This window comes from Passer domesticus, unplaced genomic scaffold, assembly GCF_036417665.1.
Source record: "Passer domesticus isolate bPasDom1 unplaced genomic scaffold, bPasDom1.hap1 HAP1_SCAFFOLD_121, whole genome shotgun sequence".
Lineage (NCBI taxonomy): Eukaryota > Metazoa > Chordata > Aves > Passeriformes > Passeridae > Passer > Passer domesticus.
In genome coordinates, this window is record NW_026989916.1 from 52,043 (window position 1) to 121,057 (window position 69,015).

The 69,015-nt window shown below is 50.0% G+C and overlaps 2 protein-coding genes and 1 long non-coding RNA gene across 3 annotated transcripts; all 3 read left to right on the top strand.

Moving 5' to 3' along the window:
• The first annotated feature begins 28,072 nt into the window (after positions 1-28,072).
• On the top strand, positions 28,073-30,747 carry LOC135291800 (uncharacterized). The gene is made up of 3 exons (XR_010354501.1): positions 28,073-28,548; positions 29,360-29,408; positions 30,650-30,747. It is a non-coding gene; the product is annotated as an uncharacterized LOC135291800 (long non-coding RNA).
• On the top strand, positions 30,743-35,555 carry LOC135291799 (serine/threonine-protein kinase PAK 3-like). The gene is made up of 5 exons (XM_064406054.1): positions 30,743-31,704; positions 32,539-32,638; positions 33,062-33,258; positions 33,589-33,723; positions 35,250-35,555. Exons 1-5 carry the CDS (start codon positions 31,627-31,629, stop codon positions 35,292-35,294), a joined length of 555 nt encoding a protein of 184 aa, XP_064262124.1. The 5' UTR covers positions 30,743-31,626; the 3' UTR covers positions 35,295-35,555.
• A 2,898-nt stretch (positions 35,556-38,453) lies between these two features.
• On the top strand, positions 38,454-44,336 carry LOC135291792 (RNA polymerase II elongation factor ELL2-like). The gene is made up of 6 exons (XM_064406051.1): positions 38,454-38,496; positions 38,583-38,903; positions 41,687-41,753; positions 43,249-43,420; positions 43,885-43,929; positions 44,068-44,336. Exons 1-6 carry the CDS (start codon positions 38,454-38,456, stop codon positions 44,164-44,166), a joined length of 747 nt encoding a protein of 248 aa, XP_064262121.1. The 3' UTR covers positions 44,167-44,336.
• The last annotated feature ends 24,679 nt before the right edge of the window (positions 44,337-69,015 follow it).

Genomic DNA, 69,015 nt, shown 5'->3' on the forward strand with positions numbered 1-69,015 from the left:
ACCTTTGGCCATGTCCATTCCCATCTGGGTCCCATAGCCTTACCCGACCCCCTTGCAGTGCCCAGTTCCCTGTAACATTAGGGGATCCCAGCATGCCACAGATATGGTTCTGATCTCTGCTCCTTTTTAGACTGGAATCGTGACATGGGTTTTCAGGAAGTCCTGATGAAGGATGGTTTGAAGTTTCTGGAGGATGCTGGAGGCAAGTTTTCATTCTGCCTTTCCTGAGTGAATAATCAGGATCAATGCAACAAAAGCTCATTTATAAAGCATTTCCCTTAACATTATGTAAGGGCTGAAGGATTCTGAGAATCTTTCCCTGCTCCCTTCTGGATCCCTGAGGGATCCCACAGGATCGCAGTCAGTGGGAGGAAGGAGCATTGATCTTTCAATCTTCCTCCCGTGTGCTGTGCCAGTGTGTCCTTCTGTGTGCTCTGTGCAGTCACAGAGAAGAGCAGAGAGGGAAGGGGCTGGGCCCAGGGCTGTGCCCCGGGGCTGAGCCTTGTGGGCAGCCTGAGGATCTCCTGCAGTGCCACAGGAGCTCTTCTGTCCTGCCTTTCTTTGCAGCTGAACCTGCCGGTGAAGGGCCCACATCCAGGACTGAGGCTCTGGGAGATGCTGAGGGTAGGTCAAGGCCTTTCCCCTGGGAGAGCTGCCAGCTCAGAGCCCAAAGCTGGGCCAGGGAGGCAGCGCTGCAGGTGCCAGCACAGAACCATGCATGTGTGTGCCCGCGCCCTGCACGATCCCCTCACGGCTGCTGCGGCTCAGTGGTGCCCGTGCAGATCAGCAGAGATGGCAGAAGCTTCTGTGGCTGTTGAGTTACAGGTGTGTCTGCAGGGAGGACTTCTCCAGCTCCAGGGCTGGATGCTTGGCCCCAACCCAGCTCCCATGGCAGGGGTGAGTAGTGTGTCCCTGCTGACCCCACAGGCTGAGCCCCGCTTTTGTGGGATGCATTCCTGGGAAATGGAACTACTTTCTCTTAAGGTCCTCCAAAAGGAAAGACCCAAGATACTGCAGCCAAAAAGTCTCATGACTCAGATGAATTCCTGAGACAAACACAGAAGGAAGCACCCGGAGGACAAGGTGGGTGCCTTTCCTTCATGCTTCCCCTGGGACTCAGCAGCCGGGGGCTTTGGCTGCACATCTGGACACGCCGTGCCCGGCACAGCGTGAAGGGATCCATGGCAGCCTCGCTGCCCCGCTGCTGCTTTCACATCCTGCAGGGCTGTTTCCCAGCCTGGCCTGGCTGCAATTCCTCCCCAGCCTCTGCAGGATGGAATTTGGCAGTAGCTGATAGGGTGCCCCAACTGTACTGTGGGCCTGAGATCCCCTGCCATTTCCCAGTCTCTGAGAAGATCAGGCGGTGCAGCTGTTTGCACAAGGGAGTGCACTGGCCCAGCCCCAATTACCTGGGCTTTTTCCTGATCTTTACCTGTGACTTAGACAAGCATTGCCTCCTGAAGGTGCCACCTCCCCAGGGGGGAATATTTCCATTTGATCCAGTTGTCCCTTTTTTCCTTTTTCAAGTGATGGACCAAAAGGCTGTTCAGGAGGAGGAACACTCAGGGAGAAGCAGTGGCTCATTGGCAGCCCCTGCTGCGGGAAGGAAGGCGATGCCAGACACGGGCACAGGCACAGCAGGTAATTGCTGTGCCGGGCTCAGCCCTGGCCGGGGCTGTGTGGCAGCAGCTCTTCCCCCAGGGCCTGCCCTTGTCCGGCCCGGCAGCAGCCAAAGCTGGAGGCGCCTGGGCTTCCAGGCCTCTGGAGCTGGTTCAGAGCCCCGGGGAAACGGGACTGGTGCAGCAACGTCCCTGGCGCTGCAGCTGCTGCGGAGCTGGCCCTGAGTGCCCAGAGGCCCAAGGCACAGGAGCAGCCCCGAGCGGGAGCCCTGCCGCCAGCCCAGGGCCAGAGCCAGCCCTGGCTCCCGACTGGGCAGGGGCTGCGCTGGGTCCTGACAGGGCCTGAGCCTGTCCCCTGGGGCTGGGGGTGCTGTCACGGGGCAGGGAGGGCCAGGGCTGGCACTGGCTGCTCAGGGTTGGCTTTGGCCCGTGTCCCTGGCAGCAGCCACTGCCCAAGCAGCTGCGCTGCCCCCGGGCTCTCCTCCCGGCCTGCTGGGCTTTGTTGGCTGGCACAGCCTGTGCCAAGGGCCGGCAAGGTGCCTGCAGGCCCCAGCTCTGGGGGAAACAGAGAACGTCCTGCCCGTATCCACCGTGCTGCCAGCTCAGCAGTGCAGCACAGCACGGGCTCACGCTCCCCATCGCTCCCACAGATGCAGCCGGCACCACAAGACCTGTTACCGATGCCCAGGATGGCCTCGGAAGGGGTTTCTGTCAGGGAACAGTCTGCTGGCTAGGGTTACTGGGAGGCGTGCTTTCTTCGGAGCTTGTCTTCATGTTGGGCTGCTTTGGAATCGGGTATTCCTGGAAGAGAAAACAGTGAGTGTTTTGTTGCTCTCCCCCTCAAACAGCTTCTTTTGAAAGTCTAACGTGGTCAGGGAACATTCCCATTGAGACTGCAGTGGGGTTGTGGCCAGTCCATGATTGTCCAAATAACTCTGCTGAGGGTTCTGCTGCTGCCCAGTGCTTCCATTGGCCTCTCAATTGCTGGGCCTTGTCCTGGGGGGCCCGCTGGGGCTGCAGCCAGTGCTGGCTCCCACTGAGTCTGCCTGGCCAAGAGCAGCCCCAGGGGCACGGGGCAGAGGCAGAGGGAGGTGGGGAGGAGAAAGAGCAGGGCCGAGATTGCCCTTGAAAGGCAGAGGAGCTCTGGGGCCCGCTCCTGGCCAGGGAGCCTGCCCAGAGCCGTGCCCTGCTGGCCGGGGCCTTGAGGGGCAGCTGTCCAGCTGGGCCCAGCTGTGCCAGCAGCTCCAGCCGTGCTGGGGAGCCTTGCCAGCTCTGGGCCCTGCTGTGCACGAGGGTCCCTGTGTGCCACTGGCAGCTGGGGCCTCAGCCACCTCCTCTCTGCACAGGAGCACCTCGGGACAGGAGTTGGAAGACAGTGGCTGCACCTCACACCGACAGCGTGAGCAGCTTCTCCAGCAGCAGTAACGGCCTGGACAGCCCTCTCAAGTGTTCTGTGAAGAGGACCCCAGAACAACCGTCGACAAGGAAGCCTCTTATTGCCCCGTAGATCCCACTGCCACCTGCTCTCCCCATTGGCCTCCCCAAGCTGCCTTCATTCCTTTTTTTATCTCAGTCTGTCCCATCCCAGCCAACCCGAGTTCCGCTAGGGACCCCAGGACCAGCCCAGCACCTTCCAGCACCTCCTCAGACCAACACATCCCTTCCCCTGCCCCTGAGCCCCCTGGCCTTGCCCTCTAGGCAATACTGAAGGTGACACCCCACCCCACCCCACCCCACCCCACCCCACCCCACCCCACCCTCCCCCCCCCTCCAACTCCCGCTTGCAGGGTAGGCAATGGCCCATTCCTGTGTTGAAATAAAGAGATGGATTTGTGTCCTAGTTTGAAAGCAAAACCAGTGAGAGGCTCCAAGTCAGAAATACAATTTATTAGGAAACGGGAAAAAAAACTAAAATACATGCAATAATACAAAAGAAAAACCACTGACAGGGTCAGAATACAGCCTGACACCCTGCTAGTTAGGGTGGTGGTAGCAGTCCAGATGAAATGGACTTGTGGAAGTGGTGATCCTGTCGAAACAATCTGGTAGCTCTCATCCTCTGGAAAAGCAGTGGGTAAGGGCGGCGGTTCCTCTGGGAATCCAGTGGAGAGACTGCTTGTTGTGTCCCAAAACCCAGATTATATCCAGCTGGGGATGCTTAGCTCCTCCCCCATGGGCAGAGCATCTCACAGTGGGCTGATATCATTCTGCCTCATGCTGTGGGTCCTTGATTAGCCATGAAACAGAAATGGCTCTGGGAGGGAGTTATCTCTGAGTCATGTGGCAAGACATTGATGGGCCCATTAACAGGAGATAAGGAAGAAACAATGCCCCTCCTGGTTTCAGCAGCTCTTCAGGATGGCATTAGAATACATCTTTACACTGCAACCCAGGACAAGCGGTCACCCCAGTGTCCAGGTGGCAGCAGCAGCAAAGCCCACCCAGCACCAGCACTGACTGAGCTCCATGCCCAGGAGGAGCCGTGGATGCCCACGGTGTGGGCAGGCAGAAGCCAGGCAGGGGCTGCTGTTGAAATGGAGGTTTTGGGGGGTTCAATTAAGTTAGCAATATGGACTAAGCATTTAAATTTTAAATTGTAGAATTATGTGTTGAATTTTAACCTTTTACTTAAGAAACCTCTGCCATGGTACAAAGGGCATAGGAAAATGCAAATTTCTGAAGCTTCTTGCTATGAAGGACAATACCAGCGTAATAAATAGGGCAGGAGATCTTTCTCCTTTTTAATGCCTTTATTTAAAAAATTCAGCTCAGGTTGGGGAGAAAGGACAGGTCACCCGCACCCCACTGCTCCCAGGAGTGGCACGGAGGAGGAGGATGATGCAGCTGTGACCGCTGGTATGCAGGCAGAGCTGGGGCTTCCGTCCTCAAGGGAGTAGTGGGAATTCCACTTTTTTGGTCTAACATTCCAGGTCCTCTTCCTAGCTGACATCCTTTCAGGTTAGGATGAAAAGTAAAAAGGATCTTAGCAGATACTGGATTAAGTTCCTCACCTTTGGACATTACTTAGGTTTCTTAGTTCCATGTTGGCTCATTGTTTTTAGGGTTTTTTTCCTGGAAAATTGCAAAATTTGGTGAAATGCATTCTCATCTGCATACTAGCTCTGGTGTCATCCCCCCCACCCTGCTACCTGCAGGCTCAGGTGAATCAGCAGGGGGACAATTGCGCTTGATTTCTAACCATTAACAGGTAATTGAAGAAAAACTATTAACAAGAGGTGATTGCAATGTGAAGCTACCAACAAGAAACAGTCAAAACTTCAACTCACAACAACTGGCCCTACCTGTTTAACTTTGCAGCCTTAAAAAAAAAGGACAACTTTTTTACACATAACAGTCCCCCCTTTTTTTCTTTGATCAGGCTGAAGCTTAAGCTTGCATCAACTTGCAATTTTTGGCTCATTAGCATAGAATTTCTTATCATTTTTATATTGATTATAAAATTCCTGAGCACTTTGGTGATCATAGTTACTCAATTTCATTCCTTTTTTTGGTTTTTTTCAGGTTAATTTCTTTAGAGATCCGTAGGTTATTCTGTACGGCAGATGTCACTATTTTAAATAAGCAGGGAAATAAGAAGAGCAAACTAACATGTGTACACACTGTGAAGAAGGCTTTAGTTTTCCAACCTCTTTTGAAAGTCCATGGGTTATCCCACAAGTGGAATCCAGTGCAGGAGTCCTTTCTTGATTTCTTACATATGCTTTCTTATTTCTTAAATAAAACTTACATAAGTTTTCTTATTTCGTTTAAGATGCTTCAAACGACTGCTACAACTAATTTGATTTGATAAATTACTGTTTTGGTTTAGGTGAGTTGGTCATTAATATGATTAAGAGCTAATGCGGTCTGATTAGATATTATCTCTAATACTGCTTGTAGCTTCATAATTTTGTTTACTATATATTGCTTCTTCCATTTGGTTTTTCTTAAATCGCTGTATATAGGAACTGTTCAACTTGATCCAGATTCTTTGGGTAATATAAAGAAAGCTTGTTTTATAATCCTAATGATGCAACTGCCAGACCAGTCTCTTGGCAATTTAGTGGATGCTGTAGTAGCATAGATCCAAAACAGGTGTTTAGGGGTCTCCCGAAATGTATGATTAGTTTCTGTTGGGCCCTCCCAATATTTAGAAATTTCTTTCATTCTCCAAAAGAGGTTTATCTCTTTTTTATCATACTCATAAAGTCTATATGTTTTATTGTAAATGCACTTGTTCTCTTTTTTCTTAACAGGCCAAATTCTATTTGGATCTTTTGGGATCCACCGCGTAGCAGAGTCTTTTACTGCTAAATACCTTTTACAAGCCATTCTTCCTACTGGCGTACTGTACCCCTTCCTTTCCTTAACATACATTCTTCTCTTATTAGATTTTTACTTGGGGGTGTTGCTAAATGGTCTTGTTCTCTTCTTGCTTTTACTATTTCTTTTCCTCTGACCAGATTTACCAGGCTTGCTTCAGTAGCATCATGTTCAAAGTACCACCAGGCCTCTTCTACAGGGTGCTCTGCCAGGAGTTGCTGCCTAGAGGTGGCGGTGTTCCGGGCCATCCAATAGATTTTCTCATTCTCTTGATAAAAGATCAACTGGGAGAGGTTAACACAATTACGGCTTAAATTGGTGTGGACTCTCAACAAAGAACTTACTTCTTCTTCCTCACAGAGGGGTTGGTAGTACTCACTGCACGGCTCTCTTGGGCTCCCCAGAGCACCACTAGCAATGAAAGCCATTATTACTACCCTTCCCAAGAGTCCGGTATGGGTCATCTTGCACAGCCTGCCCACCCGGCCTTGCTTCTTGGGGATTTTACTAAGGAGAAGTTCCCAAGCTCTTTAGAGTCTCTTCTATTTGCTTCCCTGGTTAAACCTCTCTTGATCTGTCCTTACTGATTTGGTCTCTCTTAGGGGAGTACTCTGCAGAAGATTAACCCTCAGTCTTTGGTACTAAGTTGGGAGGACTTCACCAGAATTACCTATTAACAATTTTTAACTTTTACAAATCTCTTAAAACACTTTAGGATATGTTATGATTCTAAACTCTTTTCTTATGCAGTTCATCAGTCTTTTTGGCTCTTCCTTTTGAGTGTCAACTTTAAGTCTTTTGGTCCTTTTACAATGGTATACTCAGCTGAATTAACTCCTGATGTGGCTGAATCCTGTCCTGAGTTAGGGGGTGAGGGTGGTGTGGAATCTGATCCAATACCAGAGGGAAACACTGACCAATCTTGTCCAATGCTGGCGGGTGGGACTGGTCCTTTAATTCTCGTGATGTGGGTCCAAGCCTTTTCTCTGGTCCGCACAGCTGAATTAGCGATGAGGAGTACCTGAAAGGGGCCTTCAAATTTAGGCATTAATGGTCTACTATTGCAGGATTATTTCAAAACCCAATCTCCTGGGTTAATGTTACGTGCTTTTCTGTCAAGAGGGGAGGTTTGGGGGAGGTATCCTCTTTTTCTAAGTCCTTCCAGGGTTCTTCCAATGACTTCTAAATATTTTCTGGTAGCTGCTTCTTCTTCCAAATAGTCTCCTGTGCTACAGGGTGTTAACAAGAATGGCAGTCCAAGCATCATTTCATAGGGTGAAATCCCTATATCAGACCGGGGTCTTGTTCTGATGCGCAAAAGCATTAGGGGCAAACACTTTAGCCAATTCATTTTTGTTTCTTCGATCAGTTTAGTTAATACTAATTTTTGAGAGTTTTGTTCATCCGTTCCATCCTCCCAGAACTCTGGGGGTGCCACGGAGTATGTAATCTCCATTTTATTCCTAAAACTTCAATTATATTTTGCAATGTTTGGGCCACAAAATGTGGACCTCGGTCTGAGTCTATGGTATTCACCATTCCATATCTGGGGATGATGTTCTCCAAGATTACCCTTGCCACAACCTGGGCTGTTTCCTTTTTTGTCGGGAAGGCTTCTACCCAATGGGTGAGATGATCTACTATAACCAGTAGATGCTTCTATCCTTACTCTGGGGGCATCTTAGTGAAATCCATCTCTATGCTCTGGAAAGGCCTGAGAGTCAATTCCCTCCCTCCAGCTGCTACCTTTTTCATAACCTTCTGGTTCACTTTTTGGCAAATTAAACAGCCTTTTCTAATTGCTTTTGCTAGGTCATATACACTTATGCACAAGTTATTTCTTCGGAAATGATCACATAGTCCTTGGACTCCTCAGTGAGTTAAATTATGTGGTCCTGTTAGCACTGTCCCAGCAAGTGCTTTGTTTAGAAACACCCGTCCATCTGATCTTAACCACTCCCCTCGCTGCCCTTGGTGCAACTTTAAATCTTTTATAGCCTTTACTTTTTTTTTGCTAAATATAGGTTCTTATCTTCCTCCCTCCTCAGGCATGGTTTCTGCTTTAAAAACTTCTACCGGATCCCCTGGTTCTAAAGCTGCTTCCTTTGCTCTCCTGATCAGCTAGCCACGGTTTCACAACTTTAGGCTGAACAGTTTTGGGGGTCCAGTTGCTCCACAGTACCAGCAGCGCCTTTCGCTCAAAGGGGCTTGAGGCCTCTCCATTCCTCCTGTCCCTGACAGTACTGGCGTATCCTTGCCTGCTCCTGGTGGTGGACTCTCCCACTCTTTTGTTACCTTGGATTGTAGGATAGAGTTGCTTGCCCCCCACATTTCCTCTAGCTATAGCGACCATGATACTAGCCTTGGCCTTTGCTTTTTCTTCTTGCCTCCTTAAATATACCTTCAATGCTTCTTTCAATAACTCATTAATGTCCTTCTCTGGCCAATCTTCAATCTTTTCCAGTTTTCTCTGTTTATCAGGCCAAGATGTAGTAAGAAATTGGACCTTTAGTAGCACCTGACCCTCCTTGGTGTCCGGGTCTGTTCTGGAGTACAACTGGAAGTTGTGCTTTAGGCAATTAAGCCAAGTAGCAGGAGTTTCATCCTTCTCTTGTGCACTCTTGAATGCTAATTTTGTATTAGTTGCATTGGGAACTGATTCTCTGATTCCCCCTGATTATCAAAGACCTGTACTCTATCATGGCCTTCCTTGCTTCCTTCCTCCTGATTAGGGTTCCAATTGGGATCCACTAGTGGCAATTTTTCTGCACCTGATGGCACTTGGGGCCCTGGATGATTATCTTTGTCCCAAATTCTTATGCTAGCACCTCTAATAATTCGGAACTCTTCTGGGGAAAATAATATATTTAGAATGGAATTCATTTCCCCCAAGTGCAGATATTTAGACCTAAGAATTGATCCACTTGGTTTGCAATACCCACAGGGTCTTCAACTAAATTCCCTAACTCCCTCTTGAATCCTCTCACCTCAGAAGCAGTTAGAGGAGCATTCACAAAACCAACACCTCCTGCTACTCCTCCCATAGGAACTTCTCTAAGGGGAAAAAGTCTCTCTACCTTGGAGGTCATGGATCGGGTACCGCAGTGTGGCCCATCTTCAGACACAAAATTACTCATTTGAGGGCTATTAGCATTAACCTGGACCTGCTGTAGGCCAACAGCTGTATCTGGTGATAAGAGGTTACCAGGTAAGGAGGCATTTGTCTCCCAGTTAGGAGGAGGTGGAGGGACAGCAGTAGGAGGGGGAGAAGAGCTTGAGTGCATGTTAAGTGGAGCTGGAGAAGGGGTGGAGCGTGCAGCAGCTGAAGGAGGCACTAGTGGGGGTGCAGAAGCAGCTAAAGGAGTCGAAGGGGGTGGTGAGGGAATGGCCCCCATGGCCGCCGGGGGAAGAGACGGATCTGCTATTTGAGGTGCCCGAAGGAGAGGGTTCTAAGGTGGAGGGGCATCAGGAGGCAAGTAGTCCAGGGGGTGCCACCTTTTACTAATCTCTTTAATTCCAGCATCCCCTCCTTCATTCCCCTCTTTTGTCCTCTGCACCTTACAAATTCGCACTCCTTCATCCTCGAAAGCACTCTTTAACCAACAAGCTACATATAATAATTGCTGGGGATCAGTATCCTCTCGAGCTGTCACACACTGACTCAGCTCTTGACACATCCACTTGTCTTTTGTCCCACACCAGAGCCATCCACCTTGCACGTCCAATTCTGGCCACGCTTCTGAACAGTAGTGAATCATCTTAAATTTATCTAAGCCCTCTGTGGCCTCTATAGAGTCCCATCTCTCTAACAGTTCACCTAGGGGAATATGGGGAGTTATATTCCCCAGTCTCTGGCCACTTTCCTTACTATTACACCCTTCCATTTTTTCGGGCCTCAAAAATTACAAAGGTGCTTCTGCTACTGACAGGCAGCTCAAAAGTAAATCCTATTTGTGAAGTCCCAGCCTCCTCTGCCGAAACTCCAATATGCCTGACCCTTTTCGTCAGGACTTTGTTGAGACCTCGGCCTCCTTTGCCAAGACTCAACAAAAAAAACCTCAAGACCCTGGCCTCTGAGGCTGAGTTTGCCTGACCTCCTTTCGTCAGGACTTCGTTTGCCTACAGGACTTTTGGACTTGCCCAAATCCTACTCAGGACTTCTGAATTTGCCTGACGTCCCTTGTCAGGACTTAAAACAAAAGTATGGCCTGATTTTTAGTTTGCCTGACTTCCCCCTGTCAGGACTTACATTACCAGAGCTTTAAAAAACTCGGGATAGGCTTCCTCTGCCAGACCTTGTGCTTTGACTTCCGTCGTCAGGACTTAATAACAAAACTGCCTGATTTTCTAAATTGCGTAACTTCTTTCATTAGGACCTGTATCAGGGCTTTTGGGATGCGTGCCACTCACATACTATTTCCTCCCCATGCCCCGAGGGGGGTCCTCTTTACCCCTTTGGAGGCGCCTCAATCACCAATTCCACTCGCTTCCCCCTGTTCCCGGCCGGCCCCCTGGCGGGGGTGCGGAACCGCGGTACTGAGGGTTCCTCACTCGCTTCGAGGGCCCGAGCTGCCGGCCCTCGTCTCACTCACACACACTCGCTCGCCTCCCTCTCCTGCCGCCGGATACTCTCACCAGTCCGGCGCTGCTCCCTGTCACTGTCCCAAGCCGATCTTCTCTGATCCTGAGAGCCAGCTGTCCTGCAGGTCCAGGGCGGGTGGCCGTCCCAGTCCTGGTGTCCTCTTCAGGTGTGGATCTCCTGGACGAGACCCTAGCATAATAAATAGGGCAGGAGATCTTTCTCCTTTTTAATGCCTTTATTTAAAAAATTCAGCTCAGGTTGGGGAGAAACGACAGGTCGCCCGCACTCCCGCTGCTCCCAGGAGTGGCACGGAGGAGGAGGATGATGCAGCTGTGCCCGCTGGTATGCAGGCAGAGCTGGGGCTTCCGTCATCGAGGGAGTAGTGGGAATTCCGCTTTTTTGGTCTAACATTCCAGGTCCTCTTCCTAGCTGACATCCTTTCAGGTTAGGGTGAGGAGTAAAAAGGATCTTAGCAGGTACTGGATTAAGTTCCTCACCTTTAGACCTTACTTAGGTTTCTTAATTTTATGTCGGCTGATTGTTTTTAGGGGTTTTTTCCTGGAAAATTGCAAAATTTGGTGAAATGCATTCTCATCTGCATACTAGCTCTGATGTCACCTCCTCCTGCTACCTGCAGGCTCTGGGGAAGCAGCAGGGGGACAATTGCGCTTGATTTCTAACCATTAACAGGTAATTGAAGAAAAACTGTTAACAAGAGGTGATTGCAACATGAAGCTATCAACAACAAATAGTCAACCCTTCAACTCTCAACAACTGGCCCAACCGGTTTAACTTTGCAGCCTTAAAAAAAATGGATAATTTGTTGGGGCGAACACCCCAGGTGTGGAGACACGAGACTTGACTCCATTTCAGAAGGCTGATTTATTATACATTCTATTAAAATACTACATTAAAACTATACTAAAAGAACAGAGTGGAAAATATGACCAGAAGGCTACAAAGAAGAAGAATAGAATGGAATGCATAACAAAAATCTTGTGACTGCTCACAGGCTCAACACAGTTGGCTGTGATTGGTCATCAAGTGAAACCAATCCACATGGACCAATGGAAGATGCACCTGTTGCATTCCACAGCAGCAGATAGTTATTGTTTACATTTCTTTCCTGAGGCCCTCAGCTCCTCAGGAGGGGAAAAATCCTAGGAAAGGATTTTTAATAAAATATCATAGCTACAGATAACTTTTTTACTCATAACACCAGGAGAAGACCAGGGAATGCAGGAAGCCTAGACTAAGGAGCTCCTCTGCCTCCAAGCTGATCCAAACCAACAGACGTACTCAGATAAGCACCAGGGGACCACAGTGCACGCACAAAGGAGAAAAGTTCAAAAGTTCAGTCATGAGCAAGACCACAGCCTTCGGCCTCAGAGACCACCAAAGACCCCAGTGTGACCACCACAGGAAACAACGCGTGCCCAGAAGGGCGTGGATCTCATCGCCATGTGAGGGGAGGACAGGCGGGGCCAGGGGTTGAATGTGCATGAAGAGATTGTGTAATGCATTGCATATGGAACAGGTTTGTGAACAAAGATGTGGCTCGGACCAGGGCTCGGGGCACAAGTTTTCACGAGAGCCATCTCACCTGTGCCAGGCCCTGACACGCATCCCCACTTCATAACTACATCAGTTTGTGGAGTGGCGCTACAGGACATGAAATGTAACAACGCAGACACGCATCTCTCCAAGGTAAAAAAGGGGGCAGTTGAATTTCTGACTCCAACATTTACAGATTTCCAGAAGTGAGAGTGGATTGGAGGGTGAAAGTGCCACTTCTCCAATGACACTGGACAAACCAACAGTCCATCAAATTTCTCCTCCTGCAGAAAAGAATGCATAACAATACGTTATTTGCATAACGTGTGTGAGAAAGTTTGTTACAAGAATGTAAACATCAGAAGGTTTAGAAAAACTTGTCCTAGGGTGAGGTTATGATGCTTGCATCCCCAATCGTGTGTTCTGTTAATGCTGGATATTACGTACTGTGCCTTCACGACTGGCCCTGAAGAGCAAGGTTTGTTTTGGTTTGTTATCAGCCTGCTCCCCCACGGCTGGCAGGACAGACAGACAGCTCAGTTCATAATGCAGCTTTTGCTTTTTGCTTTGCTTGCTGTTGCTTGATTTGCTCTTGCTTCTGCTGTGCTCCTGCTTTGCTTTTGCTTTTTGGCTTCTGCTTGTTAGTCAGTTTAGCTAAGCAGTCCAGATTTTTCCCTGGACTGTTTTTCCTTTGCCTTTTTGAAACCACTCACACCGGCTCCAGACTGGGACCTGGGAAACACCGAGAGTTTGCATCCTGTGGCCTGCAGCAGCTATCCCCAGCGCCGGAGGGAGCGACAGCAGAGCCACCACTGCCAGGAAAGACTTTCTGAATTTGTCATCCTTTTCAGATGGGTGAAAGCATTGTCATCTGGTATTGTTCATTTTGTGTGCTGGGGGTGTTTTGCCTGTCAAATAAACAGGTTCTTTCCACTTCTCTGCAAGGAATCCTACCTGAACTGCTGGGGGGAAGGGGCCATGTGGGGTTGCTTTCTGGGGGGCCCCTTTGGAGGTTTTCTCCCAGAGTGACCCTAATCCAGGACAGAACATTAAAAACCAGGGCGACAGTGGAGTCTATTTATTCTGCATATGGCTTCACTGTGACCAGCGGTGGGAAGGGAAGGGAAGGGAAGGGAAGGGAAGGGAAGGGAAGGGAAGGGAAGGGAAGGGAAGGGAAGGGAAGGGAAGGGAAGGGAAGGGAAGGGAAGGGAAGGGAAGGGAAGGGAAGGGAAGGGAAGGGAAGGGAAGGGAAGGGAAGGGAAGGGAAGGGAAGGGAAGGGAAGGGAAGGGAAGGGAAGGGAAGGGAAGGGAAGGGAAGGGAAGGGAAGGGAAGGGCTGTGTAGCCTCAGGGTCCGACAGGGCTGGTGAGCAGCCCCAGAGACACAACAACCCAGGTGCAACCAGACTTGATTTCCAGGTCGAAACACTCGGCATAGCTGGCCTGGACTTCCCTGTAGGGCACGTGGGGGCTTTGGAGTCCCCCGTAAGGTGCACGACGGGGTGGGGCCCCTTGTGACACACCCAGGGATATTTTAGGTTTCCTCTGAGGCAGGGAGGGCAATGGGGTCCACTTCAAGTCATGCAAGGGATTTGGAATCCTGTGTGAGGCATGTAGAGGGTTTGGGATCTCTCCCAAGGTGTGCAGGGTGCTGGGATGTCTCCTGAGGCACATGTCGGGGTCCTGGGGTCTCATTTCACATGTAGAAAGGGCTGTGGACTCTCGTAAGCGTGCAGGTGCTTTGTGTCCCTCCTGCTGTACACAGTGGGGCCGGAGTGTCTGCTGAGGCACGCAGGGGACGGGGACCTCCGGCAGTCCCTCCCGGGCCCGTGTGGCTCGGGGCTGCCGCGGCCCAGGGCCAGCCGCCGTGCCGGGATGGCGGTGGCGAGGCGCCGAGGCGGAGCTGCCCCGCCGGGTCACGCTGCACCGGCACGGCACGGGCGGTGCTGAGCGCCGGGCAGGCGGCACCACCAGCCCAGGGGCCACAGCCCCGGCCCTGCCTCTTTTGGGGCCAGGCACAGACAGCCCCGTGGGACGGGCACCGCTCAGCGCCTGAGGGGACGGAACAGATGCCAGAGGAGCCCCAGGAGCCCTGGACAGGGCCCTGGCGTTGCCCGCCCGGCTCCCCCGGGCCTGTGGCCATCCCGGGCAGCAGGGGCTCGCTCTGGGCCGTGCTCTCCCCGGCCAGCGGGGCTCCGGGCCAGCACCCGGCTCCTGCCACTGCCCTGAGAATGCTGAGGGGCTTTCGTGGCGGAACTGAACTTGACAGGGACAGAATTCATAGGAGACTTGTTCTGGCCTTTTACAAGGTTAACTGAGAAACAACTTAAAATCCCAGGCTAAATCGTCTGCTTTAACGTGTGGGGATTCCTTCAAGACCCTTCCTAATTCCCGTGGTGCCGGGCCGGGCCACGTCCCAGCGAGCACCAAGACCCAGCAGCTCGATGGATGCAGCACGGCTGGCACCAGGGAAATGAGTCAGTGTCCCTACAGCTGCCTGCTCTGCCTGCACGGCTGTCACACAACGGCAATGTTACAGAAGGAACAGGCATTTTTACATCCTCACGACCGTGTGATCTTTGGTCCTGGTGGTGGATCAGAGAGAAAAGCCAAATGTGACAGAGTAAACGTGACTCTAGGAGAGGGATGCCTCAGCAGAGGGTCTGGGGACCTGTGGTGCCAGCCAGTGGCCCGGCACTTGGACACAGCAGCAAGACCCCAGACTATCACACTTCACCTGGGAGGGTAGAAAAGCTCAGGGGTTCTTTGTTCAAGGTCCTCCAGAGGCACCAGCTGAAGCTGCCACGGTTCCACCTTGATAAAACTGTTTAAAAAGATCCAGAGGTCTGACACTCTGCTGTGGAGGACATTCCACATGTTATATTTGCCCAATTATCCAATTTAAAAGAAGCCACAAAAACAACCAAACAAAATGAAATGAAACAGCAATTTGAATTATGTAGCTTAATATATATACAATTGAATACATTCAAAATATTGACAGTATCATTTGCTGGAAGTAACGAATAATTTGGTCCTGATAATAGCGTATAAGCAAAACTAACCATGCGGGGTATGCGTGGGGTACGGAGTGCAGGGCTTTTGGACCCCCGTCACCTCACGTACTAGCGTGTCAAGCCAAAATTCCCCTTTTTATGCTGTATGTCATTACCATCTCCTCCCATTTTCAATTCATCACACTTGTATCACTGCCCTCATCATCACCTTTACCACGCATGCTCCACACTTCTTTAAGTAAGTTGTACCACTGTTTGGGGATATTCTTTGAGGAAGGCCTCTCCTCTTCCTCCATGTCCTGTAGTTCACCTTTTGGATTACACATGCGCACCAAGCTGCTACAGTATAAGCCAATATTGTGTTCTAACATTAAAGCAGTGGATCTCATATAATCAACATTTTCCTGGTGTCCAACCAAATTCTCCTCTCTTCCACTAAATTTAATCATAGTTATCTCTTGCTTCCTCCTTTTCTGAACATCTGCAGGAGACCTGTAGGGAGAGGGATAAACCCTCCTCTCCCTTTCTTGCTTGGCATTACACCTTTAACTGTTTTATTATTTCCAAATATTAATTACTTTATTAATATTGATTACTCTTTCAAATTTGTCAGCATGAATCATATCTATTTACCACACACAGTTCTCATCTTTTGGGCATTTAGGAGCTTTTGATTTTGCTTTGCACCCAAGAAAAATATACCCCCAAATGTGCACAAATAACTCCTTTCGCATATCCTCCTTTTCAGCTGGTTTTTCCATTTTTCTCTGCTATCTTGTCCTCATCTTTCCACAAGTCCTGTGTCTATTCAAGTCCAGCCTGGGACCGTGCACGCCTTTGCTTTAGTTCTGTAGTGATTTATGCCCAGCCATCCTGCCAACCACACCCATTTCAATGTTGCAACAACCTAACTCTGGGCTGCAGTATGTGAATCACACTCTGCTGTGTGAGATGGCAGAGCACCAGAGCAGGCACTGAAGAAGGGGCATTCGGTACATTAGTGAAGTGAGTGCTGGAACCTGGGCTAGCTCTTAGAACTCCGGCACTACGGCAGGAGTCAGGAACTGCCTCGCTATGGGGATTTACCAGAGGCAGAACCTGTAGTGCCACTTGCTCTCCAGTGCCAGACACAAGCCACGACAGGGACGAGGCACAGGAGAAAGGAGGAGGCGTCCCGTCTTCAGGTTCCGCAAGGAACACCTTAGTCCAGGCGAAGAGAACAGGATGAAAAGCCCCTAGCTGTACTGCCCAAGGGGTTTTGTACACATACAAGTCATGGGGTGGATGCAAACAATGAACCAATAGGGAATGCTCAGGAGAGGAGTGAGGGGATTACATCAAGTGTCTGGGGCCAGTTGGGGTAGGAGGGTGGAGAGGATGGGTCACAAGGGCCAATGGGGCTCCCAGGAGTAGGGGAATTCCAAAGGGGAGTTGCAGTCAGGGATTGGCCCAAAGGTTTGGCAACCAAGGGGCTGGGTTGCCTTGACAGGCAGGGAAAGAGCTGGAACAAGGGGTGGGGAAGGGCACGAGGGACAGTTTGGAGGGAGGGTAAAACCCACAGGTGAACCAAGTCAGGAAAAAAAATGGGGGATAACAGAGCCCTTAAACAACACTTAAAATGAAATCAATAAAATAAATTTGAACTGCAACAATCAAGAGCATCTTGAGGGACGCAGCCTGACCAGCAATGTCAGCAGGCAAAAGAAAGGTTTTGCTAAGCAATGGCCCTTTGATGAAGCAAAACATTTACAATCAGGGCAGTCCATTCATGCAGACGGGCGCACACTCTGGGGGTAGAGCTGAGGCCATGAGGTCACAGCAGGGCTCTGGGGTCACAGCAGGCTGAGCTCTCAGCAGGCCCTGAGGTCACAGAGGTGCCAGAGGTGCCAGAGCCCCGTGGTTGCAGAGCAGCACAAGGAGCCAGCAGTCAGTCCCTGAGCACAACTGTTGCGGCAGCAGCGGCGGTGGCAGCAGCGGTGCTGACGTTGGGACAGCGGTGTCGGGAGAGCGGTGGCAGCAAGAGCTGCGGGACTGGCGGAGGACAAGGCACCATGGCCCTTGCTCTGCGCCTCCTACTCCTGCTGCTCCTGGCCGTGGCCCTGCCTGCCAGGGCTGCCCAGGCTGCTCCGCTGCAAGCGCGGCGAGCAGGTGAGCCGGCAGCCTGGCTGCCCTTTCCCGGGACAGCGCTCCCGGCTCCCTGGGAAGCGCTGGGGATGGTTTTGCCCAGGGCTTTTGGGAGGGTTTCCTCTGTGGGAGGGAGAGAGACCCCACGGGCCCTGGGCTACTCCAGCCACCCCTCCAGAGATGTTGCAAAGGGCCTGCAAAGAAGTTGGAGAGTGAGCAGGAGCCAGCCCAGAGCTCCCCAGGCCCCTGTGCACCTTTGGCCATGTCCATTCACATCTGGCTCCCACAGCCTTACCCAACACCCCTGCATTGCCCAGTTCCCTGTGGCAGAAGGGGATCCCAGCACACCATGGAAATGGTTCTGATCTCTGCTCCCTTCTAGCCTGGAATCGTGACATGGGTTTTCAGGACGTCCTGATGAATGATGGTTTGAAGTTCCTGGAGGATGCTGGAGGCAAGTTTTCATTCTGCCTTTCCTGAGTGAATAATAAGGGTCAGTGCAACAGAAGCTCACTTATAAACCATTTCCCTTAACAAAATCTTAAGATTAAAAGAATCTGGAAACCTTGCCCTGCTCCCTTCTGGAGGCCTGCGGGCTCCCACAGGATCACTGTCAGTGGGAGGAAGGAGCATTTAGCTTTCAATCTTCCTCCCGTGTGCTGTGCCAGTGTGTCCTTCCGTGTGCTCTGTGCAGTCACAGAGAAGAGCAGAGAGGGAAGGGGCCGGGCCCAGGGCTGTGCCCCGGGGCTGAGCCTTGTGGGCAGCCTGAGGATCTCCTGCAGTGCCACAGGAGCTCTTCTGTCCTGCCTTTCTTTGCAGCTGAACCTGCCGGTGAAGGGCCCACATCCAGGACAGAGGCTCTGGGAGATGCTGAGGGTAGGTCAAGGCCTTTCCCCTGGGAGAGCTGCCAGCTCAGAGCCCAAAGCTGGGCCAGGGAGGCAGCGCTGCAGGTGCCAGCCCAGAACCATTCATGTGTGTGCCCTCGCCCTGCACGATCCCCTCACCGCTGCTGCGGCTCAGTGGTGCCCGTGCAGATCAGCAGAGATGGCAGAAGCTTCTGTGGCTGTTGAGTTACAGGTGTGTCTGCAGGGAAAACTTCTCAAGCTCCAGGGCTGGATGCTTGGCCCCAACCCAGCTCCCATGGCAGGGGTGAGTAGTGTGTCCCTGCTGACCCCACAGGCTGAGCCCTGCTTTTGTGGGATCCATTGCTGGGAAATGAACTACTTTCTCTTAAGGTCCTCCGACAGGAGAAACCAAAGACATGGCAGGCAAGAAATTCCAGGACCCATTAGTAATCATGTGGCAAATGCTGAAGGAACGTCTGCAGAGAAGACAAGGTGGGTGCATTTCCCTCATTCTTCCCCTGGGTCTCAGCAGCTGGGGAAGACTTTGGCTGCACATCTAGACACGCCATGCCTGGCACAGCTGGAAGGGATCCATGGCAGCCTCGCTGCCCCGCTGCTGCTTTCACGCCCTGCAGGGCTGTTTCCCAGCCTGGCCTGGCTGCAGCTTCTGCCCAGCCTCTGCAGGAAGGCATTTGGCATCAGCTGACAGACAGCCCAAACTGGACCTCCGGACATGCCCACCCTCAGATCCCCTGCACTTCCTGGTGTCCAGGCAGATCAGATGTTGGGGCTCTTTGGGGAAGGAAGCAGCCTTGGGTTGTCCCAAAATCCTGGGTGTTTTCTGATCCTTATCCATTCCTTTCACAAGTGATGCCTCCTGAAATTGTCCCCTACACAATTCCCAGTCAGGAATGTTTCCATCTGATCCAGCTGTCTCTTTTCCATTCTCCAGAAATCAAAGGAGAGCCTGTGCAGAAGGAAGCATTTCCCGGAGGATGCAGTGGTTCTGTGCCAGCCTCTGCTGCAGGAAGGGAGGCCATGCCAGGCACAGACACAGGAGGTAATTGCTGTGCCTCTGGGCCTGAGCCCTGCTGAGGCTTGAGCTGCCCTCTCTGCTGCTTGGCAGTGCGGGCACAGCCTGGACTAGAGCGGCACAGCCCAGGGGAATTATCCCGAGCAGGCTCAGGGCACTCGGGTCCTGAGCAGTCCTGCTGGGGTCCCTCCTTGGGAGACATGTCCTGAAACCTGGCAGCGACTGCACGGGGTGCCCACGGTGGGGAAAGGACAGAGGGGGAGAGCAAGGCTCCAGTGTGTCCTGAGAGGGCCTGGCTGTTTGCCCTTGGGATCTGGGGGGTGTCCCCACAGAAGGAGGGCAGGAGGTAGTGTAGGAGGGAGGGATAGCTGTGGCACTGCCTGCTGCAGTTTGCCCCAGGGCTTTAGGGAGGATTTCCTCTGTGTCTGAGGGAGAGAGCCCCAGGGCCCTGTGCTGCTCCAGCCACTCCTCCCTGGGATGTTGCTGAGGGCAGGGAAAGGGTGTGGAGAGTGACCAGGAGCCAGCCCAGAGCTCCCCAGGCCCCTGTGCACCTTTGGCCATGTCTATTCACATCTGGCTCCCACGGCCTTAGCCGACCCCCTTGCAGTGCCCAGTTTCCTGTGGCAAAACGGGATCCCAGCACACCCTGGAAAGTGTTCTCATCTGTGCTCCATTCTAGATGAAGTTGCTGGGAAGGCTTCTCCCTCAGCTTGGATGAATAAAGTTTTGAAGCCCTTGGAGCCTCCTGCAGGTATGTTCTCAGTGTGCCACCAAGGAAGAATTGTAGACAAGCGGGCAGGAACCAGGTGACAGAAGCTTCTGTGGCTGTTGTGTTACAGATGTATCTACAGGGAGGACTTCTCCAGCTTCTCCAGCTCCTACCTTGGATGCTATACGCAAGCCCAGCTCCCATCACAGTGGTGAGTAGTGTGTCCCTGCTGACCTCAGAGGCTGAGCCTTGCTTTTGTAGGATCCATTCCTGGGAATTGGAAATATTTTTCTCTAAGGTACTCCAACAGGGAAAGTCCAAGATACAACAGATAAGATGTCCCTGCAACCATCCAAACAGATTAGGCAAGAGCTGAAGGCACCCCTGCAGACAAGAGAAGGTGGGTGCATTTCTCTCATGCTTCCCCTGGGACTCAGCAGCTGGGGGCTTTGGCTGCACATCTGGACACGCCGTGCCCGGCACAGCGTGAAGGGATCCATGGCAGCCTCGCTGCCCCGCTGCTGCTTTCACATCCTGCAGGGCTGTTTCCCAGCCCGCCTGGCTGCAGCTTCTGCCCAGCCTCTGCCGGAAGGCATTTGGCATCAGCTGACAGGCAGCCCAAACTGTAACACACCCTGAGATCCCCCACTATATCCAGCCCTGCAGATTAGGAAAAGGGTGGCTGTTTGGAGGTGGAAGTGCTCACATCATGCCACTGTAATCTGGCCATTTTCCTGCTCCATAAATTTCACAAATATTACCTCTGATGCCACCGCCCAAGTGGGGAACAGCTCCATCTGATGCAGCTGTCTCCCTTCCTTTGTCAAGAGATGGACATAATGCTTCAGTGGAAGGTGGCATTTCTTGAAGGAAGCACTCCATCTTCGGTGCCAGCCCCAGCTGCAGGAAGGAAGGCAATGCCAGACACGGGCACAGGCACAGCAGGTAATTGCTGTGCCGGGCTCAGCCCTGGCCGGGGCTGTGTGGCAGCAGCTCTTCCCCCAGGGCCTGCCCTTGCCCGGCCCAGCAGCAGCCAAAGCTGGAGGTGCCTCGGCTTCCAGGCCTCTGGAGCTGGTTCAGAGCCCCGGGGAAACGGGACTGGTGCAGCAAGGTCCCTGGCGCTGCAGCTGCTGCGGAGCTGGCCCTGAGTGCCCAGAGGCCCAAGGCACAGGAGCAGCCCCGAGCGGGAGCCCTGCCGCCAGCCCAGGGCCAGAGCCAGCCCTAGCACACAATGGAAACAGTTCTCATCTTGGTTTGCTTCCAGACTGGGATGCTGGGAATGATTCTGCATTAGCCTGGTGCTCTGAAGTTGTGAAGCCCTCCGAGCATTCTGCAGGTATGTTCTCACTGTCCCACCAAGGCGAAATGTTTGACTGACTGGTCAGGACCAGGTGACAGAAGCTTCTGTGGCTGTTGTGTTACAGATGTGTCTGCAGGGACGACTTCACCAACTCCTACCCTGGATGCTGCACAAAAGCCCAGCTCCTATGGCAGGGGTGAGTAGTGTGTCCCTGCTGACCCCTCAGGCTGAGCCCTGCTTTTGTGGGGTCCATTGCTGGGAAATGGAACTACTTTCTCTTAAGGTCCTACGACAGGAGAAACCAAAGACATGGCAGGCAAGAAATTCCAGGACCCATTAGAAATCATGTGGCAAATGCTGAAGGAATGTCTGCAGAGAAGACAAGGTGGGTGCATTTCCCTCATGCTGCCCCTGGGACTCAGCAGCCAGGGGCTTTGGCTGCACATCTGGACACGCCGTGCCCGGCACAGCGGGAAGGGATCCATGGCAGCCTCGCTGCCCCGCTGCTGCTTTCACGCCCTGCAGGGCTGTTTCCCAGCCTGGCCTGGCTGCAGCTTCTGCCCAGCCTCTGCAGGAAGGCATTTGGCATCAGCTGACAGGCAGCCCCTATTGCACCACAGTCCATGCCCACCCTCAGATCCCCTGCAATTTCCTGATGTCCAGGCAGATCAGAAGCTGGGGCTCTTTGGGGAAGGAAGCAGCCTTGGGTTGTCCCAAAATCCTGGGTGTTTTCTGATCCTTATCCATTCCTTTCACATGTGATGCCTCACCTTCCCCATTCCCAGTGAGGAATGTTTCCATCTGATCCAGCTGTCTCTTTTCCATTCTCCAGAAATCAAAGGAGAGCCTGTGCAGAAGGAAGCATTTCCCAGAGGAAGCAGTGGTTCTGTGCCAGCCTCTGCTGCAGGAAGGGAGGCCATGCCAGGCACAGACACAGGAGGTAATTGCTGTGCCTCTGGGCCTGAGCCCTGCTGAGGCTTGAGCTGCCCTCTCTGCTGCTTGGCAGTGCGGGCACAGCCTGGACTAGAGCGGCACAGCCCAGGGGAATTATCCCGAGCAGGCTCAGGGCACTCGGGCCCTGAGCAGTCCTGCTAGGGTCCCTCCTTGGGAGACATGTCCTGAAACCTGGCAGTGACTGCATGGGGTGCCCATGGTGGGGAAAGGACAGAGGGGGAGAGCAAGGCTCCAGTGTGTCCTGAGAGAGCCTGGCTGTTTGCCCTTGGGATCTGGGGGCTGTCCCAGCAGAAGGAGGGCAGGAGGGAGTGTAGGAGGGAGGGATAGCTGTGGCACTGCCTGCTGCAGTTTGCCCCAGGGCTTTAGGGAGGATTTTCTGTGAGTTTGAGGGAGAGAGCCCCCACGGGCCCTGGGCTACTCCAGCCACCCCTCCCAGGGATGTTGCTGAGGGCAGGGAAAGAGTGTGGAGAGTGACCAGGAGCCAGCCCAGAGCTCCCCAGGCCCCTGTGCACCTTTGGCCATGTCCATTCCCATCTGGGTCCCATAGCCTTACCCAACCCCCTTGCAATGCCTTTTTCCCTGTAGCATTAGGGGATCCCAGAATGCCACAGATATGGTTCTGATCTCTGCTCCTTTTTAGACTGGAATCGTGACATGGGTTTTCAGGAAGTCCTGATGAAGGATGGTTTGAAGTTCCTGGAGGATGCTGGAGGCAAGTTTTCATTCTGCCTTTCCTGAGTGAATAATCAGGATCAATGCAACAAAAGCTCATTTATAAAGCATTTCCCTTAACATTATGTAAGGGCTGAAGGATTCTGAGAATCTTTCCCTGCTCCCTTCTGGATCCCTGAGGGATCCCACAGGATCACTGTCAGTGGGAGGAAGGAGCATTGATCTTTCAGTCCTCCTCCCGTGTGCTGTGCCAGTGTGTCCTTCCGTGTGCTCTGTGCAGTCACAGAGAAGAGCAGAGAGGGAAGGGGCCGGGCCCAGGGCTGTGCCCCGGGGCTGAGCCTTGTGGGCAGCCTGAGGATCTCCTGCAGTGCCACAGGAGCTCTTCTGTCCTGCCTTCTTTGCAGCTGTACCTGTGGGTGAAGGCCCCACATCCAGGACTGAGGCTCAGGGAGATGCTGAGGGTAGGTCAAGGCCTTTCCCCTGGGAGAGCTGCCAGCTCAGAGCCCAAAGCTGGGCCAGGGAGGCAGCGCTGCAGGTGCCAGCACAGAACCATGCACGTGTGTGCCCACGCCCTGCACGATCCCCTCACCGCTGCTGCGGCTCAGTGGTGCCCGTGCAGATCAGCAGAGATGGCAGAAGCTTCTGTGGCTGTTGAGTTACAGGTGTGTCTGCAGGGAGGACTTCTCAAGCTCCAGGGCTGGATGCTTGGCCCCAACCCAGCTCCCATGGCAGGGGTGAGTAGTGTGTCCCTGCTGACCCCACAGGCTGAGCCCCGCTTTTGTGGGATGCATTCCTGGGAAATGGAACTACTTTCTCTTAAGGTCCTCCAAAAGGAAAGACCCAAGATACTGCAGCCAAAAAGTCTCATGACTCAGATGAATTCCTGAGACAAACACAGAAGGAAGCACCCGGAGGACAAGGTGGGTGCCTTTCCTTCATGCTTCCCCTGGGACTCAGCAGCCGGGGGCTTTGGCTGCACATCTGGACACGCCGTGCCCGGCACAGCGTGAAGGGATCCATGGCAGCCTCGCTGCCCCGCTGCTGCTTTCACATCCTGCAGGGCTGTTTCCCAGCCTGGCCTGGCTGCAATTCCTCCCCAGCCTCTGCAGGATGGACTTTGGCAGTAGCTGATAGGGTGCCCCAACTGTACTGTGGGCCTGAGATCCCCTGCCATTTCCCAGTCTCTGAGAAGATCAGGCGGTGCAGCTGTTTGCACAAGGGAGTGCACTGGCCCAGCCCCAATTACCTGGGCTTTTTCCTGATCTTTACCTGTGACTTAGACAAGCATTGCCTCCTGAAGGTGCCAGCTCCCCAGTGGGGAATACTTCCATTTGATCCAGTTGTCCCTTTTTTCCTTTTTCAAGTGATGGACCAAAAGGCTGTTCAGGAGGAGGAACACTCAGGGAGAAGCAGTGGCTCATTGGCAGCCCCTGCTGCGGGAAGGAAGGCGATGCCAGACACGGGCACAGGCACAGCAGGTAATTGCTGTGCCGGGCTCAGCCCTGGCCGGGGCTGTGTGGCAGCAGCTCTTCCCCCAGGGCCTGCCCTTGCCCGGCCCGGCAGCAGCCAAAGCTGGAGGCGCCTGGGCTTCCAGGCCTCTGGAGCTGGTTCAGAGCCCCGGGGAAACGGGACTGGTGCAGCAACGTCCCTGGCGCTGCAGCTGCTGCGGAGCTGGCCCTGAGTGCCCAGAGGCCCAAGGCACAGGAGCAGCCCCGAGCGGGAGCCCTGCCGCCAGCCCAGGGCCAGAGCCAGCCCTGGCTCCCGACTGGGCAGGGGCTGCGCTGGGTCCTGACAGGGCCTGAGCCTGTCCCCTGGGGCTGGGGGTGCTGTCACGGGGCAGGGAGGGCCAGGGCTGGCACTGGCTGCTCAGGGTTGGCTTTGGCCCGTGTCCCTGGCAGCAGCCACTGCCCAAGCAGCTGCGCTGCCCCCGGGCTCTCCTCCCGGCCTGCTGGGCTTTGTTGGCTGGCACAGCCTGTGCCAAGGGCCGGCAAGGTGCCTGCAGGCCCCAGCTCTGGGGGAAACAGACAATGTCCTGCCCGTATCCACTGTGCTGCCAGCTCAGCAGTGCAGCACAGCACGGGCTCACGCTCCCCATCGCTCCCACAGATGCAGCCGGCACCACAAGACCTGTTACCGATGCCCAGGATGGCCTCGGAAGGGGTTTCTGTCAGGGAACAGTCTGCTGGCTAGGGTTACTGGGAGGCGTGCTTTCTTCGGAGCTTGTCTTCATGTTGGGCTGCTTTGGAATCGGGTATTCCTGGAAGAGAAAACAGTGAGTGTTTTGTTGCTCTCCCCCTCAAACAGCTTCTTTTGAAAGTCTAACGTGGTCAGGGAACATTCCCATTGAGACTGCAGTGGGGTTGTGGCCAGTCCATGATTGTCCAAATAACTCTGCTGAGGGTTCTGCTGCTGCCCAGTGCTTCCATTGGCCTCTCAATTGCTGGGCCTTGTCCTGGGGGGCCCGCTGGGGCTGCAGCCAGTGCTGGCTCCCACTGAGGCTGCCTGGCCAAGAGCAGCCCCAGGGGCACGGGGCAGAGGCAGAGGGAGGTGGGGAGGAGAAAGAGCAGGGCTGAGATTGCCCTTGAAAGGCAGAGGCGCTCTGGGGCCTGCTCCTGGCCAGGGACCCTGCCCAGAGCCGTGCCCTGCTGGCCGGGGCCTTGAGGGGCAGCTGTCCAGCTGGGCCCAGCTGTGCCAGCAGCTCCAGCCGTGCTGGGGAGCCTTGCCAGCTCTGGGCCCTGCTGTCCACGAGGGTCCCTGTGTGCCACTGGCAGCTGGGGCCTCAGCCACCTCCTCTCTGCACAGGAGCACCTCGGGACAGGAGTTGGAAGACAGTGGCTGCACCTCACACCGACAGCGTGAGCAGCTTCTCCAGCAGCAGTAACGGCCTGGACAGCCCTCTCAAGTGTTCTGTGAAGAGGACCCCAGAACAACCGTCTACGACGAAGCCACCTCTTACACTGTAGATCCCACTGTGACCTGCTCTCCCCATTGGCCTCCCCAAGCAGCCTTCATTCCTTTTTTTCTCTCCGTCTGTCCCATCCCAGCCAACCTGAGTTCCGCTAGGGACCCCAGGACCAGCCCAGCACCTTCCAGCACCTCCTGAGACCAACACATCCCTTCCCCTGCCCCTGAGCCCCCTGGCCTTGCCCTCTAGGCAACACTGAAGGTGACACCCCACCCCACCCCACCCCACCCTCCCCCCACTTCCAACTCCCGCTTGCAGGGTAGGCAATGGCCCATTCCTGTGTTGAAATAAAGAGATGGATTTGTGTCCTAGTTTGAAAGCAAAACCAGTGAGAGGCTCTCTTGTTTAAACTGCGACCCTTTGGACGAGGACACGAGGCTTGACTCCATTTTCATCAGAAGGCTGGTTTATTATATTACACTAAAATACTACATTACAACTATACTAAAAGAACAGAGAGAAGAAGATCAGAAGGCTACAAAGACAAGAATAGAATAGGAATCAATAACAAAAACCTGTGACTGCTCACAGCCTTGGCACAGGTGGCTGTGATTGGTCACTGATTGAAAACAATCTACATGAACTAATGGAAGATGCACCCATGGCATTCCACAGCAGCAGATAGCCATTGTTTACATTTCTTTCCTGAGGCTCTCAGCCCCTCAGGACAGGAAAAATCCTAGCAGAGGCTTTTTCCCTAAATTATCATGGCAACAAGACAGATATTGTGGATCTCTACAGAAGCCAGTGTTGTACTTGGGGGCAGCCAGACAGCACTTTGGGGCGTTCCTTTTGCCTTTGAGGGCAGCTGGGAGTGGGTGGGCTTTGCTGAGCTTCCCTGTGCAGTGAAGACAAGAGCAGGGATTGTTTTGCAAGCAGCAGAAGGCTGCAACCCAGCCAATCCCTCCGTGAAGGTGTGTGTGCTAGTCTGGCCTAACTGATGAGAACACTTGGCTTCCTGGATTCCCTTTAGACTCCTGACTTGTCACCAGTCATTGGAGACAAAATACTTCCCAGAACTTGATAGGCTGTGGGGCTGGTTTAATGCTGGTGTTGTTTTTATGACTGTTAGTACTTCTACTGTTCCTTCTACAGTTTGGGTTTGATAAGAATTCGACATTTTGGTTAGCCTGACCTTCTGGATGAGAACATCAGTTGATAGCACAAATAAGAGAGGAAGAGGTATTTTCAATGTGCCCTAAAAGTTAAAACATTACATTCTTAGAACAATCCCGAGGTATCAGATAGGAAGTGTTGTTTTCATTGTGCCTCAAGAGAAGAAGGACGTTTTTTTACAATCCCTGTTGGATATTTTAGTTGTATGTTTAGGAAGTTGCATCAAAGAGACACATCCATGTGGCATTTCCAGACAGAACTGCCCTGCAGGCAATTCTCAGGAGGAAGCATGCAGCCCCTCTGCTGCGTGTTCCTCCAGTAGCAGGCACTTTGTCACTGCTAATGCCCAGCTGGTAAACACTCTTGGAATACTAAGCATTGGCCTCAATCCCTGCACAGATTCCTGCACTCGAGGAACACAAGCACACCAAGGCCTTGGTGACTCTGCAGTACAGATGAGTTGCTTCTTACTAAACTAGTAAGAGCTGCCAGTGCAGTGCTGTCAGGGACTAACGGGTCAGGCACAGAGCAGAGCCCAGTTTACTCAGTGTCTGCCATCAGCTGTTGGGACAAAAGGTGGATTGATTGACTCCTCCGTGGGTCTGAACATAAAGACAACCATGTTCTACCTTGAGTGGGGTCAACAGCTTGTAACAGAGCTGGGTGTGCCTCTGGCTTCTTGACAGTGGCTGTCAGTGGCCGTTCGTGGGCTTTGCCAAGCTTTTTGTCATCCTGCCCTGCCACTGACAGCTGCTGTGCCTGCAGGGGCTGGAGCCTTCCTCAGCTGTGGGGTTGCAGCTGCCGCCCCGTTGCTGCAGCTTTGCCTGGGCTGGTGAGAGGATCAGCATCTCCTTTGTGCAGGTGTCTGTGTCACGGCAGCGCCTGAGGAGCGGCGCTGTCCTTGTGACCCGTCTGGGCTGTGCCCTTTGGGAAGATGGGGCACGTGGGTGCTGTTCAAGGGGCCAAGTCCAGTGCCAGTGGCTGCTGCAGCCCAGGCTGAAGACCAGCACTTGTAGTTCTTCACTAAATGAGGAACGGGCAAAGTGGTCTTCAGAACTTAGCCTGCTCCTACATGAAAAGGGTTCTAATTCTTAGAGCCATTGTTCTTGGATGTAGCATGAGCTGCTGTTCTCTGAAAATGTCAAGGCATTCTTTAGGCAAACTGCTGAGAGGAAGGGAACATCCCCTCCTCTCCTGGAATTCACTTTGCAATATTCTTTCTGCTCAGCAAAAAAAGCAGATGTTGATAAAAATTCATTCCAGATCCCAGGGTGCACTGAATCTTTGGAAGTATGTAACCTTGTGCTGAATCTCCCAAGAGTGTTTCTTCCCAAGAAAATGAAGACTCCTGATTTTTCAGCCCTCCTTCCCGTTTGTAGATGACCGCCACTTGCCTTGGTGCCTGTTTGTCTTCTGATTTCTGTCTGCTCTGATGGTTTTTCCATGGGCTTAGTTTCCCCTCAAGGCAACCCTGCAAAGGAGTGTGGGAGAATCAGACTCTGTGCAGAGCTGCCTGTTTTGCTGGGGCTGCTGTTGTTGTTCTTGTTGATGTTATCATTAGCTAAAAGACCACAAATTGCTCAGAGCCCCAGAGAGTGGAGCTGGGTTTCAGATCTCCTGCAAGCTCAATCTCTCTGTTTTGAACTTTGCTTCTTGCATTTTGTTTCTTTCAGGGTGTGTGGTGAGTGTGGAAGATCCAGAAAAGAAGTACACTGGATGGGAACATCTTGGCAGTGGGTGAGTGCAGCCAGGAGTACAGAACCACGGGCCAGGAGTTTTGGTGGTGCAATAGCATGTGGGGAGTCAGGCAAGCTGCAAGCATCTTCAGAGCCTGGCTGCAGATTGTCCCTGTCTCACTACTGAGGCAGTACAAGGCATCATCAAAGATAACTGGATGCTGACAATGTCTTGGCTGCCTCAAGGAGCAGGACCTGGAAGCCCTCCTGTCCCTCCAAGATGGGGCACCAGTTTGCCTATTTTCCCAGGAGACATGGTTTTGTATGATTCAAAGTAATATGGCCACACTCATGAAGGAAGGAAAACCTGAGAGAGCAGGTTTTGTCTGTTGTTTCCCACCAGATAGCTGTCAGATAACAGCTCTCAGTAGCATTTCTTAGTAGTATTTTTCTGGAAACAATATTCAGTGGTCAGGAAAATAAGAAAGGCTGTGTGGCATTGCCTGAGTTTGGCAGGTAGGATGAAAAGAGAGCGGTGAGAAGGCCCAGCAGCACTGTGTGTTTCATTGCCTGGAAAGGCACGTCACAGGCACAGACACAAGAAGAAAAAGGCAGAGAAAACCCCCCCACATGCATAAGCTAGTGTGTGCATTGGAGAATTCTAGCAGCCCTTTTTCTTCCTGTGGGAGCCAGCTTCTCTCTTGGACATTCTGCATGGCAGAGGGCTGCTGGGCTGCTGTGCCCTTGGCTGAAGAGTAGACAAAGCCCAGTGTTTTAGAGACACTGCAGGCAGCAGAGAGCTCCTGCCTGGGCTGCCTTTTGCTCCTCAGCACTGAACAACTTCTCTGTTCTTGCTACTGTTCTGATTCTAGGGGCTTTGGAGCTGTTTATAAGGCCTTCGACACTGCCACAGGACAAGCGGTGAGTGCCCATGCAGATCTTGCAGCTCTTGAGTGCTTTCCCTATGATGTGATCTGTGGCCAGAGCTTTGGGCCGCCTGTCTTTGCTGCAGAGGCTGCTCTGCAGAAGCAGTCTGTCTAGAGGCAGGCTGCAAAATGCATTTGGGACAGACTTTGTCCTTCCTACCTACCTAAATGAATGCAAGGATGGCCGTGGTGTCTTTCAGAGGACACGCTAGCTTGGACTTACTGGATAAATGTGCATAGATTAGCTGATGGCAAGAGCCATCATTCCAGCCCAATTCCTCTTAAGCCCAGGATCAGACACAGATATTTTGTTTTCTATCACGTGATTCAGTTGGAAAATACAATGCAAGCCCTTCAGAAAGAGAGATCTTGTCTGGAGCACAGTTTTGCCTTTCAGTCCTAGGGAACCTAGTTCACATACACACACACCTACACACACAGAGACACAGAGAGACACGTGCACAGATGAATGAGAAGAAGTTGATGAAGAGCCTTAAATAATACAACCTTGTGTTGATCCTGTGTTCCACTAGAGAGATGCTCTCTGTTCTGACCAGGCATGGTGGTGTCTTGGAGAGTCTTGCTGCTCTTTGGGGCTAGAAGTTCCAAGTCCTGAATTCTCCTTTTTTACTCTCAGGAAATACATTCCATCTTCCTTGATAGTAAGGAATTAGAGAAGGTAGTTCCTTATCCAGCTGCAGAGCTGTGCGCAGGAACTGCACTTGGAGGGAGGTTTCAGAGGCGTCCAAAAGCCCTGAGCCCTGTGCTTAGAACCTGGGGCACATCCATAGTGTACCACAGAAAGGGTTATTCATTTTTAAACCCATTCAATAATTTCAAGTCTAAAGATTGTTCTTCAAAGTTGCAAAAGCCAAACTGAAGAAGTGAGGATGTGCTGGGATTGTAACTTTACCTTGAGTCACTTTGCAGTTCTTTTTTGACAGCATTTTCCCCATCGTGTTTGTATGTGTTTACTCTGGCACACAATTGAATTGGCAGCCGTCTCTTCACAGGAGAAAAATTACTTTTGGCTTTCAAAGCGTGTGTAAATGATAATAGTAGTGCTAAACAAAGTCTATTTGAGAAGCCTGCGGGTGCAGAGGGTGGTGTCAGCGCTTTGTGGTTGATGGTTTAGAGTCCCTTTTATCCGAGGTGACAAGGCATCCGGGCCCGTGAGTGCCCGGAGAAAAAGGCTCTGGTCATGTCTGTCCCTAAGAGCTTTTGATGTCATTGTAGGTGGCTGTAAAGGAACTTTATCTCCAGCACCAGGGCTGTGAGGGAATATTAAAAGAAATCCTGCTCATGAGAGAAAATAAGAACGCCAGTATTGTCAGCTACTTAGAAAGGTAAGTAGTTCTGGTGATTTTCTGGGAACGTTCATTTCCATACTTGCAAGGCAAAGATTTAAAAGCTCTTTAGCCACTGGCAGAAAATGGATCTTTCAATGAACATCAATCCACTCCTGCACCAGGCATGGGAGGAGTTTGCATTCTGTCCCCATGAATGCTTCCTGACATAAACAGCTTGAAGATTGATCTCAGAAACCTGGCTCTCTTACTAAGCCAGCAGCCTGTATGTTCACTTGCTGCATGTGGTTTTGCTGGTTTGGGGCATGATTTTTTCCAAGTGTTGGAGGAGAAAACATGCCAGAGATTATGTACCTTGTGCTGTTCCCACTATTTTCCATAGCCTTGCATGCCAAAAGACTAGGCTAGGAGACACATAATTTGCCAGGTCTGAAATTATTTTCCTGTTTGTGACTGTCCTTTCTGCAAGGTTTTCCAAAGGGTGTTGGCAGTGCTGCACACCCACTTGCCTTTAGTAAAAGCTGTGAAAACTGTGTCTCCTTGCTGCTGGAGGGAATGGGGCAATTTGTGTCTGAAGATGATGAAGCAGCTGCTGGGATGTGTCCACTTCCAGATTGATCTTTTTCCTCACTAAACCTCCTTTTTCCCCTGCTTGCCACCTAAGCCGTCTCCTTTTCCATGGATGTGCCTTCCTCCTTTAGGTGGCACAGATGGCAGGCACTGGCTAGCCTAGGTGGAGTGTGTCTTCATTTGATTCCATCTTCATTTACCAGTGACCTGGAAACAAAACTCAGCTGTAGTCTTTTCTTCCCCACAGCAATTTAGCTGTGCACGTTCAGCTCTACGCTGTTGCTTTCCTCTTGCAGCTACCTTGTGGATGAGGCTGTCCTGCTGGTGTTGGAATATATGGATGGAGGCTCCTTAGCTGATGTGGTCACCGTGAGAAGGATGGCTGTAGGACACATAGCAACAGTGTGTCGGGAGGTAAGGGGTCCTGCTTGTGCTTGGGATGGCTTGGACAAGGCTAGTCCTTTGAAAGCACTGCAAAGTGAGTGATTCCATGTTCAGAGCTTTCTTTCTGTGCTGCTCTTCTGCTTCAGAGAAGAAAGAGCATCTGGACTGAACTGCCTGCCAGTGTCCCTGCCCTTCCTGTATTCTGTTCTTCACTCTTATCCACCATCATTGAACTCTCTGTCTCTTTTTCCTTTTTATTTTCTGTTCTGCACTTTGCCTCCCCAAGCCTTTGCCCAGAGCCTTTCTGCACTGCCTTCTTTGCCTGAAAGTGCAAAGGTGCTGCTGTGAGAGTTTTAAACCAGAGGCCAAGCCAAAGAGAGACTCATCTGTCACAGGTCTCCACTCCAAAGGATGGCATGGCACCCAGCATGGTGCTTGCTGCTGCAAACTGACAAAAGAGCTACTTCCAAGTCTGCTGTCGAGGCAGCCATAGAACCCTTGTCCTCCAGTCTCCCGCCCGACAGTGATCCCCTTGGTATCCAAGGCAGGGACGTTTTCCTCTTTTGGCAAACCGTTGTTTGTCGTCCGGACGGGGAGAGCGCATCCACTGCAGCAGTGCTCATTCTGACTGGCTTTGCAGGGGACAGTCTCCAGCAACGACTGACTGATGCTTCCCCCTCCAATGCTAATATGCCTTCCCTTGGAAAGATCCTGCTCTCCTAGTGCTGCAGCAGCAAGCTCTTCCTCCTGCCAGCACTCACTGCTCCTTGGAGATCTGTGAATCTTCAGGAGCAGCCTCCTTTTGCATGTGATGAAATCAGATCAGGCTAACTCTTGGCCTCCTGTTTCTTTTTCCCCTGGCAGTGCCTGCAAGGCCTGGCTTTCCTTCATGCCAAGCAGGTGATCCACAGAGACATCAAAAGTGACAACATCCTTCTGGGCCGGGACGGCTCCGTCAAGCTGGGTGGGTATTCCTGCTGAGGCGCAGCGCTGCGGGGAGGCGGTGTGGGGCTGCTTTGGAGAGGCTGCCGGGTGCCAGCAGTGGCTGCTGAGAGTGCAGGGAGCGCTGCGCAAGCCCAGGCCGCAGCTGGAAGGTGCTGAGTGGTCTGGAGAGCAACCAGGTATCCAGAGTAACTTTGGTTTGTGGGTGTTCCTTCCAAAGGGAGAGAGTTACAGTGTAAACGTTCAGGGGAATGAGGAAGGAAGGTTTTGTGGGAATCGTGGGCGGGTTGTTAGCTGTGCAATTGCCCATGACCTTGGCTGCAGCCCTGAGCAAGGAGAGCCCAGCTGCTTTTCCAGCTGGATTCAGCACTGCGTTCTGGGACTGAGAGTGAGAAGCCCTTTTCCTTGGTTTCCTACTTGAAGCAGTGTTTGTTTTCCTACTCAGCTGATTTTGGCCTCTGTGCTGTGCTCAGCCCTGAGCACAGGAAACGGAGGTCGATGGTCGGGACCACTTACTGGATGGCACCCGAGGTGGTGAGAAGAGAGCCTTACGACCCCAAAGTGGACACCTGGTCCCTTGGCATTGTGGGAATAGAAATGGCCACAGGAGAGGCTCCTTATATGCAGGAGACCAGTGTCAAGGTAAGGTGCAAATGTGCTCAGATAGCCGTGTCCTTCTGCTCCGAGTCCATTAGAGAATATCCCATTCCCACAGCTTGAAGTGCTTCCAGCAAGGGCCACTTCTCAAAAGGTCCCTGGGGCTCACATCAGCTGTCAAGGCAAGACCTGGTGCAGCTTGGAATAGCTGGGGCTGCACTGGGGCCTTTTTTCCTTTGCGAGACAAGGCTCATCTCTAAGCATCTGCTAGGCAAGAAATTGCCACTGCAGACTGGAGTTTTAAAGATGGGGTCTAGGTGAGCCCTGAAGGATATGGAAGAATCACGTAGAGTCTCATGTTTCCTTTTGCTTCAGGCCAGCTACCTGATAGGCAAGCAAGGGGTTCCAAATCTGCACCAGCTCAGGCTACCCCCTGGCTTGTGTGAATTTCTGGGCTGCTGCCTGCAGATGGATGTGGACAGGCGAGGCTCTGCCAAGGAACTTCTGCAGGTACAAGGCAAAGCGGCTGCAGGCCAAACAGCTGTTCCCTGCCAGGGTTTGCTCCTTGGCCAAACTCCAGGGAATCAGATGGGCCCCCCACAGAGTAATCTCTGCTCTGGATGCTTTTCAAATGAAAACTAAGTAGGATCTTGATTGCTGAGGTTAGAAGGGACCAGTGAAAGTCATCTAGCCCAAAACCCCAGCCACTGGCAAGGACATCTTCAAGTAGATCGGGTTGCTCAGAGTCCCATCCAAGCGGAGCTTGAATGTTGCTGGGCTTGGGGCTCCTCCCAGCTCTCTGGGCAGCCTGTGCCAGTGTTCCAGCACTCTCCTCACAAACAGTTTCTTCCTCAGAGCCAATCTGAATTGAGTGTCTTTTAGCTTAAAGCTGTTCCTCCTTGTCCTCTTGCAATTGGCCCTGCTAAAAGATATGTCCCCAACTTTCCTAGAAGCCCCTGAAACTATTGAAAAGTCTCCTTGGGGCTTGCTCTTCTCCAGGCTAAACAAGCACAAGTCTCCCAGCCCTTCCTCAGAGGAGAGCTCCCACCTTCTGGTCATTTCTGTGTCCCTCTTTTGCTCTCAGGTGCTGTATTCAGGTTTGCCTGGTAGCAAAGGAACTGAAGTATTGCAATGCTGGGGATGGGGGCTTGAGGAACACAATGAAAGCAGTCCCTGCCAAGTGGTTTTAGATTGGTCTGTGGGAATGGGGGAGCTGGGGTGGAGCTCACTGTGAGCATCCGAGAGCACCCAGCTTGTCCCTCCTGGCCCACCCTTGGAGGTTTCTGCCAGCCAAACAGGCACAGCTGTGCAGGATTTGTGCCAGCCCCATGTGCTGCCTTGCCCCATCAAGTAGATGAGAATGGCTGTGGCTTTGCTGCCAGGTTTGGTGGCAGACAAGGAGCTGGTGACCGGGCCACTTCCTTGGCTGTGCCTGCTGTGAAGGAAGATGCCAGCCAGCACAGGAGGGAGTGGGGTGTGCTGAGGCAGACACTGCTCTTCCTGCAAGCCAGAGCTGAGCACATCTGCACCCTGCTGCTTGTGTCCTTGCTCCTGGCTTGCTGCTGAAAACCTGAATGTCCAGCTTTCCTGAGATCAACACGTGGGATCAACATTTTTCAGAGCTCTTGGGAGTCTCTTGAGGGATGCTTTATGCCCCACATCTCTCTTGGACACTCAAAGAGCCCATGTCTGTAGAAAAGAGGTGCCTGAATAAGTCTGTTGACTTTCCTGAAAGGAATAAATCCTCAGGACAGCAAGCAGCAATCCCACAGTGACAGCAGGACAAAAATCCCAGCAAGTGACGGCACCATGAGGAATGGACTAGTGCAGTTCTGGGCCGCGTTTGTCTGTGACAGCAGCATGCTGGACATGAAGGCAGATGTGCTGCTGGTGCCCTCAGTCCCATGTCTGTGTATTTCTGGGTGCTGGAGGAATCCAGCTCGACCCTGTTAGGAGCTCAGTTTGGAAAAGAATGGTTCCTTTTTCCTTTGTCTCTTTTAATTTGGTTAGTTTTGTTTCTTTTTCCCTTTGGGCAGCATCCATTTCTGCAATCAGCGGAGCCTCTCTTAAGCCTCTTCTGACAGCCTGATTGCTGCCATCCCTGCAGCAAGGGAATGCAGGAAGCAAAGGAGATGACAAGGACCACTTCAGCACTGGAGAACAGAGCCTCTGAGAGCACGTAGGAATCCAGAGGAGAGAGGGGCCGGGAAAGAGGCAGCCATCAGAGCAGGAAAGGAAGGTGGCATCTCCTCTTGTCCCACCTGCTGATCCTCCTTCTGAATTTCTGGTTTGGACAGCATTGCTGGAGGGCACAGAGTCACTACTGACGTGCATTTTCAGGTGGGGGGTGGTGTGAGGCATGAAGCTTCCACTGATTATTTGGGGAACTTGGATGGAACTTCATTGGAAGTGTCTTCCTCCCCTCACCAGGAGCTGGAAGGGCAGTGTTTGGAGGCACAACAGCTGCTGGCACAAGGGGCAAACTTCCTGGCAGAGGTAGAGAAGGAGCAGGAGAAAAGGCTGCTTGAGATGAAGCAGGAAGTTGCCACCATGCAAGCTGACCAAGAAGAGGTACGAAGCAGAGGCAGTCAAAAGGCAAAGGGTGTGAAAAGAGAGCTTGTGTGTTGTTTTGGGCTGCTCTGCACTCCTTATGGGCACTGTTTCTCTGGGCTCTGTCTGTCTGGGTGGCTTTGTCTCCATGCTGGCCCTTGGTAAACAGTGCTGGAGAGACCTTTGTGCCATGAGGGAAAGGACTGGCCAGGTGAGAGGCTACCAGAGTGCAGGTTTGAGGAAGGCAGGAATGGCACAGCAGGCCCAAAGAGAATGGGAAAGGCAGAGCTGTGTCTCAGAAGGAGGGAGGTCCCCCAGGAAGCTCCCTGCAGAGCCAGGCTGGAGCTGTGGGAGCGGGCTGGCTGTCAGGCTGGTGAGGAGGTGCCTGAAGCTGCTGAGTACGTCCTGTGTGTTCTTTGTCTGATGGAGCAGTGCATGGTGTGTGTGCCTCAGCATGGCCTGGAGCACATGTTCCTCCTGCCTTTGGTGTCAGACAGACATTGTGAACTCCCTCAGAAGCCAGTGTTGTGCTCGGGGACAGCCAGGCAGCACTTTGGGGCATTCCTTTTGCCTTTGAGGGCAGCTGGGAGTGGGTGGGCTTTGCCTGAGCTTCCCTGTGCAGTGAAGACAAAAGCAGGGATTGTTTTGCAAGCAGCAGAAGGCTGCAACCCAGCCAATGACTCTGTGAAGGTGTGTGTGCTAGTCTGGCCAAACTGATGAGAACACTTGGCTTCCTGGATTCCCTTTAGACCTCTGACTTGTCACCAGTCATTGGGGACAAAATACTTCCCAGAACTTGATTGTCTGTGGGACTGGTTTAATGCTGGTGTTGTTTTTATGACTGTTTGTACTTCTACTGTTCCTTCTACAGTTTGGGTTTGATAAGAATTCTACATTTTGGTTAGCCTGACCTCCTGGAAGATAACATCAGTTGACAGCACAAATAAGAGAGGAAGAGGTCTTTTCAATGTGCCCTTAAAGTTAAAACATTACATTGTTAGAACAATCCCGAGGTATCAGATAGGAAGTGTTGTTTTCAAAGTGCCCCAAAAGAAGAAAACCAGCACAATTTTTTTACAATCCCTGTTTGATATTTTAGTTGTATGCTTAGGGAGATGCATCAAAGAGACACATCCATGTGGCATTTCCAGATAGAACTGCCCTGCAGGCAATTCTCAGGAGGAAGCCTGCAGCCCCTCTGCTGCGTGTTCCTCCAGTAGCAGGCACTTTGTCACTGCTAATGCCCAGCTGATAAACACTCTTGGAATACTAAGCATTGGCCTCAATCCCTGCACAGATTCCTGCACTCTAGGAAAGCACACCAAGGCCTTGGTGACTCTGCAGTACAGATGAGTTGCTTCTTACAACTAGTAATAGCTGCAGAGAAACAGAGAGGCCTTTTATAAGGTCACTTCCAATGAGGTTTATTTGAGCACGCCAAAGGGGAACCAGAGACAAAAGATGAGCCATGTCCTCTGCACAAGGTTTAAGCAGGGGTGTGTGCAGGGTCAGTAGCAAGGGGCAGGGCAAAGGGAATTGGCTCTCAGGGAAGAAGGTGCCATCCACCAGGGGTACCATGACCCCCTCTCCTTACATATTGTGGCTAAACCACTAAATGCGTTTTTTTTTAAGGAACTCTTGCTGGATATGAATGGAGATACTTGGTTGTTTCCAATTGGTGAACCATTAATATGGCTTAAAACTCATGTGGCAGGGGAATAATTCAGCTCTGTGCAAAAAGATATTGTTGAGTCCAAATTGGGTGCTCACACCCAATTCAGGAACAATCATATTTCTCTAGTGTGCATGCAGCAACCATAATGAAGATTTGTTTTCTGAAATGTCTGCCCATAGGTAGCCAAGTGGAATCCAAAGGAGAATTCCTTCAGTCTGAAGGAACATCTATTTCAAACCCTTCAGACTGATTGGCCTGGCTACACTGACATAGACAGAGAGAATTTGAAGATAACATTCAGTGGTTCAGAGAACGGGAAAAAAAAAGCCCTGGAAATGAAGCCAAGATTCTTAGAATATGCTGAGGTAGCAGGGACCTGCCAGGATCCTGGTCCTGCACAGACACCACGAGAGTCACACCCTGTGCCCAAAGAGTTGTCCAAATCCTTCTTGAGCTCTTTCTGCAGTGACCACTGGCCTGGGGAGCCTGTTGCAGTGCTCAAGCACCCTCTGGGCCATGAATGTTTTCATGATAGCCTGCCTAAAGCTCCCTCAATTCAGCTTCATGCTGTTTCTTTGAGTCCTGATACTGAAGGTCTGTTTTCCTTGCATGGAAAGAACTATGACAGTTGATATTTAGGCTTTTTAACATGAACTATTGGATCATCCATACAGAAAATCAGCTCCATCTCAGAACCCCACCAACACCAGCCAAGTGACATCTCTGGGAATTTCTGAGAGAGACACTCCAGCAAGACCTGCTCAGGTATTTTGTGCATTTTTACTATTCTGGACTGTATGGTAAATTTTAGCAGACTTGCTGGTGATGTAAAAGCTGTGATGTGAATGTACGGGACCTTCCCTTTTGGGAAAGACTTTGATGGAGCTCCTGAATGGGAATGTCTTTCTCCCAAAGCATTTTAGCTCCAGACTTGAAGTAGGACTTGCTAAGTGCTAAGATGAGAAAGGAGGGATGAGATAGAGCCTGTATTTACCTGCAGTACTTGCCGGTTTGAATGCTCTTTTTAGTTAAGAAAGATGTGTTTTCAACCTTGGCCAGTTCAGAAATGCTGCCTTTTCAGAATGGGAGCAAAAGCTGACCCTACTCATAAGTTCATGAACTAATTATTTTGTTATTGTTGCAGAAACGGCCTCTGGCTTCCGACTTGACCAGTCCTGTGATGAGCAAGAAGAGGAGAATTGGTCACCAGCCCAGTCATGTCCAGGCAGCAGCTGGTGGCCACTTTTCTTCCTTCTTTCTGCCTTCCACATCCCTTTGCTTTTTGGACATGCTTCCAAGTTTTGGCTCCATTTCCCCCTGCACCCATGTGGTGCAAAACCCAGAGAAATTTCAGTGTTCCGTCATCCCAGCGCCTGCCAGGGTGCAGAGGAGATCCCCAATTCAAACAGGAAGAAAAATGAATTGGGGAGGCTGAAGCAGTTGCATCCCTTGGATTTTGATGAAGGTATTAATGTGCTGGTTTCCCTGACTCCTGTGTGCATAACTGTGGTGTAAAGATTTGGTTATTAAGTGAAGCTTCTGCCTGAATTAAGGTGCAAGTGCACCTATTTCCACAGTCAACAGTAAAAATATTACTGAACAGTAAACACAAACTAGGCAGATGGAAAGAAATAAGGGAAGAGAGGCAGGGTGAGGGGAAGAGAGAGACATTCAGCAGGAAGATATCATCCCCACATGGGCCCTCTGTCATCCAGCTGGTCCTTCCTCACCCTTTGTCTTCTCGGTGGTGGAGGCCCCAAGTCTCTCTGGAGGTACCACCTTTCTACTGTCCAAGACTGGGGTATCCACAGGATGGTCACAGCTGTCCCCACATCTTGGGCTAGAAGCCGTGGAAGCAGTGATTCTCCTTACCCACACTCTCTACAGTGGAGTTTCTGTCTGGTGTCCTAATTCCAAACCTTCACCTCTGCTAGGCCAAGACTTAGTGCTTTTCTTCATGCCATCTGTGCTTCTCTCAGAAGCACAGATTCCTTTTGTGGTGGCTCATCTTATGGAAACATCCTTCTTTGACAGTGTTTGGAAACAGTTAATTGTGCTCTTGCACCTTGTGACAAGGGAGCTTTGAAAGCTGGCTCTGGATACACAAAGGCACTGCTCTACATCACTGCTCTACCATTACCCCTGCTGTATGGTCATGAAAAATCAAGAATCTTTTTTTTTTTTTCTGCCGTTAGATTAGATTGTATCTCTTGCTTTAAAAGACAACAACAGCAAAGCCCAGAACCTGTGCTGCTGGAACCTTGTCTAAAATGACATTAATTTTTAGAAATTCTCCCTCTAAATAATGCAAAAACCAGTCGAGGACAAAGAAATGTGAAATTGCTTGCTGTTGGGAGAAGCTGATTAAAAGGAAGAGCCAGGCATTACAAAACCACAGGGAATGGGTTATTTCTTTCCATTTGATTTCTAGTAAACTGACAGTTGACTGAGACACCGCTTTTTCCATCAGCAGATTTCCAAGACTGCATGCTGAATGCACAAACCTGTCACACATTGATTTCAGGCTAGTTTACTGAAACAGTCAAATCTCCGTGATGCCATGGTTTTTCACTGAACTCAGCCTTTTCATGGAAACACCAAAAGCCCAAAACCTGGGGTGTGGTTTCCTGGAGATCTACTTTGAATGAGGCTGTGAGTTCCTCTCCATCCCAGCTGCAGAATTTCCTTCTTCAAAAGCTGTGGAAGTAGTACAGACTGAAAACAGTGTTGAAAAGCTAAAGATAAAGGCATAAAGAACACTTGATTTCTGATGACAGGGACACAGGCAGTAGGGCAGAGTTCAGTTGCTTTGTTAAATCTGTGGCTTGTCTCTTCTGGAGGTTGATCTTGCAGATTCCAAGCTGGGTTTAGCCTGGAGGCAGGTTTAGAGTGTGCAGATGCCTCTTGCAAGTGCTGGTGTGCTTGCAGAGACAGGTGCTTTGAGATGGTCTTCCCACATTTCTTCTGGACATGCACACAGCACCTGCAAACCTTGGGATGCCTTTGGAAGGATTTCTGCTTGAATCCATAAACACATGAGCAGCTTTTATCAGGAGGCAGTAACAAAATTCTGCCCAGCTGGTGAAGGAAAAATCTGTTCTGTGTTTCAAGTTGGGGCTCAGGCTGAAGCTTTTTTGTGGACTGAGCCATGAGAGCAAATGCACTTTTGGAAATGAAATGCTCACAGCAAAGGCAAGTTGTATTCAACATGCTCTGACTATTGGTATTTCTGTCCAGTTTTATTATTATATTTACACTTCTTTTTATATTTCTGCTATACCATGTAATAGTTTGAACACTGAAATCAACAAAAGCAAATGGAACATCACATGACAGCTCTTTCCTCAAAAATTAAAGCTTAGGTGGCCTAAAGATTGGCAAGAATGGCTGAGTTTGAACAAGATTACTTTGTGTAAATAAGGGCAATGGAAGCTCATAAGGAACATAAAGGATCCTCTGGGTCTTTGATGCTTGGCACAAAACCTCAAGTGGAAAGCAGAGATTTCCAAGATCCTGAGTGTTCCTTCCTGTTTCTGCTGTCTTTTCCTTATGGCAGCTCTTTTTATTATCATTGTAGTTCTTCAACATTTCTTTGGAAAGTGGGCTTTGAGGTTATGTGTGCAATGCTTCCCAAATGCCTTTGGAAAGAGCCAAAGGGCAATTCACAAGTGCAGAGCTGTTTCCAACCCCATCCTGCCACGTTAATCGGTTTTGGCTGCAGGTCATTAGAGCCTTAGTGCCAGTAAGCCCAATAGAATGGAATTGGCTTTCCTGCTGACAAGAGTGCAGGTACTTCTCCAAACTTTGGGCCTCTGGAACTGGCAGCGAAGTGGGGATAAAACATGGTGTGAGAAGAACTCAGCTTCCTTCTTCATTTCTTGTTAGAACATCAATGTTGGTCTCTCTCAAGCTGTTGTCTTTTGTGAAGCTGCATCTGTTGCTGCAAGAATTGAATGGCTCTGTAGATGACACCTCATGTTTTATAGATGAGAAAATATGTAGCTGGGGCTAACACTGTGGGAATGCACAACCTGTAGGATAAAGTGGCCATTCCCTCTTTCTAAACCCCAGGACAGGCTACTGTGGAAAAGGTTGTGTGTGCCCCATTAATAAATGTTACTGCTTCTTCTGAATAATTTATTGTGAAAAGAAAGGTCTGAAGGACTTTTCTCAAGACTGTCCAATGGGGATCTTTTGATCTTTTAATGATCTCCTGATGAAGAGTGTCAAAATTCTGCTTTTCTGCAGGAAAAAGAACAGATCCTTCCATTGCCTCCACATGCTCTGCAACAAGCAACCAAGCAGACTACTTGAGGTGAGTCAAATAGCAATTCACTCTTGCCACTCTCAGTGGGGTGCAGTGTCCATCTCTTTGCTGTGCTGAAAGGATGAGTTTGAGCAGGCTTTGTTGGGCCTGCAAGGCTCAGAGCAGAGATGAACACTGAGGTGGGTGAGGCCCGGACGGGCCCTCCCTTCCTGCAGTGCAGCTGCACAGGCTCAGCTGCAGCAGTGCTGCTGCATCCCCTCATGGCATTTGCAGGAGAGGAGGGAGAAGTGTGTGTGTGGTATAAAGCCCTGGAAATTGCTCGCAGCTTGTGTCAGGGCAGTGATGTTGGCAGGGGCAGCCAGGCCTCCTGCAGCTCTGGGGCTCTGGGGCAGCTGCGGCCTTTGGAGCAGGCGCGGCAGGGCCCCGGCTCACATTGCTCCGGGACCTCCCAAATGTGGAAAGGCATCTGTGGTTTTCTTTTCAAAATTATCCTGCATACTAGTCAGGTGTATCAGGCCTGGCATGCATCCTTGGCACAAGTTGTTGTCTGTCTTACTACTGAATTTCAACTTGTTATCAATTTACTGCTTGTAAATATTAATCTCATAGTGGTATGAAGGATTCATTCCAACGCCGAAGGAGTTTTTGTCATCCAATAAGAACCAGACCTTCAGGCCCAGAGGAGCAGAAGCATTGGTGTGAGAGTGTTAGCAAGTGGCATCTATTGCTCTCATTGCCACTTCATCTTGGATTTTTATCATGAGCTTGATAAACCTCAGACCTGCTGATTTGAGGGAGAAGGGAATGAAGAAGGTTTGACTCCCAACAGTGGCTTTAAGCATTAATGAGTTTTTCCCTCCTTAGGAGCTGATGTGCTTTGGGTATTTCTTCTTGTAAATTCTGACTTGTCTAGAGTTTGGTTTTGTGGCTTTGTTTCCTTTTGTGTATTAGAAATGCCTCAGTTCCCAGGTCAGTGATGTAACTTGCTCTCCACTAGAAGAATCAAATATTATCATTGACTCTGCTTTACCATTAGACAGAAAAGAATGTAGCTCAAAAATTCACTCATCTCCATAAATACATTCCTTTACAAAAATATTTTGCAGATGAATTTTCGCAGTCACATGTAACTCAATTAAGTTTTTCCTACAGAGGAAGAGATTATGATTTAGTTATGTCTTGTCTTCCTGAAGCTGCTGTGTTTGTTTTTCCTTTGACATTTGAAATGAGGGCACATAATTTCTAAATGTGCTCCACCTGCTCATGAAGGAAACCTCTACAATGTCAACGATTTTGAACTAGAAATGGGCCACATAGAAATGTGGCAGATTCCCAGAATTACCTGACTACATTCTCTTGATGCACATGAGCTTGAAAGCAAAAACTGTCAGGCCCAGAGCCACTAACTCAAAGCTTGGTTGTCTGTGTTTGAGATTTCCCTGTGCTTGGTGTCAAATTATATGTGTGTTTTATGGAATTGAAACACACTCAAATGTTCTCTTAGAGTTCACTCAGAGAAAAATGGTCTCATTTTTTCCTTTAGAAAATACGGAGCCATTGTCTCCTTGGAGCAACGCCAGCACTACAAGGATGCCTTCAATGCAGATTATGAGGAATATTGGAATTTATATTTTAAGATTGACAAGATCATCAAGAAATTCAGACATTTTCAGGAACAATGGAAGTCTCTGACTCCAGGCTCCAAAGCCTATCAGGTAAAGAAGGATAAAACCATGAAGACTGTGCTTCATCACAGCAGTGTTTTGGATTCCCTGGAGCTGCTCAGAGGGAGCAGCTGTGGAAGAGGGAAACTGTGGAACTGGCAAATATGCTCAGACACTGCTTGGGCTGGGTCTGATTTTGGCAAGACCCTGCCCAAAAGCCCCTGTTTGAGCTGTCTATGAAGAAACAGCTGTTTGTGAGAGGTGTCCAAAGCAGAGTCTTAGAGCATGGGCTGCTTCTCTTGCCTATTGAGAGGCTTAGTTACAGATCTTGGGTGATGCTGGGAGGTGGAGATTTGTTTTGCAGAGCTCCCAGAAGAGTGGTGGCTCACAGAGAAGAAAATCTCTATAGAGTCAGACTGAATGTACTTTTAGTGTTTTACCAAAGCGTGCATTTTATGGTGCCAGTGAAACATTCTTCATGATTTGTTATTTTTGTTTCTTTGTTTTTCCTGCAGATGCTGCATTATCGAATCCTAGCAGATTATCAGCAGTTACAACAGGTACGTGTGACACCAGACCTGCAGGGCCATGGCAACTGCTAAGTTTGCCTCAAGGCATTTTTATAGCAAAGGACATCAGATTCTAAGCTCTGCAGAAGTGTTTGCATGCCCTGATTTTCTTTCCTTTCTCCTTCACAGAGTAGCCCCAGCTATTATGAAATGAAGAGTGGGTGCCAGTACCTCCACAAGAAGCTGGCCCATATTCAGAGCTGCATTTCTGAATTTGAGCAGCAGTGAGTGGAGTACTGGCACCAGACATCGGCTTCAGCATGGAACATCTCTGAAATCAGGATTTTTCATTTCAACTAGAAGATTAGATTTTTTAGGATTCTTTAAATTAGTACAGAACAATAGGTTATCTTAGCACTGAGCAGTAGGTGATTTCTTATAAATGTAGGATTAGTTCAAAGAAGTTTAATAAGTTTAAGTCAAAGTTGAAAGATGATAGTATTGAAATTTAACAATAAAGAAATCTCACTATCGGTAATTCCTTCTTTCCTTGTTGATTGTATCATTTGCATTGGGTTTCTTCTGGTCACTTGTTTTCTTCAAGTCCTAAGTTTGTCCACTGAAAGAAATTGATCAATAGAGGGTGGAAGCCCACTACCTCTACTATGAAGTTGAGCTCATTTTAAGAAAAGATTGTAGTGGATGGAAATTCTTTATGATAAGTGTAGGGGTGGTTTTTGACCATTCTTGTTAATTCAAACTCTTTGCCAAAGTTGGCAAAGGCTTAGAAGTTGGACAAACCTGTCCTCAAATGACCTTGTTTTGGAGGGTTGCAGAGGAGTGCACATGGGCTGCTCTAAGCTGTCAGCTGAAGCAGCTCTCAGGACTGCTTGGAGATCATGGCCTCCCCTTGTCAGTGAGCCAGGGAAGATCCAGATCTCTGTAAGAGTTTTCTAAAACACTTGGAGAAATGTTGGAGGCAAGGTACTTCAATGGATTTTAAATGGAAATTCAGTTCAAGTGTCCCTATGGAAATGCTGTCAATTTCTTAGCATTTTTAAGACTAATCTGTCTCAAGCAGCCTTTCTAGAGAGACACAGATCGTGATTCCAGCACAAACCTATGGGGACTTTGATGTTTGAGACTTTTCCTAAGTTTCCTCCATGTATTCATTCAGCTGACATGGTAGAGCTGTTGCCAGCAAGGCTGTAAGCGTCTTTAGGGAAAGGATATGAAATTGATTGAGGGAGGATAATATTTGGGAACACTCAAAGGTGGCTGGGAATGCCCCTTTCTTCCTTGCAGAGCATTCTACAAATTCCTCCATTGTCTCCAAGCCAACGATGTTGAGTCCCTGTACCTGAGAGCCCTTGGGGTGTTTTGTGATTGAACACCTGAGCCGTTGTTGCCCTTCTGCTCTCCTTCAAGCCAAGTTCAAGAAAATGTCACCTCCTAAACCCTGAGACTTGGGTCCATTTTTGCCTGGCTCAGGGGGTGCTCCTCCAGCTCTGCAGTGCAGCAGCCCCAGGGATGCTGCCGTGGGGGGCATGGGGTGAATTGTGCTGGGCTGCCTCCCCTGGGCCTGCTGGCTGCTGCTGCTTGACAGAGCGTGCCAGAGTGCTGCTGCCCAGGCTGGGCTGAGACTGAGGACTTTTCATGGTTACCCCTTCATGACATATCTTTCCCTTGATGGGATTTCTTCTAACTCACTCTACACTGCATTAGAAAGTTTTATTTCCATGCTTTAACAAATTGAGGCTTCAAATTCTTATCTATATTCCCTTCCCCAAGTCCCTTATGTGTTGGGGCTGGCTTCCATCAGGGGCAGGTGTATCAATGTACTGATCCCATCCCCTTTTATTGCTGCAGGAGTGCTTAGGAACACTTCAAATGGTCCTTTCCACTTTTCTTTAGGTGGCTTGTTGCTGTGCTTTCTGACACAAGACACAGTCCCCAGGTTGATGAGGATGTACCTGAGTATCCAAAGTCACCAGGGTTGGTCACAGCAGAGACTTGTGGAAAGATGAGAGCATTTTCCAAGAAGATGATAAGGGACTGAAATTATCATTTCCTATCATATGATTTTCTCTAGAAAGCATTGCAACTTTATAGTGCCTTCCATAGAGCATTTCCTATGGGCTCACTTTTTCTTTAGAAGCCACTGGAATTCTGAACCTCAAGAGAGCAAGGGGAAGCACTGGTGGCCACTTCAGTGAGTTTTCCTGGTCACTTTTATTCATTTCTGGTTTTAGACTCTGATTTGTTCACTCAGCCTTGCTGCTGGGAATGACCTCCATGGGCTGAGTAGGTCCCATTTAACTGGGAGTGTTTTACATAACTTTTGTACAGTTTCAGCTCTGAAATGAGAATCTCTATGGATGACATTCCAAAAGGAATCAATGAATCTTAATCTTAGTAGTTTTTCTTTTATTATTACTTGAGGTAATTCTTTGAGTTGGTTTGGTTTTTGGTTTTTTGATTTTTATTTTTTTTACCTTTTTGTTTTGGTTTGGTTTTTTGGGTTTTTGTTTGTTTGTTTGTTTGTTTGGGTTTTTGCTATTGTTGCTATCGTTGATTTTGGGTGGTGGTTTTGTTTTGTTTTGTTTTGGGTCTTTTGTTTGTTTGTTTGTTTGTTTTTGCTTTGTTTTGTTTTGGTTTTGTATTTGAAAGTTTGTGGGGTTTTTTTGTTTTTCTGTTGGGGTTTTTTTGTGGCAAGGAAAAGCCTCTGGCCATACAGAAAATGGGTCCACAAACTGTAGAAGGGTTCCTGGCTGAACAAGGCCATGGCATTCTCCTGTGAGAATTGGAAAATCTGGTCTGCAGTTTACAGAGTTACTCTGAAGACCATGTACTGTCCCCAGAACGAGACAGACCATGTACTGTCCTCAAACAGATACATCAAGGAAGAAGGAGCATTGTGCCCAGATGAAACCAAATGCCAAGCACACACAAGTGGGAGCTGCTAATTTGGCACACCTTAGCTAAAGATGCTTATGGTGTGACAGCCAATCAGTAATTAACATGCATGTGTGAATGCAGCTACTGAACCAAGGAGCATTAAGCATTAGTGGCGTGAGACAGTGTCTAGAGAAGGATAAATGTGCCAAAGTTGCTTAACAAAGGGGAGCAGCATGTAGCCACATGGGCTGTGAGTGTCGTTCCTCGGCCGACTCTCCGTGGGACCCTCTTCCCTTTGGTGCCTGTGCACAGGGACTCTCTTTGCTGAAATGCAGTTCGCTGAAATGCAGTTCCCCTAAACGCAGAAGACTCCGAGCATCAGGTTCCCAGGCACAGCAGGAATCTATGGATGCACTAATGGAGCACTAACATTCTCAGCCTGCTCTATTTACTTTACATTTGAATACAGGCTGGTAGAAGGAGAGATCTGGCTTTGATTTCTCCCCAAGTTACCTGTTGCACTTTCAGCTTAGGAGTACATGTAAAATGCAGCTAATCACTCTCTCTACCCATGAATATTCCACTAGTGGACTGACATACAGAAACATCCTTTTTCTCTTTGTACCTTCCTAAGTGGTGCAATAATGAACAGGAGACTTGCAGAAATCACACAGAAAATCACCAAAACTGCTGAAATTAACACTCAATTCTGTGAGAAAAGCTTCTGAGAAAATGCTTGACAGGATCACTGAACAAACTCAAGTTTGGAAGAGAAATATTCATTTTAGCACTGATCAAAGGGAAAGAAAAAGAAAATCCTGTGAAAATTCCAAGTGGAAATAAGGAGAAAGACAGGAAGCAGAGGAAGAACAAGGCCCTGTCAGATGAGCTGTGGAAGGTAACTTTGTGCCCCAGCGCTGTCAGAGGACGTTCCCTGTCATTGGTGCAAGCAGCTGGAGACAGAAATACTGCTTGATCTGGAGGCCACAGTCTTGGTAAGTGCAGAGGTGGTTCAATAACGTGACATGAGGGAGTTCCCCCAGAGCAACTGGGATGCCTGAAAGAAGTGAACAGCTCAGCACAGCCTGGCCCCTCGGCTGCTTTTCCTTCTGACCCTCCTGGGGAGGCTCTGACATTTCCTCTTCCCTGGTGGAAGTGCAGCTGCTGCCAAGGGAAACGTCCCCATGCTGACTCAGTGTTCCCTTTGCTTCCCACATGTCCCATCTGCTGTCCCTGTCCAGGAGAGCTGCTCTGCACGGGAGGAGGAGACCGAGGGAGAGCCTGGGAACATGGGGGGCTGCAATCCCTCCTGATCTGGTTCTGTTTATGGATGGGTAGAGTTAGACTTGGATAGTTACAAGTGTAGGGATATTTACATACATTGACTGATATTTGTGTAGGTATCTATGTATGTATATTGTTATATTGTTGCAGGTATATTGATCTGCTTACATCTGTAGTTATATTTACATACTTGTACATTTGTGGAGCTGTGTAGTTCTATTGCTGGGGTTGTATGGATTTTTTAATGGTCCATTGATATTTGTACATTTATGTTTGTTATGTGTGTATTATATGTCATATATGTAATGGAATATGTAATACATATTTACATCTATATATTCTTATGGATATATATGTATTTACTTCTACTTAAATATATATGGAGCTGCATAGTTCTACAATTGTATTTATTTAGTTCTGGATCTGAGATTCTTTAGAGAGGGATATTGATATTCCTGTATTTGTATATGGACTGTAACATGGTAGTAATGTGCAAAAAATTTAATTGTCAAACTTCATATTTGTGTATAGTGAGTTGTAGAGTTGCAATAAACTAATTTTTTAAACTGAAGTTGATATTTGTATATATTTACAAAGCACGATTCTCACAAAAAATTGGATCTTAAATTGATATTGGCATGTTTATACATTGGCAGCACAAGTGTAGCAATATAAAACAAATTTGATTTTTAAACTAAAGGGTTTTTTGCATATTTGTACATTACTAGTGCAGGTGTAGCTATCTGCAATAAATGCAATGATTCAATTGAAGGAAGTGTAGGTTTGTGCTACCCAAAGCCAGGAGCAGATGGAAATCCTGCAGGATCTGGGCCATGGAAATCCCTGGCCATGCCCAGCACAGGCCCCACCTGCACTCAGGCTGGGCAAGGGCAGCGCAGATTTGGGATGGCAGCAGAGCCACACGTTGGCTCAGAACTCACTGCCAAGGCCTGCTGAGAAAACTCCGGGACTCCACTGAGAGCAGAACTCCAAGCAGGAACCACCTGGGGAGGACAAATCCACCCCCCATTCCACGGGCAGCTCTTTAGGAAGAGATTGTCTGTATGACCCACAGGCAATGGCTGAGAAAAAGATCAAGTCTATATTTTATATCTTCTATTTATTACAGTATCTATATTAAAATACATAGTATGTAGTCTACAGATGACAAATTACATATATAATAAATTCATATGTGTTGTGTGATACATTTTGATATATTTTGATAAATATTTTTATTTTGTATAGATCTGATATATTCCTCCAGCCTGGGAGAGTGAAGTTGTACAGCAGTCCAAAACCTTCTGCCCACACAGCAGTCAGCCCCGGCTGTGTGCATGCACACCCACCCACTGTCCTTGCTCTCCTCAGCACCTCGGGGCTGCTGTTTGCACAGAACTGGGATGAATTTAACTCAACAGAGCCACGAGTGAGGTGTCCAGCTTGCCATGTACACTCATGTGGCAAGGAACAATACAGAGCTCTCAAATCACATCATCACAGCTCTTTTCATTACTGCTGGGAACTGAGGAACTCTCAAAAGCACCAAAGACACAGAGAAGAGGTGGAAAAAATTGGCATCATGCTATTGCTACGATCCTCATGGAGAAAAATCTGTTGGGTTTCTTAAGGTCAAAGCTTTCCAAAAACTAGGAAAACTGCTCAGTACCAGCAGGCCAATTGTGAGTGGTTTCCTTGACGTGGCAAAGCCGGGATGTTAACAGTGGACTCTGCCCTTAGCTCAAATCACCTGCCCTCACCTGCAGACAAAAGCACCACCACCAGCAGAAGCTACATCAGTCAATTTTCTCAAAAAAATGGGTTAAATTTGGGAGACAAAAGGAAAACATATCAGACTCTGTGGATTAATGACAGGACTCTGCGAAACAGTTGCAAAGCAAAGGGCAGCAGCTTCTCTCTGGGACACTCCTTGTGCTGCAGGGCAGCCGGGCTGTCCCAGCTGCCCAGGACCCGGCGCTGCGCGGGCTCTGCAGAGCTGCACAGCGGGGAGGCAGCTTCGGGCACCTCAGCCCCTGGCCAGGAGTGGCTTCTTGCTCTGGACGGCTCCCTGGGGGCAAATGCAGGCTGCTGGCCTTCTGCTCTGGGCCCTAGCCTGGCCTTGCAGGCCTTATCCTCTTCCCTGTCTCAAATGTGCTAAAGACAGACTTGTTTGTTTCCAGCTCTGCACAGCATTGATTTGCACCACAAAATACTGAAGGACTGAAGGCTGAACTTCAGACTCTGGCTGAAGCCTCAACAACAGGACCTGAGCCAAAGCTGCCCTCTAGGTGACCCTTCCAACCAAATGTGCTGTGTATCTGCTCTTAACCAAGTATTGCTATCAAAAGGATCAATGCATCCATTCACTGGAGAAACACGTCTGCACCTTTCTGCATTAGGAAAATGGACAAGGCCACCTGGCCCTGGCTCCTCCTTGAGCCCTGGGCAGGCTTGGGGAGAAAATCAAGAGGAGAATGAAATCAGCTGTCCCCCAGCAGAAGCTCTGTCACGTTGCCTGTCCAGCACTGTCAAAGCCGGGCTGCTCTCACAGTGCACTCGGAAGCCTCGTGGCCACCAAAGGTGGAGGCTCCGCAGGATTTCCCAGTTCCCGGCCGTGGCTCTCCAGGGCTTGGCTGGGACAGCTTCCCCCAGCTGATGTGCCGCTCTGGATGAAGGGGAAAGCATTGGGATATCTGCTGATCTATCTTTCTTAACCACTAGAGGCAACCTTTTGTAATAATGCTGGGGTGCATTGCTTGGCTTCTCCTTTTCTGACTCTTTCTTGCACTTTTGCATTACAGTAAATGCCACTATTCCTCCAGCTGGTGTCTGTGTCTGCATCTCTGACCCTCCCCACCACCAAAACAAACACACAGCCACTTTAGCACCAGACCTGCCTCTCTGCCAGCCAATCTCTTGGAAAACACCCCTGATGGCCATCTCTGCAAATGAAATTCCCACTTGGCAACTTCCTTTTCTGCAGGCAGCTGAGAAAAGGAGCCACTCCCAGCTCTGGACACCTCTGGAAACCAGCTGCTTTCAGCAGTCACAGCCCTGAAATGTCAACCTCCTTCCTTAACCTGCCACTGGGAGCTCCCACCAAGAGGCCTTTTGTCTAAGGATGCCCACAGAAGAGCTCCAGGAGGGAGCAGTTTGGAACACAACTCCTCCAGAGTTTAAACCTGCCTTTATCTAATGAGCACACACCGACCTGTCCCAAAGGGAAAGCTGGCAGGAAAGAGAAGCTGCTCTCCCACAACAGCAAACTCTCTGCTTTCTTCTGTTCCAGCTGGAGAGTGGAGACCATGGGCTACACCTCATTCTGGGAAGGAACCTGGGAATTGGCCTAATCTGGGAGCCCAGCAGAGGGAATTTTCCTAAAGACATGGAAAAGATTCTCTGGAAGCAAAAGATTATGGCAATAATTCTGCAGGGAAAAAAAACCAAACCAAAAAAAAAAAAAACCAAAAAAAAAAAACCAAAAAAAAAAAAAAACCCACAAAAAACAAACAAACAAAACCCCAAAAAAACAAACAAAACAAAACAAAACAAAACAAACAAACAAAAAAAAAACCCAAAAACCAGAATAATTGAAGCATTTCAAGAAGTTCCCAGACTGAAATTTGTGCCCCATCAGGACAGCTCCAAAGTCTCTGTGGCGAGTCAGGAAGCTCAGGAATGAATCTGCAGGACTTGGATAAACATCATTGGTGTGCGTCCCCCAGAGCACAAGCAGCTCCCCAACAAGACTTCAAGGCTGAGGGACAAAGCTTCCCCCTTCAGCTCTCCACAGCAGCTCTAGGGAGTCTCTCTCCATTGCAAGGTCTCCTCTGTCAGTCTACAGTGACAAGAGCTGGCTGCAGGAGGCATTTGCATTGGAACTCTTCCCAGATGGGGGGATGAAGAGGTGATTCCTGAGGAAAGAAAAATGCAACACCATCTGGGAAGATACCAGCGTGAGTTCCCCACAACTCTAGGCTATTACTTGATGCCCAAAAAGTAGGTAATAAAACAATGCTCCATAGTGTGGGGCCCACAGGGCAGGTATTGGTTTGTTCATCACCAGCAGTGAGGGGAAAGCTCCACCACAAACTCACTCGCCCGTTCTTAATACAGTACTAGTTTAAAACTGTTTTTTTACTTAATGGGCACATTATACTTTCCTAACTTTGATCTTGTAGCATATTTTCCAATTACATGATTAAAAAGCCCTCATGGCACACTGCAGTTTCTGCACGAGGTGGTCATCACTCTCCTGCTGGTCGTTTTGGATGAGGGCTCAGAAGGCTTCCTCGGGCTTGAACTTCTCACCTCTCATTTCTGCAGAATCTACAAGATTGTCTGCTCAAACACCAAGTGGTACCATTTGCAGTTAGCTTGTTCTGCTAAATTTGCTGATTTCAAGAAAGCGCTTCATTCCCATCCCCTGTTACAAAGTAAATGCTTCTTTCAGCACAGCTACAATTTTTAGCACAGCTCAAGCATTTCCTCATTGCCTTGGCACCAAAAGGAAGCAAAGCAGGAGGGGGAAAACCAGGGAGGGTGATGGGGCAACATTGTCTTCTTGCCCAGGCATTACAATTCCTTGGGTAAAGCAACATCCATCCACAGGCCAGCACTTTAGCTTGGATGACAATGCTGACAAAATTGCTGCCCCTTCCTGCTGCTGTAGCTGACTCCAAATCACGAGAAATGTGCCAACTCTGCCAAAGACTGGCACACGTGGTGAGATAAAAAGAGCCAGTCTGCTGAAAAGGAGACCAAATGAATGTTTTCTAATGCCCCCTTTTCATCCTTTCCCCAGTCCAGACAGAGCAATGTCCTTCCTCCCTGCCACCGATGGTGACCCAGGCACGGGATGCAGCATAGGGACAGAGCCCGCCGCTGCTCTCAGTGCCCTGCCCTGCCCTTCCCTGCCCGCCTTGCCCGCCGAGTCCTGCCGTGCCGTGCCGTGCCGTGCGGAGCCCGGCCAGCGCCGGGAGCCGCCCGCCCGCGCTGTGCCCGCAGCCCCGGCTCTGCCGCGCTCGTCCCCGCCAAGTCCGGCCCGCGCCGGGGCCGCGCCGGGCGCCAGCGCAGCGCCCCCCTCAGGCCGCGCGCCGCCGGCGCAGCCGCGGCCGTTGCGCCGCGGGCGTTGCGGCCACAGGCGGCGATCGGAGCCATGGCGGAGCTGCCGCTGCCCGCCGGGCTCAGCGCCAGCGCCTTCCCCGCCAAGCTGTGGCGCCTGCTGAACAGCCCCCGCGTCTGCTCCGTGCGCTGGGACAGCCGGGCCCGGGGGCTGCTCGTCGACCGCTGCCTCTTCGAGCGGGAGCTGCTCGGCCCGGGCCCCGCCCGCGGGGGCGGTGGCGCTGGGGCGGGGCCGGTGCCGCGCCCCTTCAGGGCCACGCAGTTCCGCAGCTTCGTCCGGCAGCTGTACCGCTACGGCTTCCGCAAGGTGCCGGGCTGGCTGGGCGCGGCTGCGCCGGGCGATGCCGGGGGCTGGCTGCACTACAGCAGCCCCTGCTTCCGCCGCGACCGCCCCGACCTCCTGCTGCGCCTCAGGCGGCGGAGCGCGGCCGACAGGCGGCGGCCGGCGGCGGGCCGGGAGCGCCGCAGGCGCCCGCCCCGCGGCTCCCGGCAGCTCCCCGGGGCGCGGCCGCTGCCGGACGGGCGGCACGGGCGCGGCCGCTTCCAGCCGCTGCCCCGGGAGCGGCCGCCGCTGCCGCCCGGGCGCCCGCCCAGCGGCTTCCTGCTGCTGCAGCGGGAGCGGACGCTGCCGGACGGGCAGGAGCTGCGCAGCCCCCGGCCCGGCCGCCTCCAGCAGCGCCCCGGGGAGCGGCCGCTGCTCGCCCGGCGCCCGCCCTGCGGCTTCCACCTGCTGCACCGGGAGCGGCCGCTGCCGGCCCGGCGGGAGGGGCCGAGCCGCTTCCAGGAGCTCTACGGGGAGCGGCCGCCGCCCGCCGAGCGGGAGGTCCTCGGGATCCCGCCCTGCCGCTTGCTCGGGCTCCACGGGGAGCGGCCGCTGCCGCTCGGGCAGGAGGGGCCCCCCAGCCGCTTGCAGGAGCTCTACGGGGGGCAGCTGCCTCCGCTCGACCGGGAGGTGCTCCGGCTCCAGCCCTGCAGCTTCCAGCAGCTGCACAGGGAGCAGCAGCCCCAGCCCCCGGCTTTCGACCCACGAGGTAGGAAAACAGTTGTAGCCTTGTTTTTCTAAAATGTAATTAAAAGTGGCTGTTTGAAGTATTTTTCCACAAGGCTCTGTCATTCTCAGCCAGCAATTGTCAAGCCTATTAAGAGGGGGCACTTAAGAGGCCAAAAAATTCTCTGCCTTTTTTTTTTCCTGCTTCCTTCCTGTGATGTTTGATCTATAGCACCCATAGAACTCTGTGTCCCAGAGCCACATTGTGGAGTGTGATCATTCTGTTTGGATTCTTGCAGCCACCCCAGGCACTTCAGCACCCAGTGCTCCACTTGGCCGTGCAGGTTGTGCAGCACCAATGGCCTCCAGGTCATCACAGAGCGCACCTGAGGAAGAGCAACGGCCACCAGCAGATCTGGGCCTTGCAGTAGAGAAAATGATTCGGGAGATCAGGAGGTCCATGTCTGAAAGATCTCCCTCTGCTCAGGTAACTCCCTTGGATGGGAACCAAAGGGGCTGGGAGCTTTTGATCATTGTTACATGGCTCAGAAGCAAAAGCTTCTTTAATTGAACTCATTTCAGTATTAATTAATCATTTAATTAATCTTAGTAAAGAAATAATTTTTTAAAGTCTTCCCCCCCCCTTAGTGAGGATGAGCATTGTGAGCCTGTGTTGGCCAAGTTTGAGTGCTCCTTTTCCTGGGAAGAATCCTTCCTACAGGGGCATTTGTAGCGAGGGCTGAGCTGCAGCTGCTGCTGCTGTGTGAGCCCTGCTGGGCGTGTGGGCGCTCCCAGAGCCGTGTGTGGGGCTGGGCTGGAGCTGCAGCTCTCTGTCCTTGTGCAGATTATTATGTGTGTTGGCCAAAGAATGTCTCTCTTTCTATTCATGTGCTGACCCAGTGCCTGCAGTACATTCATGATTGAGGCAGGGCAGACTCAAGGAGGGGAGTGGGATTTTTTGGATTTCCCAATATCATATTCTCAAGTAGCTTGTCTTTTTTCTTCTGTAAACTCACACATAGCAGCTTTCAGAAGCATTTTATTCCATAACAAAAGGAAACATTGCAGGCTCGCAACCATCTTTAGTATCTTTAGGATTCTGATGGAATCAGAATCGCAGAAGAGATGAATATTTTGGAACTGGTCCTAGTGAGAATATCTTTCTGCCCAAAGGTAATTTGCAGGTGCTTCATTGTGGACATTGACTTCCTCAGTGGAATAGGAACACTGCTTGGTTGTTTGGCTTTTCCTGTCTTTTGGGTTGTTTTTTTCCTGCTCTCCTGATTTACACATTTTTGCCACTGGTCATGAATGTGATCCTGGAAGTAGCCTAGCTGCATAAATGCTTGCCTGGATCATACACATGGGGCAGCAGCAGAGGGCTCCAAAAAGCACCACGGTGTGATGGGTTGTCTGAGCGGCTGGGTGGGGCTGGTGGGACTCCCAGGCAGAAATGTGTGCCTTGCTTGTGGGTTTGCAGCACAGGGCAGGGCTGGGAGCGAGCTCTGCCCTTGCTGACAGCTGTGCTGGCAGCCAGGAGAGCCCCTGGCTTTCTGCTGGCTGGTTTCTCACAGCTCCTGAGATAAGCCAGGGTCAGAGAGTGAGGGCACCTCCCCCACATCCCCTCACTTGGTGTCTTCTGGTTTTCTGTGTTCATATTTTGTCCCAGAGATCATTTTGTAAGAGCTTCAGTTTCACCTTGGTCACCCAAATTCTGAGTTTAAGAGGCTTGTCATGTAAACCATGTGGGCAGTGTTCCCCCTGTGCTCCATGTCCTTTGGGAGTGGAGAAGGAGAGTTATTGTATCCCTGATGTGATTCCAGCAAAATAGTGAGTGATCTTTGGGTTCCCTTCTTTCTGTGCTTCTGCTCAGGACAATATTGGTGTTGCCCCTGAATCTTCAGGAGGGGAGGCTGTGGACAGAGCTGCAGCAGAGGAAACTTCATCTGGCACCGAGAGCTGCAGGAGCAGTTCCCCAGAGCCTGAGGAGCCTGGTAAGGACAGAGCCCCCCTTGGTTTAGAGAGGTCTAAGGTGGCTGCTCTGAGCCTGCCTCTGGCAGCAAGGGAGATGAGCAGAGCTGAGTTCCTGTCTGCAGGGCTGGTGCTGCCTGGTGCCTTTAGTTCAAATCCTGCACTGGCACCTCCCCGAGCCCTGCCCTCCACGCTTCTCCAGAGGCTCTGACACTGAGTCCTCTGCTGTGGCAAGAGAGCAGGGAATAAATCTGACCTTGGGGCAGTTGTGTCACCAAGCTGGGTGTCCCAGTTTGGTTCATAACTCAGCTCCCAGCAGCCTTCAGCTTCAGCCACTTCAGTGAGGACTGGGGTCTCTCTGTCACTGAGCTTGAGACTTGCTGAGGCTTTATCAGGATACTTAAACACTTCACACAGTTAAGTTTTGAACACTTGGAAGGATCCCTGTTCTTTAAAGAGCAGGCTTCAAATTGCTAAGTGAGAGTTTGCCTTTCGGGCCATCTTTTACAGTCCCTGATAGAAGGACAATTGGTGCTCCAGGAACATTTGCACAAGGGCCAATATTGATTCAATGTTCCCTTTGCTTCCCAGATCCCGTGTGACCGACCTCTCCAGAAGGGCTGCCCTATGTGGCAGGAAGGGACAGAGGGAGAGCCTGTGACCATCAGGCAGGTAGAATTCCTCTGTCTCTAGTTATATTTATAGATGTGTATAGTTTATTTAGGTAGTGGTATTTATAGATTCATGTAATTATTGTTAGAGAGCTGTACAGTTAATTATTTTTTTATTTTAGATATATATTGTTATAGCTTTAGATGTATTGTTGTGGTTATAGATGTGCCCAGTTGCTTTTATAATTGTGTCGTTAGTTACATTTACATATATACATTTGTAAATGCATATTTATATTTGTATATGGGGGTTTAGACAAATAGATTGGTATTTATATACACCTCTTTTTAACCTCTTGCCCTGTTCTACTTCCTCGCTCACCTCTTGCTTTTCCCCCTGTGCCCCCTGTGTCCCCTCTCCCTGGGCTGGGTCCGAGCTGGCGGCCGGGCCGGGCGCAGCAGCAGTTCCAGCCCCGAGTGTCCCTGGAGCGCTGGGAGCTGCCGGTGGCCCCAGGCACTGTCCCCTGAGGAGCTGCTGAAGGACGGTGAGACTGAGGGGGCGGTGGCGCTGAAGGGACGGTGACCCTGAGCTGCTGCTGGGGCTGAGGGCTGTGGGGCAGCCCAGGGCCATGGTGGCACTGAGGTGACAGGCAAGTGGCACAGGCTGAGGGGGTGGCGGGTCTAAGGGGACGGGATGGGTCAGAAGGGACTGACGGGGGGGAGAGGACTGTGAGGGGCTGAAGAAGCTGAAGGGGGCTGGGGGTTTGGCGAGAGCATGGCGGGGCTGAGGGGATGGAGGGGCCAGCAGGGAGCACAGAGGGCTCCGCGACTGCAGCTCTGCCAGGCCTTGGAACCAATTCCAGAACCTCCACTTTGGCCACAGCTGTAATGAAGACCACGAGGAGAGCCAGAGACTGCCAGGAGCCAGCAGGGAGAAGCTGAGTGCCAGCAGCAGGAGCAGTGAGCGGGGCCCTGCTGCTGCCAGCCTGGAGAGAGCCCGGGTGAGGCCCCAGGGCCGGGGAGGCAGGGTGGGGCTGAGGCTGGCGTGGGTGCTCACCACAGCCCGGCCCACTCGGCTGCTTTCTCTTTCTGACCCTCCTGGGGAGGCTCTGACATTTCCTCTTCCCTGATGGAAGTGCAGCTGCTGCCAAGGGAAACGTCCCCATACTGACTCAGTGTTCCCTTTGCTTCCCACATGTCCCATCTGCTGTCCCTGTCCAGGAGATCTGCCAAACTTCATCTGCAGGATCAGAAGAACTGGTGTCCTCTGGCCACCCCCAGTTCCCACTGAAGATGGGACCACCTGCAGAGCAGAGGGGACCAGCTGCAGCTCCAGGCCCAGCTCTTGCTGCTCACAGCTGAGCTTGTGGCAAGCTCCAGGAGCTCCTGCCATCTCCCTCCCTGTTGGCAGCTCTCTCCCTCCAGACCCCAGGCCCTGCCCATCCACGTTTTTCCCTCCCAGTTCACCCCTTCACTTTGCCTTCCCTCATTAAACAGTTTGTCTTTTTCATTTGACTCGTGGATCTGTCCATGGAGCTGAAGCAGCAGAAATCCTGAGCCTGGGGACACGCAGGGCCCTGCTGCCATTCTCTTCCATGCCATCGTCTGTGCACAGGCAGAGAGGAACAAGGGCAGCTCAGGCTGCAAAGGTCCCTGTCCTGCTGCTCCAGTTGCACAGCACCGTGGAATTGAAGATTGTGTTGAGCACACTGAAGGGAACAAGGATCCTGGGTTTTAGGAAAGCCAGCTTGAGTATGCTCTTCCATGGCAAACATCCACCAAGGGCAGAGGAGCTTGCCATGCTGGAAGTTCTCCCCAAGAGCTTCCTGAAAGCACAGCAATTTTCCATGCATACACAGGGACAGGAAGAGGGCAGAACCAGAGAGCATGGTGGCCTAACAGTGAGCTCTGGGTGTGCCTCAAAGCAAATAAAGCAGCAGCAGCAGCAGCAGTGCAGTGGCTGTGACTCAGAGGCGCGAGCGTCCCAGTGGCCGCAGCGCTGTCAGGCAGTGCCTGCAGGCTGGGTGCGCTTCTGGCAGCTCTGCTCTCCCCACAAGTGAGGAATCGCAGTCCCTGCCTCAGGCCCACTCAGAAAGCCAACCAAGTGAGACCAGAGGCAGGGAACCCTTCCCAGCTGTCTTGGACATGGCTGCAAAACAGCCGCTGCGTCTTCCTGTGCCCGTGTTTGGGGTGTGCTGAGCCCAGAGCTGGCCAGCTTGTGCTCTGCTGTGCCAGGAGCGTTCTGGGCGGGCAGGAGAAGTGCTGCGTGCACAGCGGAGCATCCTGCAAGGGGCTGACCAGAGCCTCCTGCGGGAACAGGGCTCCGCTCCCTGGCTGGGAACAGCCTGGTTTTGCTGCCGTGAGCGCAGGCAGGAGTTCAGGCACGTGCAGAGGCAGCGGGCAGCTCGTCTTTGTAGGGGCCCGGGGCTGCGCGCCCAAAGCGACACGTGGGTGTGGGGAAGGAAGTGACACAGACCTGGGGGAAGGAAGATGAGCTCGAGCTGGAGTGCCTGTGCTGCAAGGAGCAGAAGGAATTCAGCCTTGCCAGGGTTTCTGAAGTGTGTGTTGGTGTTCCCTGGGAAATGCAGACATTTGGGGAAGTGTCTTTGGAGGAGAGGAGCTTGATTCTCAAGGCAACTGCTTCCCCAGCAGCCCCCAGTGAGGTAGGTGCAATTACAATCTGCACCCCAGCTCATGCTCAGTACTTACTACAATCTTAAATAACAATAAAGTCAAACACAGCAGATGACTGATGTTCCTACCTTCTGCTTCCCAAACACAGCCAAGGGTGGCAGCAGCTACAGCTCCATTCTCCTGAGCTCACAGCGCAGCGCAGCTGTTCCAGCCACACCAGCACGGGACTGGCCGCAGGTTGTACAGCCCGTGCCTGGGCCAGGAGCAGAGCACGTTTCCTCTCAGGTAAGGGGAGCCCCGCGCTCTTCCACAGGAGAATGAATGTGAAGAATGCCAGAGCAAATTGAAGTCTCTTCAGCCTAGTGAAGATGAAATCTGCTTCTGTCCTTGTATAGAGCTATGGGTTTGTTTACATGGCTTCTCCTTCCCTTTTCAGCCTGGCTTTCTCACCTGCAGTTTTCAGTAGAAAAGTGAAGCCATAGGTGGAATAAATAGACTCCACAACCTGATGTAGTTATGAAGTGGGTCTGTATTGTCAGCACCCGGCACAAGCGAGATAGTTCTCCTGGAAACTTGTGCCTTGAGCCCTGGTCTGAGCCCCATCTTTTATTCACAAAGGTGCTCCATATAGATGACATTGCTCAACCTTTTCATGCATATTCAACCCCTGGCCCCGCCTGTCCTCGCCTGGCATGATAATTAGATCCATGCCCTTCTGAGCATGCCTTGTTCATGGTGGGGGTTACATAGGAGTCTTTGGTGGTCTCTGAGGCCGAAGATTGTGGTCATCCTAATGGCTGAACTTTTCAACTTTTCTCCTTTGCGCGTGTGCTTTGGTATCTTGGTGCTTATCTGAGTACGTCTGTCGGTCTTGATGTGCTTGGAGACAGAGGAGCCCCTTTATCTGGGTTTCTGCATCCTTGGTCTTCTCCCAGTATTGTTCTTTATGCAAAAAGCTTCTGAAATTTGCATTTTTCTATTCTTTTTTGTACTATGACAGAGGTTTCTTAAGTAAAAGGTTAAAATTCAACACATAATTCTGCAAGCTAAAATTTAAATGCTTAATTCATATTGCTAACTCAAGGGAGCTCCAAAAATCTCTCTTTCAAAAGAAGCAAACCTTTGAAAGGTTAAACCTCAACGTAACTGTGATCCTCAATCAATACCCCCTTCTTCCACTTGCTTACAATCTCTTTGTCCTGGGCACTCACTATGGCCTTTTTCCTGGAAGCTCTCTGGCTGTCTTGAATGCTTATGGAGTAAAAGGTAATCCCTGATCTATTTTCGACTCTGCCCAGAGAGAGACTGCTGGAAGGGAGGCAGGACTGGTACTGGGGACCTGGCAGCTTGTCCAGGAAGCAAAATTATTGAAATTATGGTAATGTGGACAAGGCATGCAAGCCCAAGTGGTGAGCTCAAATATGCAAGTACTTGCAGTTTCCCCTCAGCACTTGACAGTTTAGGGGTATGGTCTCTTTTTATTCTGTCTCTTAATCCTCAATCCTTGCCACACTCCTTCAACATCTTTTGCATTGTCATCTTCTGTGTTTTCTCCCTCCCTTTTTCTGTCTGTGACTTTCTGTACACGACAGACAATCTGTCACACACTGTCAGCTTGCTCAGTCACCCGAGCAGTGACAATGATGGTGTAGAAATTGTAGGTGCACAGCAGGCAAAGGTGTCCTGCTTCTGTGTGCCCTCTGCAGGCAAACCTGCTTCCCAAAGCTTCAGTCACGCTTGGAACAAAGGCTTGTCCCCACTGCTTTGTTGTGGTTTATGCATTGATGGAGCAACACTTCTGTCTCAGCCCGCTTAAGCCACTGCAAAGCTGGAATTGTTGCTTTAGCAGCAGATGTGCTGGCAGGGTTCTTACAGCTCCATAGTAAGAACTCTACAGTTCTTCTAGAAGAGGTTTCTGATCTTTGTGCAATAAAAACAATACCTTCAACTGCTGCAGTGCAAGTCATGCACTCATGTAGATGTGTTTTCAGACACAGGTATGTCTATATATGCCTAATGAGTGGCCTCGTGGGGAGCAGGGACAAATGAGGAAGGAAACTGGGAGGATAAAACATGCTTCTGCTTCAAAAAAAAGCCGTGACTTCCCTTTACAGAGAAGGATATAAAATTTGTCTTGATTGGTCTGAAGGGAATAAACAAGTCTCTCTATGTCCTGATCTTTTACTAGTCAAGGGTGTAAGAATTATTTTTTTTTTTTTTTTTCTGTGGTGGTGGGTGGGGTCTGCGGACCTGCACAGCTGCTGTGGGTGGGGCAGGTGCTCAGGTAATTGCCAACAGCTGCTTGGTAATTGAGAAGTTGGCTTGTGCCTGGTTGAGGGCTTGAGGACTGTGCTGAGAGAAGGAATAGGGAGTGGAGTGGAGTGGAAAATACTATTTACACAAGCAGGTATAGGTGGATGTCTGGGGTGTAGGTGGGAGTTAACTGGTTTAGGTACTGCATTTATGAAGAACTGAACATTTAACTCTGAGATAGGACTATTTAGTTGCTACTCTAAATGCTGCATTTACTAACATGGAATGTAGTTTCTTTGTGTTTTGCTCAGAGAGTGTCTCAAAAACATTGAAGTCCAATTATAGTCTTCACAAACACAAGTTAATATCTTCCTTTTTGTTGCAAACAGAAGCTGAAAGGGCCAATGGATCTTGCATTCAGTAATGTGCACATTTTAAAAAGAAGTGGCTCTCTCCTGTTCCTGTGGCTAGCTGGTCTCTTCAGGCTAGACAAACATTTCTGGGAGCATTTCCTTGCTGCTCCAATATCTCTATCCCCTTGGAATTTGATGCAAATACTATATTTTTCTAAAATTATTTCTAGACTCTTTCATTTTCTAATTTGCAACTGTCATTTGGGGGAAAACCAAGTCTAATAAGGTTTTATTTTTTGTAGGCATCTCAAATTGCAGCCCATTGTATTTAGCTGCAAAATCCTAAATCATGCTATCAGGATACCTGAAATGGACACTGGTAGAGAGTAAAAAAACAATGCCTGATACAGATGCTATCAACTATTTTTAGTTCCTGACAGTCCAGTATTGCACTTACCCAAGGACTGTTCATTTTTTTTTCTCTTTTTCTCAGCTGTCAGTTCTGTGAGGGCTGAGAAACAAAAATGCCAAGTAAGGGTATCCAGAGTAGATGGACACAATGAGAATTCGGGGCCAATTTGACCATACTCTGATCTGTAGGATTGCCCTCCTCTGTGGAAGATTGTAGTGGTGTGATTGCAATTTCTGCTGGTCCGTGTTTTTAGTGTTAACATAGCTACCCAGGCAGCCAGCCAGGTTTTATGACTCTCTTCGGAACTGAAAGAAAAAGAGAAGAAAAAGTGTCTGTGGTGTTTTCCTGCAGCAGTTCCACATGCTATTGGTGGCACGTAACAACTAGATTCCACACCTAGGAACTGCTTGTGCTGCAGTCTTGAGTGCGCTAGCTGTGAGAGCTGCTTCTGGAGAAGGGTGATTTCTATTACTGCTGTGTTAATTCTTCCTACAGAATGAGAACAACCCAGCAACTTCCTAGCTGCTTCCAGACGTTTACATAAGGGTTTGTATTTGTACCCCTGTTCTTGGATGTTTGAGTTCTGTAGTCAAGCTACCTAAAAGGTCCAAGAGCTGTATCCAAGCAAAGGTGTGTTTGGATGGTAGTCTGGGACAGAGAGTATTCTCCTCTGTAGTTAAAACTGGCCAAGTTTAAGCTTTTTAATTGACAGGCATTCTTAACCGGAAAAATAACAGTTTTTGGAAATAGAGAGTTTTGAAATCCCCATAGTACATAATCTAAACATAGAGCATATTTTACAATCTTGCTTTGGGAACTGCTTGCAATTCAGTGTTGCCTCCTGAGGTCTCTCAAGTTGTGGGTGTCCTAAAGAAGAAGAGAAATAGGAATTTACAAGAGAGAAAACAGAATTCCAGAACTTTTCACTACACCAGTCCTGTACTGAAGTGGCTGTTGTGAAAAATACAGCCAGCCCCATGAAACTTAGCAGTGTGAAGAAACTGCTGCACAGCAGCAGCTGAACTTCAGTGTGTCTGAGCCAGTGCTGCTGGCTCAAATGCTGCCAGCATTATCTCTGCCCCCTGGGACACTTCCCGGTTCCTGCGCCTTGACACTGCTTTCCCATGGGGCTGGGGAAGGAGTTTGGCTCCATGAACTGCCTGGTGCTGTGAAACAGGTTCATTTTTGTCAGATGAAGTGATGGTGTGCATGTGTCCACATGTCTCCCTGCTTTAGTGCCCTTTGTGAGCTGCTTACTTGAGCTGGAATTTGTGGAGTGGTTAAAGCTGGCTGCCTTTTATTTCTTTGGTCCTATTCAGAGAAATGAGTTGTTGAAGTCCCTGAAATGTTCCGTTTTCATCCTTATGCAAGATAGTGAGGAATGTGTTCTTCTCATCCCTTAGGTAATTCTTTGCTTTATTATTGCATGCAGTGAGATAGAATTAGTGTGGGTTACAAGCAGTAAGAGAATATGGAATAAGACAACAATAAGCACAAGAGCAAAAGATAAAAATAGTCTCAGGAATTAACCTAGTAGTTTGAGATTTCTATGAATATATAAAACACTTGCAACAATGCTTAAATCTCTTTTTCTTTCTGATAAAAAATGTGTTTTCAAGTATTTTGCATACAGGATTCCCCTGGGATGGAAGAACTTGAAGCATTTCAAGTCTGCAGCTTCAGGAATGAAATAAACTTTTGACTCAAGTTGTCAACCTGAATAAACTCTTAACTACCCCACAGCAATTGCAAGATATAGCTAGGAACAATGGAATAAAAACACAATTGCCCTTTTTGCTCTTAGCATTTTCTCCCTGGTCCTATAAAATTTGGGTCTGTGCCTTGTTCCTTAGTTTGCTTTCCAAACCATTCCATGTCCTCAATAGATCTGGAGAACTGCCTCATGCGTAGAGCTGAATAATCAGTTTTGAATCTAGGAAATTAAAAGAAGAATCACACTTCATAAGCTTGGGCTTCTGGACTGAAAGCTTGAGATCATTCAAGTAGACATTGCTGAATGTTCAGCCTGGTCTGGCAGGCTCCTCTGTCTGAAAGGTGGGCAACTGAAACCTCTGTGTTTGCACAGAAAGGCAAGTTATGGGATAGCTGGGAATTGGCTCTGGCCAGCTGGTGTCCCAGGTGTCATCTTTAATAGTTGTTTTCTTATGTTATTAGTAACCAGGCTATTAGGCCAAGCACCTGTAGTGTTTGGGTTTTTGGTTGTGCTTGTTTTAGTTTTGGCCAGCTGCGTTGGCAGGTGGCTGTGAGTGCACTGTAGTACCCCCAGCTGCTGCCCAGCTCTGCTCTATTATGTTTCTTTTTCTTAGCCTGGTCTCATAAGCCCTCAAAAGAAATATAATACACCCAAGGACAGCTTATCTATTACTTTGGGGGCATAAAATAAGCAGGATGACTTCTGCTGCAGTGTCAGAAACAAAAAGGTTTAATAAAAGGTATAATAACAAAGAGAAAAACTCGAGCCAGGTTCAGCAGTCCGCTCCTGGTAAAAACACCTCACAAAAGCACTTAGCTCTTTTCTTCTCTTCTTTTTCTCCCTGATGGATCAAGTGGGACTTTTTGGCTTCTATCCAATTAGATGTCCTCAAGTATTTGGTGAAGTCCCTGAGGTCCCCATGAGGTGGCTTTTCACCTAATCCTTGAGAGAAACTTCTGGCCTTCTTTCCTTTTCTGGGGGACAAAGGCTAGTTTTGCCACTCTGCCATTAGGGTGCGCACTCCTACAGACATAGCTCTCTTTTCTTTCTTGGTCTCTTACCCCTCTGGCACTCAAAGCCATACTTGCTATTGTAGTCATTAGGTACACGGTCCTGCTAGGATGGTTGACTAATTCAGGAACAAACAGCCATGCTGCCATACCAGGGACGCTGCTCTGGAAATGGGCAGAAAGAGAAAACATTTAATGTTTTTCACTTTAGAAATGTTCCATTGCAGCTTTATCTGCAGCAGAGTTACATTTACTGGACTGTCCAATAGAATTCCATGTGTCCAGAGCTAACTTTAATCACATAATTTAGGAGTGTCCAGCTGTAAATCTCACAGCCATGGGATCAAAAGTCCTTTCCACTTCTGGTTAAGTGGCTCTCCTTTCTGGGTCTGGATGCACACCCAGTCTCCTGACTAGTGAGGATATTCTTGAACATTCAGGCTTATTAGTGAGACCAAAACAACAAACTTGCACGATGATAAAAGCATTTTCTCCTAAGGGTTATGCTCTAGCAGCAGCATTTCGGCTTCCAGCCTTTGGTGGCAGAGAAGGCTCAATAGCCAGGGCTGCCAGAAGGAGGCAGGGCAGGAGCAGTTTGCAAAGCTTCATTAAGAATCCAGGGAAACCGAATCCCCATTTAATCCCCATTTTCTTTCCAGAGAGCCTCCAGAGAGCAGATATTTCAATCCACCACCCTCTCCCAACAACCATAACTTTTTGGAGGTGGTGCTGAGATCTTGTTTTCTGAGTTTGATCCCTAAATGTTGAAATAACTTACAATAACACAGAAGAAGGTCAACAGGCATCAGCTGTTTCTCATGCGTTGCTTGGGGTTCTCTCCCCTGCAAGGGGTCCAAACTTGTCACATCACAGGTTGTTCCCCAGGCAAAAGACCAGGGATTTTCACCATGTGCTTCCTTCTTCAAAAGTTCTATTTCATTCCCCCAAATCCAATTCGCAAAACATTCTCCATTTCCCTTTCTTTGCGATCATTGCTTATTTTCCTGTGTAGTTCAACCACTTCTGTTGCAGAATGAGGTATTACTGCCAGACACTACATCCTGATAAGCAAATTCCTTCTTTATCAGTGAGCAGGGCTTGGGATGAGGAGGGAAGAAGATTGGCTTTGCAGAGCCGAACCTCTCCTCCAGGGAGCAGAGGAAGGTGACATCATCTTCGGGGCATCCTGCCTCTGTATTTTATAGGGGCTGGCAGAGTTTAGGGTGAGGGGCGGGGTTGGACTTTGAGGCACTAAAGCCCTCCCAAGGGCTGTGGGGCTGACCTTGCAGTCAGGGAGGCCTGGCTGTTCCTGGAGTCTGGAAAACACTGCTTCCAGGCCTTCCCCAGCAGTGTTAAATTGCAACTCTAAAGCTCTTTGGCTTTGGAGGAGCGTGTTTCACTGGTTTCTCATGGTTTGGGGGCTGGCTTCATCCTGGCATTCAATTCCTACTCTGGCCTGAGGCTGGCTATTGTTTCAGGCTCAGCAATTTGCAGCTGATGCAGCTCCTTTTCCAGCTGATGGGCACCATACAGCTCTGAGTCAAACCTCCATGCATATGGATACCAGGCATGGTCCTTTACTGGGAGTTTTTAATTTTCTTCTAACAAAGTTCATGTTTTCTCCAGAAGAAACTGTGGATGGTGCTAGTTTCTCTCTGTCCCCATCTCTCTTTAGGGCTGGACAAGTTTTCTATATAAGCTTTTAGCAAGTGCGTCACTGGAGAGCAGTTCAGATCAGTTTCTGGGTGCAAGTCCATTACTTTCCTGCCAGAAAATAGCAGCTTTGACTGAACATTTATTTCTCCTTTATTATGGCACAAGCACTTACAGCTGTATAAAAGGCCCAAGTCACCTCAAGAGTACCCTGCCTGCTGCGCCAATTAAAATGTAAGGCCCCAAAAACGTTGCTCTGTGGGATACTGTAAAACGACTTAAACTTGTTCCTGTACTCTTGAGACAGAAAAGCAGGAAAAATACTGACGAGATGTTCTCAAGAGATTGGAACAACAAAAAACCTTCACTGTCAACTTTCAAAAATCAAAGAACTTGAAAGGTAAAAAAATTAAACATAACAGAGAATATTCTATAAAGCATTAACTTAGCCCTATCAACCTAACAAAATGTGTTAATTGAGTTAGATTTAGATCATTAAGGCTGTTAAGATTTTAAATTACTCAAAAATCTGAGAGCAGGAAAAAGGGAGAAGAAAGAGAAAGAGAATGACAGAAAGGAACCAACACAGCTATCACTGCAGGTTCCAGTGGTGTTCAGCTGATAGAAATTCCAAGAAGATGTAGGGTCAAGACATGTGGTGGCCACATATCCCTAGGCAAATAGCCTTTGGCTCTCCTGGGTCCCTCCCCCACATGGGGCTCCCACTCACCTGGCCATTTAGGAGCTGGGTTAGGGGCTCCAGACACAGGTGTGGAGCATTGCCTCTGGTGTGCCAGGGATCAGCGGCCGCTGCTGGGCTGGGATACAGGCTTGGGGGTGTGGGGCGTGCAGAGTGGGGCATGGCCTCACCAGAGCAAGCCTTGATCTGCCCCCTTCCCCACATACAAGCCCCTGAAAAGTGTTGAGCCAGCAATCTCCTCTAGTCTCTCACAACAAGGTGTCCAGGTTCCTGTGCTTCTTGGCTGTCAAGACTCCACAGATTTGTGGCTGGATATTAAGTAACTTGGACATTTATTCCTTGCAAAAGCGGCAGCATGAGGGTTGTTTATTCTTTCTAAGGCCTTCCCTCCATTCTATGTCCTCTTCTTGAGGTAGTCCTTGTAAAGCCTCTCCTCTCTCTCCTTCTCCATGACAATAGAAAGGGACAATGGAGAAAACAATAAATGAGAGGTTAAAACTATTAGAGTTATAATGTAGTGAGGAAATAAAAAGCAGTGCACAACAATAAGAAGAAAATTGTGCAAAAGGGGTAATGGCTTAAGCAACAAAGGTGAAGTGTCACATGAGGCCCCTGGAACAAAGACAGGATGGTGAGGGCTTACAGAATGGTTCTGATGGTAGATGGGGGCTGCTGGTGCTGCCTGGAGCAGCTGTGCAGTGGCAGTTTCCTGCTCCCTCTCTGCAGCAGGGATGGTGGCAGTGGCAATGGTGATGGGTGTCTCTCTGTCCCTGCAGAGCTCTGTTTGGCATTGCCACTGCCATCAGTCTTCCACACTGGGCATGTGTGTGGGAATGGGATCTGCCACTTTGCTGCCTCTTCCTACCACCCTGCTGGGCTCCACTTGGCTTGGCTGGACTCACTTGGGATCAGTGTCACCACTCTGGCTTGCCTTGTTCTGTTGCAGTGGAAAAACAGTCCCACATGCCACCCTGGCCCTGATGGTTTCAGCTGTGTGTCAGAGCTGCCGCTTCCGTGCCACCCATTTCAGCCCCGCCTCCTGAGCAATATTGTGGAAGGAGAAAAATGGGGGAAAAAATGGTGGTGGTGCTCTGGTCCCAAGGCCTCCCTGTTAGAGTGAGTCAGACAGAACGATCCTCCTTGCATTTTCTGTCATGGCATTTCCCTGCTGAAATCACACCCGTGGCTATGATGTAAAATTTTTTTAATATATAGTATTGAATAATATAATATACATACATACATATACATATATATAGATATATATAATATATATAGAGAAAGATCCATGACCATGTCTCTGTACCTAGGAGAAACCTCTAAATGTAATTAAAGCAGTGCTTCTTCTCCTTGTTTTCTGATTTCTACCACAAAGGAACAAGCCTTCTGATTTTTGCTCAGCAGAAATAGTGGTCAAAGACCACTAATGTGGTTCCTCACATCCTGGTCCCTTCTCAGTGCTCAGCTTCTCAGTGTGGGCTCTAGGGGCTCACTGTGTTTCTACTCTTACATGCCTTGAGCAACAGGTGATG

Excerpts from the sequence above, each read along its gene's own strand:
- LOC135291799 (XM_064406054.1), top strand. The coding sequence starts at position 31,627 with ATGGATGGAGGCTCCTTAGCTGATGTGGTCACCGTGAGAAGGATGGCT. Across the intron at positions 31,705-32,538 it reads TAGCAACAGTGTGTCGGGAG|TGCCTGCAAGGCCTGGCTTT; the intron begins GTAAGGGGTCCT and ends TTCCCCTGGCAG. Across the intron at positions 32,639-33,061 it reads GGACGGCTCCGTCAAGCTGG|CTGATTTTGGCCTCTGTGCT; the intron begins GTGGGTATTCCT and ends TTTCCTACTCAG.
- LOC135291792 (XM_064406051.1), top strand. The coding sequence starts at position 38,454 with ATGCTCTTTTTAGTTAAGAAAGATGTGTTTTCAACCTTGGCCA. Across the intron at positions 41,754-43,248 it reads AACCAAGCAGACTACTTGAG|AAAATACGGAGCCATTGTCT; the intron begins GTGAGTCAAATA and ends TTTTTCCTTTAG. Across the intron at positions 43,421-43,884 it reads CAGGCTCCAAAGCCTATCAG|ATGCTGCATTATCGAATCCT; the intron begins GTAAAGAAGGAT and ends TTTTTCCTGCAG.